This window comes from Rhinolophus sinicus, linkage group LG07 (assembly GCF_036562045.2).
Source record: "Rhinolophus sinicus isolate RSC01 linkage group LG07, ASM3656204v1, whole genome shotgun sequence".
Classification (NCBI taxonomy): Eukaryota; Metazoa; Chordata; class Mammalia; order Chiroptera; family Rhinolophidae; genus Rhinolophus; species Rhinolophus sinicus.
The window spans coordinates 90,457,795-90,527,266 of NC_133757.1; the positions used below are offsets into that span (position 1 = coordinate 90,457,795).

Genomic DNA, 69,472 nt, shown 5'->3' on the forward strand with positions numbered 1-69,472 from the left:
ATTTTTGGCAGAGGAAGGTGTTTGAATGAAAATCTCATAATATTATCCAGGCTCTGAAAGAATTCATAACTCTTCTAATATATAGAAGAAGAGATTCAAATTATTCCTTGGGGTCCCTGCAAAGCAGGAGAGCTCTGGCTATAGATGTGGAGAATAAACCAACATCTTTCTAACAAAAGACTCAAGATTGCCCCTGACTTTGTCTTACAGGTCCTCTGACTAGAAACAGGGGTGTGATTTTCTGCAGCAAATTGGAGAGGGGCAGGGAGGATGAAATTATATCTATTTCAAAATAAACAAGAAAAAAGTTACATTTTCAACAGACACAGTTTAAATGAAAGTCTGGAAAAGACAGGATGATCTTGGAGTTTTCTGGAAAGAAACAGAACCTGCTTCTTTGTCCCCCAGACGATCTAAGTCCTGAAATCAGTTCCATGCAGGACATTCAAAATTCTTCTAAGAGGCACAATGCCTGAACTGAGTGATGACTGAAAACTGATTAAGACTTGTCAGCTACAGCAAACTCTTTTTATCAAGAAAAAAAATTCCTTTGCACTTAGGAAAAAACACAAAAGCACATGTACTTTGTTGTTGCTGCTATTCTTGCTGTGGTTTAACTCAGACCATATGGAGAACATGTGTCAGGACCCTATCGACCAAATTATACAGGCTTCACAACTTGGAATTTTCATTAATGCTATGAGTCAAATAGGAGTAATTTTACCAATTATATCATGTTGTAAGAAAAGAATTCAGAAAAAAAAAAAGGTCTGTAATTTTGATTAAGTGTTCCAATTAAATCTATTGCTATAAATACCAAGATGTATCTTCCTTGGCCTAACCATGCAAGGAATTTAAATTAATTGTCTAAAAATAAAGACTCCATTCATCTTAATTTATCAATATAATGTGTTGTTGGATATAAACTGGCTTGAGTTGGATAATTCTTTTTGTCCAGGTTTCCCAAAATGAATTGTAACATTTTACCCCTTGGGCATTACAGATTAGAAACTTCATATTGAATACCAGTCTTCATTCCTCATACCAAAAAAAAATCATAACTATTCCCACTTTATCTTTAGTATTTCTTCCATTACTCATCAGATCACTTTCCTGTGTCTTTTCATATACTTTTGAAACTATAAAGACCCTTAGAGAGCTAACCCATCCACGTCTCTTCCCTCTACCACCATCACTTGTGACCCAGCCACAACCATTTCTCATCAAGACAACTGAGGGAGCTCCCAATTCTGCTGGCTCTCTTCCCTTTGTTCTCCACCATGAAACCAGAGTGATTTGTTCAAAAATGTGTTCACCACTCACCCCACTTCCAGTTATCCCACCCACCCACTAACATCCTCCACCCCCCCACAGACACATCTTAAAACTCTCGAATGTCTTCCCACTATGTGTATGATAAAAATCCTTAATTCAGCCAGCAAAGCCCTACAAAAGCTGGTGCCTGTGAGGTCCACACCCTCATCTCAGACCACCCTCCTTTTGACTCCCAGACTTGGCAGCATTGACCTTCTTTAAGTTCCTACATCACTGCTGCTTACACTTTCCTCTGCCGGAAATGCTCTTTCCTCCCTCTTTGCCTGGCTGAGTTATCCTTCAAGGTACTTTTTCAGAGATGCCAACGCCCTATGTTTTGAATAAATCCCCAGTAGATTCCATGTGAATTCTTTGCTGATAGGTTTGTTTTGATGAAACCCTTACTCCAGCTGCACTAACTAAAATGGTACTTTATGCAAAGTTGGTACGAAACATGACTGTATTCAAAATGCTATTTTTGGTTCTGTTTTTGGAGGCATGACAGGAACCCACTTTGGATAAAAGTAAAGCCAGTGTTCACATGCAGCAGGTTTTCAACTTGTAATGTACCTGAACCTCTTTATTCTGTGAAGGAGCAGAAGCATGAATGCAAACAACGTGAGACTCAGATGGGGAAATGTCTGCCAGACTCCTGTGTTGGAAAGAAAAGATGCGGATAACCAGTTGGTGTGTAAAGGCTTATCTGAGCCTAGTCTTGTGAAATCAGCCATTACCCTGTGTCACAGATAAATGAGTCCCAATTAGGAAATGGACCTTATATTGTTTGATCTCTTGAATCGGAAGTACATCTAAAGAAACGAAGCCTATCATCAACCTAAACCTTGAAAATCGATCAGGTGTACTCATGGATATCAAGAAAGAGAGATGGAGAAGGAAGAGGAGGAGAGGCAGTTTTCTTTCTTTGACTGAATCTGAAGGATGAGGTCCTGAAGCTCTTCCAAGAGCTAAGACTTGTAAAGGGCCCTCTGATGTCTTATCAATGTTTACTTACCTTTCTTAGTTAATGGTGGCAAGAGAGGGTAGTTAGATAAACCTCATATCATTGTTTTAGTGTCTCTTAAATGAGTGGCAAAAGGTCTGGGAATGTAGGTCAATAGACTCTAAATTTTCCTCAGTAATTTAATGAAGACTGGTTAAAGTGTCTATAGAGACTAGCAGTGAATTAACTTGTATGTTTATTGAGTGCTTCTGTGTACTGCCTTAGGATCATGTCTTAAGGGAATACATCAAATAATGAGCTCAGTGGTGAAATATTCACATTCATTTTTCTGATTGGTGCAGAAGAACTGTGATGATTTGTTTCTTCTTTGAAAGCATAATAAGTATTATGTGAAAAAGACATCATTGAAAACTGGGTTTATCTGAACCTAGGAACACATTCTCTTTTAACTTGAGTAGTAAACGACTGCCTATCAGGATTGGAGGATGCACAACAAATGTTACTAGATTATACCAATAACACAAATCTTACCAATGGAAATCTAATTGTTTTTAATTTTTTAAATTTCTAGGCTTTGATGATTTATCAAATAAACCTTTGTACTTTTTTTAAATTTGCAAAATATTTGTTTTAAATTAGATTTGGAGCAGACTCATGAGCAAAATAAGTCTTCAACATCAAGTTTGATAACTAATAACCTGATAACTAAAATCAGCAACTCTTGGAATAAAAATGTCAAATAGCTAATGAAAATAATAGCACGCAGTTGTCACACATGAAACCACACAGGCATGTAAACCTTTAACCTGAGCTTGTAATCACTTGTCATTTTTAAAATCATACATAGGAATCATACATGAAGCTGAAAATTAAATGAGTTTTCAATCATATAAAGGAAAGATCTATTAAAATGGGGTAATTATCATCATATATGGTAATGACAGAGAAATTTCAAAGTTTTTTTTGATGACTTTGAGGTGTAGAGAAGTTAAAAAATTTTTAATAGCAACAAATGAATAATTTCTAATAAGACCTATTTTACTTACCATTTCAGGCGACTATATGCTAAACTATACTGTCACTTTACTATTAAATCTTGCCAGGTCTCAAAGTGAGAAACAGGAAATCTTATATATTTTTTTAATTGGGGAATATTGGGGAAAGTATGTTTTTTCCAGGACCTAAGTCAAGTCACTGTTTTCAATCTAGTTGTGGAGGGCGCAGCTCACTGGCCCGTGTGGGAATCGAAACTGTGACCTTTATGTTGCAAGCACTGTGCTCTAACCAACTGAACCAACCAACTGCCCAAGAGACAAGAAATCTTATGTCATGGGGAATTGTGTGATGGCTCCATGAAAGGAGAAGACTTCAGATTACATATATAAGTTGCATTTGGGGAAAAGAAAAAATTAAAACATTATGCTCCATATATTATTTGGCCATTCAGTAGATTTTAAAAAAATAAAAAGGTATATTAATAATAAAGTAATAGACAATATGTACATACATATAACTTAATCTGAAATCAATTGTCAAAGCATTTGGTTTATTTCTTTAAAAACTTTTGTTTTCATTTACTCAAAAGGTAAATGAGCACATACTAACATCAGTGAGGAAGAGTTTTGTGTACAGGGAATATAGAAACAAATCAACCACAATCCTGAATTCCAGTGTGTCCTAACAGTTCAAATCATTTTCTAGTCACTTTACCCCTTCTCGTGATAGATGCCTTAAAATCATGTAACCACTGCATATACCGATTTAAGCTCATAGACGACATAATTCATACCTGTAAACTTTCACACACAAATTCAAAGCACATTCAGAAAAACAAGTAGTTATCTAGCCTAAAAATAGGCAACTTCCCAGTATATTTGCACAGGCCAGAAAACCTCCATAAGATACTGACTGAAAAATCTCTCAGTTCCCAAAAATAAGATTCAGATGAGGAAATGTCTGCCAGATTTCAACAGGTGAGTAAACCTGTTAGGGTTATAATGGTTTGGGGCAGGGGATATATTAAAGACAAGGAAAATAACAAAAAGGTAAAGTAAAAATGTCCCACTACAAATTTAAATTAGATTAAATATTTCCAAAAGAAGAAATGTTGCTTTTCAGAAGAACAAACTCCAGAGTAAAAACTGGTTCCAGAAGATTATTCCCTGAATAATGTATATGAAACCTCAAACAGTCCCTTCAAAACCTGAAAAAACAGGAAGAAAACCTGCTGCACTTAAGGGCCTAATTTCTGGCCAGAAAAAGATAACATACGAACTAGGAACTAAAGATACAAAACGCTTCTTCTATAAGTGTCTATTTCCCTAAATGTGAGGGCTGGACAGGCCTTAGATAAATGCTTTTCCTTTCTGGGAAAGCACATTCCTTCCCAGAATGTTCACATTCTCAAAACCACCTTTTTATTACTTAAAATAATTGTCATTATTTTTATAATTTTATATTTATACTTTATAAATTATTAAATACTTATTATCTTTAAGACCATGGACAAGTTATTGAATCTCTCCCAGCCTATCTTTGTTTTATCATGGGGGAAGGTGGAGATCACAATTCACAGCTAACGCCTACTACTGTTGGGAAGTTTAAAAGCTGTAACGTACAAAAAACACAGGGACTGGCCCATAAGAAAAAATCAGGCCAGAATGGTAACTGTTGTAAGTATCTATTCTATAAAATATCTTGATAATTCTTCTATGCCCTATAGTTTAAATTCAGTCTCCATGGCAGTTCCGTTTGTGTTATTTAAATTCTATATTACTTCTATACAACAACTGAAAAGAGTCATCTAGAACTATTTCTTTATTCCACTATTGTTCCAATAAAATGCCTTTAGCCATTTTTATACATAATGGACACACAAAAGGACCTCTAGGATCATTCAAATGCCAGAGAATTTCAACTCCTTTTCCCAATTCCCCTATATTGTAAGCAGTGAGTGAGGAAACCTCTTATTTTGTTTTTTGTTAAGTAATATTATTTCTAAGACCTGGGATATATGAAAACAACTGAAAAACAAGCACAATGGAAATAAATCATGCAAGCAACAACCAATACTAATATCAGTTGCATTTAATCTTGTTTAGTTTGCATGAAAACTAGGCAAAACAGCTGATGGGAAGCTTCGCTTTACTGAAAACAAGGGAGTACTATTTAAAGGACTAAGGTGCTCAAGAATATATACAGAGGGTGCCAAAAAATGTATACACATTTTAAGAAAGGAAAAACTGTATTAATTGTAATAATACGTACTGATAACAAAAGATAAATACAAGTCACATTTGACGTCTGCAATTACAAGAGGTGCTCAGAGTGGTTACCGTCAGCATCCAGACACTTCTGATGACAGCAAATTACTGCTTGAGTACAGATAACATCTCTTAAAATGTGTATACATTTTTTGGCGCCCCGGGTACATCAGGACAGCTATATCAGATTATATGACAGAAAGAGGAAGGAGCAATGTGCCTTTTTTAACTACCATGTTTCCCCGAAAATAAGACCTAGCCGGACAATCAGCTCCAATGCGTCTTTTGAAGCAAAAATTAATATAAGACCCGGTATTATATTATATTATAATGATATAAGACCAGGTATTATATTATATTATATTATATTATATTATATTATATTATATTATATTATACCCAGACTTATAGTAAAATAAGACTGGGTCTTGTATTAATTTTTGCTCCAAAAGAAGCATTAGAGCTGATTGTCTGGCTAGGTCTTATTTTCAGGGAAACACGGTAGTTTGCAAACTTCCCAGTCTAAGTTATAGGACTGCGATTTTATTAGAGCTGTGACCATTCCACTGGAGAAGACCGCGGCTTATTCCTCTGGCTGTTTTCATGCCTTCCCTGCAGTGGTTTTATCATCATGGATGCTAACTGTTATTCACATTAAAAATAAGCACACCTCAAAATCTAAGAAAACAATATAGAGGGGTTTGGAAGAAAGTGAAAAAAAAAAAGTACCTATAACAGCTGAAGCAGTTCCTATTTAAAAGAATCATGCTAATTACATGATGTAACTATTCTATTCCTGTAACCATACAGGACTGTGTGTACATTCTATGTATATAGGAGAATCGTTCAGGAATTGTCACTGTAACTAGCTAATGAAGAAAACTTTTAGTGATATCCTACAATTATGTTTGGCATCAACTCTTTGTTTTTACAGGCTTTGATTTAGTAAGAATTGTCCTAATCCCAACACATACCTGAAAAGTTATTAGCAGTAAGTCTTACAGAATCAGTTATGGCCAATGGTTGGGTTGATGGGGCAACGCACCCTTTGGTACTTATTTACACAAGAATTAGATACTGATAATATAACTTCAGTCAGAAAACTACAGCCCTATAAATGTTCTCTGTGTGTCCCCTCATGCTTAATTAAACATCACCCATGACTGAGTTTTGTTGGAAGTCGTTCAGCTTACTGAAGGGTCAGGGGATGAAACTTCATGGACTGGAACCAAACGAAAAGTCTGAAAAGTTACAAATGCAAACAAAAAATGCTGTGGTTATGTTTAAGTTTTAACTAGTATTCCAGGCCCACATTCACCCCCATCCTCTGCCCTCAAATCTATGTACAGCCAAGTCCTAGTCAGCATTGCCTGAAGAGAAATATAATTTCAAGGTTTACAAATTTTCCAATCTCTTCAACCTTTCTAGCAATACCTTTTTATCCACATTCACCTCAGCCCAGAGTAAACACACTCTAACTTTTTTGCTCTCCAAACAATTAGAAGCAGAAATCATAAATTTTCAGCAAAGTCTGTTATTTTTTGCTTTATGAGAAGAAAAAAACACACATCAATTTCAATATAAAAATAGGAGAAAAATTGGAAGGTCTTAACTTCTTATTTAAATATTTAGGATATTTTTATAGCAATGTTCTATGAAGTTAAGAAATATTCAGTGGAATTACTATTTTTTCTTCTAGTTCTTCCTTCTAGCTGCTCTAATATTTGCTTAAAATAAGACTGTATACTCATGATCATGTTTATTTTTGTTCTCTAAAATTTGGAATCTTGCTATCAACTAGATATATAATCGTGATCTTACTAAAATTTCTACTATGTGCTTTAGGTTGTAAGTAAATCAACTGCAATGCAGCTCTCATATGCAAATGAGGTTTCATCTGGATTCTATTCTGCCCTGGTCCTCTTTCCTTTCAGGCTGCTTGGCCAGGCTTACCCTGTATCTATATTCTGGCTTTTCTTTTTCTTTCTTTTTACCCCTAAGTGACAGACTTATCTAAAACTGTCAAATAAATTATTTGAGTTCTTCCAAAAAAGCAGGGCATGTATAAATAACACAAAACCATTCAGCAGAAACTAGCCATTTGTTTCTCATTCAGTTCTCTACTGCTTTTACAATACCTTCCCAGAAGGGGGTGAAAGGATGGGAGATGTGACAACAATGAACTCAGGGGATTAGTTTACTTTCTTCTTTGTTCATCTTTTATTAGCCCTCCTGATGTTTCCTTGATAGATCTTCTCTATTGTGTATCTCTATGTACATTTAAGAACTAATCTGCGTTTTACAAGCCCACTTTGTGTTCAGAGAATAAGTTAAAAGAAGTTTGTTTTTGTGATGTGATTAGCAACTTTTCATTATAATAAGAATAGGACTGGAATTCAGTAAGGGTTCAAATTTACATCTCCTTTCACCTTCCCCTCTGTGATCCATTCACTAGGAAAGAACTGAAAGGAGATGTCTGGAAAAGCATCTCCTCCCCACCCCCACCCCAGTGAACATCTAATAGTTACTTCTAAAGCCAAAAGATTTCCATCAAGCATTTCTGTGCATATATACCACTACATTAATTAAAAGTAATTACAGTACTAATGTCAAGTTACCATAATTTCTTGAAACAAGGACCAGCATTGGTGACATCCACCAGGGGAGGGAAAGAATGCCCTATAAGAAATCAAACCATTTTCCCTTAGTTTCTGATGTATTTTCTGGTTGGGGGAAGGAAGTTATTTTTAGAAGAAACAAATGAAAATGTTTTATGTGAAATTTTGTTTTGGTTTTGAATGATTTTTGTTTTCCTTTTTCTTTCAAGGATTTTTTTTTTTTTTTAATGCTTTCACCAATGTGCAAATACATATGATCCAGAATGTTACATGTTACAACAAAAAACAGAACTACACAGTTGTGTTCTGGTAAATGGTGTGTGGCTGAGGGTAAGGAAAGAGAGCGCTCATGTAGCATCTGCCATTTTCTATGGTATAAATACTCCTACGATGGCTGATTTCAAGCTACCCACATGATGTCAACTGAGCACTGAGTTAGGAAGAGATGCTACAATCAGCTCTTATGAGCTGGTATAAGCAATGTCCAGTGCATCATTGAAAGTACAATTAATGTCCACCAGATGATCACTGTTTAAATAACCTAAGGTAAATTTATACAACATTATAATACTATCTACAATACCGTGCATACTTGGACGAAAAAAGGGGCCATATACTAAACCTGGCAAACTCAGTGGATGCCTGCATGGTGGATCTTATAAACTCAGGAACAAAAGTACTGCATAGGATGGTCTGAACAGAAAAATTCCTAAAAGCCGATCATGGAGGAGAGTATCGTTTTAGGCCTGTACCTTCCTTGAGAAAGGTCAATCTTTACCTTAATTAAGCCTGTGTATTGTCTTTTTGCATCGAAAATAACATACCTTTGAATGTCAGAGTGATCTTCTTTTCCAGACCCCTCAAGCCATAACGGTGGGTACCAGAGCATCATTCCACAGAACCCTTCGTTGTTATCTTGTTCCCTGCATACCATCTCTACATGCTGTAAATGTTTAATTGTTAACTATCCTATACCCACCAATGTAAAGAAGTATGTGCCCTTAGATTTTGATTTTATCCAATCCCAGAGATTTCCCTGCTTTTCTTTCTCCTGCCTCCTTAATATACCACCAATGGATTTTATATATTTTCCTTACATTCTGTCTTTTGATTCTATATGCATAGAATGAAGTGCAAAACTGCCATTGTCTAGAGCATTTCTCAGTCCGTTCATATTTTGCTTCCCTGAAATTGTCATCAGTTTGGTTCAACTAAATTCATAAAAATTCTCTACAGGTTTGGACATTTCTCACATCAACATAACCTTTGAAAGAATGTGACAATATATTAATACGAAAATAATTTCAAGGTGAATATTATTAAATAAGAAAAAAACAAAATTCTCTATGATTCTCATGTCTAAAAAATTGATATATAATACATAGTATGTAAAATAAAAAATGGCTAACTTTAAATGAAAACTATAAAATGCCATGTGTACAGAGCTTCATATGTATTATCTCATTGAATATTCACAATTTCTTGACAAGGTAGGTATATTATTATCCCTTTAGAAATGAGGAAACAGAGCATCAACCAGTGTGTGGTAGAGTCAAAATTTACGACAATCGGACTTCAAAACCAAACCTCTTAATAAGTCTTACTGTATGTGTTACTAAATACAAATGCATAGGAGAAAAACATTTGTAATGTATTTACCAATTGTTTACATTGTTAGGTAAGGAGGAAAGAGATTGCAGATAGGTTCAATTACTAGATGGACATTTCTATAATATTTGAACATTTAACACATTTGTTATTTATTTAATCAGAAAAAAAAGTTGATTAAAACCTTTTTTTTTAATCAACTGAATCTTTGTCTCTTGCCAAACAGGAAGAACAGAGACATTTACTTGTTACTGAAATTAGTGGGCTAAAAACCAGGATCAAAAGCCACAGATGCTCAAGTCTCTTATATAAACTGACATAGAACAATGCATACAATTGGCCTTCCACATCCATGGACTCCCCACTGAGGATGGGAAAAACTGTTTTTGATTCACAGTTAGTTGAATCCGTGGATAGGAAACCTGGGCTATGGAAAGCCTACTGCATATTTATTGAAAAAAATGTGTCCAAGTGAACATGCACAGTTCCAACCAGTGTTGTTCAAGACTCAACTATATATGTGTGTATTTTACTCCACAAAGCAAATGAGATGAAGGTCATTGTTGACTTTGACAAGATCAGTTTGGTGGGAAGAGGAGTCTAAAAGGACGTTTAGAATATGTTCCTTCGTCTGCAACTGGCTTCCAAAAAATCAGGTGGAAGCTAGATAGTTGGGTATATGGATGTTCAGTTCACAATTCTCTTTTTGCTTATGTTTAAATTTTTCCATTAAAAGAAAGAAAGAATGGGTTCAAAAGAAAATGAGAAGAGAGAAACTGGAGACAGATCATCAAAAACATATAAGCAACTCTTCCAAAAAGTTTGTTTTAAAGAAAAGGAGAGAAAGGGGATGCTGTCTGGAGAGTATCTGAGATCCAGATATATATATATATATATATATATATATATACTTTTTTTTTTTTTTTGCAACATTTGCAAATGATCCAGGAAAAAGGAGGGGGGATTAATGACGCAAAAGATACTGGGGGCCAACTGCTGGAGGGATAAGTTTAAGTGGGTTAGGGAAGGAGAGGATTATGAAGGTAGAATGGCAGGAAATAAGAGACAAAAAGGTCTGGGCCAAGATGACAGAGCCTTAAATCCTCCAGGAGAGAGGCTGGATTTTACTCAGAAGATCATGGGGAACTTTCAAAGGGTTTTAAGCAGGGGAGTGGCATGTTAGGTTTGTGCTTTAGATAGCAAAAGCTATCTAAGATGGAATTTAATTTAGAATGTGAATTGACCCCTACTGTTCAATATTTGGTATTAATAGCACACCAAAACCTGCAGTGTTCAAGTGAATTCTTTGGATGGCATTTTACATCTTTTTGGAAATCCTTTGAGTGTTAACAAATAAAATTTATCCCACAAAAAAATATCGACTTCATTATATCACTACACCATGATCAATATTAGAAAGTGTAATCATTTTTCTTTGTAGTTTAATATAGGAAAATTGGTATTTCATCACAGTTTTAAGGTGCATTTATTTAACTTTTGAGACTAAACATTTCCATATGTACATTCGTTTTGTGTATTTCTTTTTTACTGCATTGTTAGTAAACTTTATTGGGGTTAAAGGTGAAGTTGTTATACAATGTGTTTTAATAACTCAAGAAGTCTCCTCAAGTAAACCAAGAAACTGTTTCTTGATGGTTTCTAGTATCAGCCCAGAACTTTCTTCTCAAAGAACCCGAAGCTTTTAAATCTATGTACAAAATTTAGTTTTATCTCTCTGGACATAGAGTATAAGGAGCTCAAAACACAATGACCATTAAAGAAAAAACTCCGTCCCTTGAAGACAGCGTAGTCAGATCCCATGGGGAGACTGTTCCTAGCTTTCCCGTTATAAATGATGGCAGTGCACACCTTCTGTTGCTAGGCTGTAGAAAGCTTTTTATGTCTGCCAGATGTAAGCATCACTTGTAAGCTTTAATTTTTTTTTTAATGAAGAAAGGAATATGCAGACATTGACACAGTATTAAGCAAGAAGAGAAAGTCAGAAAAAATATGGACCTATTTTTGGGTTATTTGCAGTTAGGGATAAAGCTTTGGTGTAGTCCTCAAAAATACTGAAATCACTGGTTCCCATTAAATAGCTATCTAAGTGTCTTCCAACTGTTGGGAGTGATATAATACTGTGTTTCCCCTAAAATAAGACCTAGCCAGACCATCAGCTCTAATGCATCTTTTGGAGAAAAAATTAATATAAGACCCGGTCTTATTTTAATATAATATAAGACAGGGTCTCATATTAATTTTTGCTCCAAAAGACACAGTAGAGCTGATGGTCCGACTAGGTCTTATTTTTGGAGAAACACAGTATTTGTTGCTGTAATTCAGTGATGAGCAAACTTTTTCCATAGAGGGCCAGATAGTAACTATTTTAAGCTTAACCGGCCACATGGTTTCTGTTGCAACTATTCAATTCTGCTGTTGTATTGACAAAGTAGGCATAGATATTACTTAAAAGTAATGCTGTATTTTGATAAATTAAGCATGGCTGTATTCTGATAAAACTGTAGTAATGAACACTAAAATTTGAATTTCATATCATTTTCTCATGTCACAAAATAGTATTCTTATTTTTTTTCCAATTATTTAAAAATGTAAAAACCATTCTTTGTTCATGGATTGTACAAAAATAGGCATCAGGCCAGATTTTACCTATAGTCTGAAGTTTGCTTACCTTTGCTATAACAGATTAATCGTTTCTTTTTTTAAAAAAGAATCAATATTTCTGCAGGACTCTGTAAATGAACAGCCCTTCTAGTCCCCACCTAAAGACAGTATCATAAATGCTACATTGCAAAGAGCAGGTGACCATGTGTGCCTGAAAGTTGAAGGTAGTATTAAATTCTATCGTGCAAGTAATTCACAAGAATCCACCTATTTGAAGAAAAAAAAAGGTTTGTGTAACATTCAAATGCTTGTCTTAAATTACATTTATGTATCTGTGTAGCAGCTAGCTGATGGCAATGGACAAAGCCCTGGGAAAAGAGTTCATAGCTTTGATGTGAGCTAGCTATTGGATTTAGGGCAAATCACTTAAACTTTCTTAACTACTATTGTCAATAAAATAAGCCATTAGACCATATTATACCTAAACGTCTTTCCAGCTATGAATTTTTATGAAGTCTATCGATTTACAGCATAAAACATGTAACCTAGTCTATGTTCTTGGAATTTATATAACCTAGTCCTGAGTAGATTGAACATTACTAACCCATGTTTGTCTTTGGTCACCATTGATTGTAACTCCAGGATCTAGATGAGTACCTAAAACATAGCAGGAATTCAATAAATGTGTTCAATCAATAAAAATATGTACATTCCCTCACTTTATAAAACAATGTATGAAAAACAATTTAAATAGGTTAATGTATTCATTCAGCAAATATTTTCTGAATAATAACTGTGTTAGGCATGGAAACTGGACAGACACCAAGAGTAACAAGATAACATACCTGTCCAGGAAATTTCACAGTCTGGTGAACCAAAGGGCAGAATGGGGTGGGGACACAAGAGGTGCTGGTGAAACTTATTTATTTATGCCAATTTTGCCTTTCATTTTCATTTAATAGCTCTAATATAAACACTGAGGAGAAAGAGTGAAATCTGAACTAAAAGACTGTTTCTATGTCTCTAGTCCCTGTCTTTAGAAATGAATAAATATGATTTGCTGTCATTGGCTGTGTCCCAGCATAGTGTCTTTCACACGTACACAGACAAACACACAAACACATGAACATACTCATGGATCTTCCAATTCATGATCTTTCAATTGTCATGTCTGAAAATATTAATTAGCTTATCAATAAATGAGGATTGTTACATAAGGAGGATTCCAGGGATTTAAAAAGGTATAATAGACAAATATAGAAGTTGTTAGTTCTAAATTACGAAGACTACCGTCATTATGTGAACATAATCATAGGCATCAACAGACTAACCTGGCCAAAGCTTAGCAACAGTGTAGGACAGTTTGGAAAGCAGAGTACACAAGGATTGCTGATGGTGGGTGAATAAATACCGTAGAAATTCTCTTCCAATTGCCCCTAGTGTAATTAGTGAAATAGCAAATAAGCAAGGTCAAAACTGAGAGTGATTAGAAGGAAGGGGGAAAGGTGTTGAAAGTTTGAGAGGGGAAAGAGTAATAAAATAATCACCCTGTACATTTTTTTTCCTCAAATAACCTCTAGGATAATTTTTTAAAACTATGTCCTCACACGTTTTTAAGTTGACATTTAAAATTATTTACTATGACTTTTAAAAATTGCTACAGATACAATGTTTGGTATGTTGTAAATATAGATATCTTAAATAAAACCTTTATATGATTTTTTAAAAATATAGACACTGGAATCAGTCAAAGTATAATTTACAAAAATTAAAAACATGACTTATAGAAATATAAAGTGAGGGTGTGTCAAAATTTATTTAAGTCATTAATAAGGAAACCAGCCGAATGGTAAAGTGGGTTTAAAGGAGTATAGAGAAAGAATGTTCATAGTCTCTAAGAGGAAGTATGATGAAATCGGTTGCTAAATTAGATACAAAACTGGCTAATGTCATACAGGGAAACAAAAATGCAATTTTTGAGCTATCCTTTCTCATTCACATCTCTACTGGACAAAATTCATTTGCAATGCTATTAGACAAAGAATCTTTGCATTGCCATTAGTTTTCTTCTGTCTAGCATCTGCCTTTAGAGATTTATAAAATATTTTGATCAATAGTAAATAGTGAAGTCAAAACAGGTACATAGCCTTAACAAATTAAGTAATTCATGTTTGAACTTGTTAGACAATGTTTCAGTCTTACAGTGAAAAGACACGTGATCATCCTTTTGCCTGTGTGCATGTTTCAGATGTTTTATTTCTTATCAAAACAGCACAGTAATCTGATGTCCAGAATCATTCATTTTAAAAATACGTTGATTCTTCTTTAACAGAAGAATTTACATTTTCCTTTTTTCTTGAAACACTATTTCTATTTATCCTCCCCATATTCTAATTTAATATATTTTTATGTTTGACTGTTTTCCAGTTAGTATTTCTACTTTATGAATGAGAAAACAGAGTAATGAATATCTGAGTTAAGGAAAGAATGCAGTATCAAATATGATCACTCATACTATATAGTCAATAACCTCTGGACTACACAGTATTTAGTCTACAGGATTATAATTTTAGATGCTTTCCTCAAAAAAAAAATTATGAAGAGATATTTGCATTCCCTTGTTCACTGTAGCATTATATACAACAGCCAAGATGGGAAAGCAACCTAAATATCCATTGACAGATAAATTAATAAAGAAAATGCACTATATTTATACACATACAATAAAATACTTTCAGCTTTAAAAAAGAAGGAAAAACTTCCATATGTGACAATGTGGATGGACTTTGAGGATATTATGCTAAGTGAAATAAGTCAGTCACAGAAGGACAAGTACTGCATGATTCCACTTATATGAGGTATCTTAAACAGTCAAATAGTCTTTGCTCACAGAAACAAAGAATTAGAATTGTGGTTGCCAAGTGCTGGAGGGAGGGGAAATGGGGAGTTGCTAATTAATAAGTATAAAATGCCAGTTATGCAAGATGAGTAAGTTCTAGTGATCTGCTGTACAATATTGTGCCTGTAGATTATACTATATTGTACACTGAAAAATCTATTAAGAGGGTAAATCTCCTGTTAAGTGTTCTTACCACAAAAAATTTTTTTTTTAATTCATCATGACAAATATTCACTATGTTTTACCCTGGGTAGTCTTCGGCAAGGTACTTAACTTCAGTGACAGCAGTTTCTTTTTCCATAAAATAAAGATAAAAAAGTTTCCAAATCATAGGACTTTTGTCAGAGTTCAATGTGAGCAGGAAAATACTCAAATAATATCTGACTCAGACTAACCACCTGATAGTTATTATTCTTTTTATCTGCTTTAAATTATATTTTTATTGATAGTGAGATCAATATACAATTATATAAATACATAGTTTTCTGTGTATTTATTGTATTATTACTGTTTTTCCTTGTGATTTGACTGTTCCTTTGCCTATTTTTTTACTGAAGTGTTCATCTTTGTTCTCATTGATTCATAACAGTGATTTATATTTTAAAGATAATAATCCTGGGGTGGCCGGTTAGCTCAGTTGGTTAGAGCACAGGCTCTAAACAACAAGGTTGCTGGTTCGATCCCTGCATGGGCCACTGTGAGCTGCACCCTCCACAACTACCTTGAAACAACTACTTGAGTTGGAGCTGATGGGTCCTGGAAAAACACACTTAAAATAAATAAGTTTTTTAAAAAAAGATAATAATCTCATATATGACATATATTTAGCAAATACTTTCAAAGTTTATCAGTTGTCTTAACTTAGCATTTTTTGGTTATGAATAGAAGATTGTTTTCAAATTTTTATTATGAAAATTTACCAACATACAGAAAAGTTGGAAGAACAGTATATGGAATGCACAGTTACCAAACAACTATTGAACTACATTTTAACAATTCATCATATTTCCTTTACTTTATCTCGCCTTTTTTTCTGAAACATGTCAAAATATGTTGCAGACATGGTATCAGTCCACATCTACATGCACTCGCACGCGTCTCCAAAGAACTTAGGCATTCTCATATATATGTCCACAAACATCATCCTCACCTCAAATATCATCTACTAGAGAAGTTTTCAGTTGTCTCATTAAAATTCTATAAATAAATAAACAAGCCTATTAAGTCTTCAAAATCAAAGGAGATGTTTCAGTGGCAAAGTTTTTCAGTCCTGTAAAATTCCTAGTGAGCCTCTGAGAATCTATAAAAATTGTCCGTAAAAATCAGACGGTTTTACTTTGGCCCGCAGCAATCTTTGCACTGAAGCTGCAGTGAAGTGCATTGTCCCTAGTGAAGCGCATTGCAGCCCCCCTTGATCACGCCCCCACCCCGCCCGCCCATTCTAAATATTCCTCATAAAGTAATTGAAATGAGGATGACAGCTAAACAGAAGACACCTGGGAACAACTGCCCAAAAGGCAGTTGTGGAAGTTGTTAGCCTCATATAAACATGAGTAAACAGACCAAATAACAGCTTGAAATATTTAGTTTAGCCCTCCGTGTATCCACCGGATGTGCGAGTCATTTGTCTTGTAATTACGTCCTATATCCTAGGCACGTATTTATCCTGCTTCAAACATCCCCAGCAGAGCGGCTTTTTTCAGTACACTCGTATCTTGGTGCAGTCAAAAAAAGAAGGCATGCTATTTCTAGAACTTTTGTGCAAGCACATCTGTAATAAAGACAAATTTGGGTTTTTTTCCCAACCATTATCTCTATTCAATATTCCACAAGAGGAGAATTTTATCATTGAAATCTAAACCAAATGATGCAAAACAGAGGTAATAAAACGTGTACTCCTTTGAACTCTCTTACTAATGTGACTATTAACAATTGGAAGGAATTCAAATATTTTACTTTTAAATATGACTTAGCAAAGGCTGGAAGGCATTAAAGACTGCAGAGCTCAGCACCTGTTTGGTGACATTTAATGAAAAGCAGAAGCATCTCCCTTTACCCATGAACGCAAACCATTTTAAATTATTACCAGAATGGGCCTGAAACCCATTATGAAAAGTGTGGTTTTTGTGCCCTGGAATTTACATCATCAGCATCTCTTGGGAACCTGGAACTTTGGCTGTATCAGCAGAGAAGGAAGCAGTGGTCCGCAATGACCTTGAATCACCTAGGCACTCATGAGAGTCCAATCCAGCCGGCCCCATATACTGAAATGTGAAAAGCGTAGGTGGGTGTTTCCTCCTAGGTTCAGACACACTCCTTCCTTGAATTGAAGACTCAAATTCTATTCAAACATACAAATGTTTCTTTTTCACATCTTACTGATTCATCAAACAAACAAACAAACAAACAAACAAAGCACACAATACTAAAAGTACTGGCTAATATTTATGGTTATTTGGAATCCCTTTGTGTAAATTGTCTTAATGCATGACAACTAATAGATACACCCCAGAGTTCTGTTAAATCAGTTTTCTCATTTTTCACTATTTCACAGTGATGCTTCAAGAGAATATGGATAAGTAATGAAAGCAGGGCTTAAAGAGATTTTATGATTTTCTTGAGGTCACATAGGAAAATGATGTTACGTTTGTCTCAGCAGGTGACAGCATTGAGACCATTACCAAAATTTTCTGTGAATGTGGTGCTTGTGCCACCATGACTCAGTAGGTTCTTACTTTTCGTAAGTGGCAAGGCTCCAGGTATTTCTATCCTGGGCACCATCCACCCCTAGGGAGGGCAATCTAAAAGAGAAGGGCTGAAGGGAATGTAGGAACTGAGGTGCTATTTGCTGTGGTTGAGTCAAATCCCTGCTCAATGAAGAAGGCAGACATCAACATCCATCACTATGGGAAGGAAGGGCCGAACCTGGGCATTTCAGACAGCAGGATTGAGGAAGAGGAAATCACGCTACTGAGGTTCAAAGAGACATCACTTGCTTCAACACACTATATTTCTGGTAGGCTGAAGTCAGAGCTCTGCAAAGAAAATCATTAGATATTTGCAGTCCAAGTACTAAGACTGTGAAGTACCTGAGGAATCACGAAAAACCTAACATTCCTCAATTCAGTGTGAGAGGCCCTTCTCCGCTAGCTTCTGCCACCAAATTAAAATGTCTGTTTTATACAAACAAACAAACAAAAATGCCTGTTTTGCTCCTTCCTCTGTTTGTCAAACCTTCTGTTCCTCCTCACTCACCCCATGGACAGGTGAAGCAGGCAGCAGGAAATGGAATTAATGGGTGGTGTTATCAAGAATTAAAGAAACTGGCCCGGTCAGGTGGCTCAGGCGGTTAGAGCTCCATGCTCCTAACTCCGAAGGCTGCCGGTTCGATTCCCACATGGGCCAGTGGGCTCTCAACCACAAGGTTGCCAGTTCAATTCCTCGAGTCCCGCAAGGGATGGTGGGCTCTGCCCCCTGCAACTAAGATTGAACACAGCACCTTGAGCTGAGCTGCCTCCCGGATGGCTCAGTTGTTGGTTGGAGCGCAGGCTCTCAACCACAAGGTTGCCAGTTCAATTTCTCGACTCCTGCAAGGAATGGTGGGCAGCGCCCCCTGCAACTAAAAATTGAACATGACACCTTGAGCTGAGCTGCCGCTGAGCTCCGGGATGGCTCAGTTGGTTGGAGCGCATCCTCTCAACCACAAGGTTGCCGGTTCGACTCCCACAAGGGATGGTGGGCTGTGCCCCCTGCAACTAGAAAACGGCAACTGGACCTGGAGCTGAGCTGCGCCCTCCACAACTAAGACTGAAAGAACAACAACTTGAAGCTGAACAGCACCCTCCACAACTAAGATTGAAAGGACAACAACTTGACTTGGGAAAAAAAAAAGGCCTGGAAGTACACACTGTTCCCCAATAAAGCCCTGTTCCCCTTCCCCAATAAAATCTTTAAAAAAAAAAAAAAAAAAAGAATTAAAGAAACTGATTTCACAAAGATGGCGCTGAAAGCAAAGAAGGAAGCCCCTGCCCCTCCCAAAGCAGAAACCAAAGCAAAGGCTTTGAAGGCAAAGAAAGCAGTGCTGAAAGGCATCCACAGCCACAAAAATAAAAAATATCTGCATGTCACCCACCTTCCAATAGCCCAAGGCACTTCAGCTCTGAGGCAGCCCAAATAGCCTTGGAAGAGCGCCCCCAGGAGAAATAAGCTTGACCTCTATTCCATCATGAAGTTCCCCTCAACTACCGAGTCAGCCATGAAGAAGATAGAAGACAACAATACACTATGTTCATTGTGGATGTCAAGGCCAACAAGCACCAGATCAAACAGGCTGAGAAGAGGCTCTGTGACCTTGACATGGCCAAGGTCAATGTCCTGATCAGGACTGATGGAGAGAAGGCATATGTTTGACAGGCTCCTGACTATGATGCTTTGGATGTTGCCAACAAAATTGGGATCTTCTAAACTGAGTCCAACTGGCTAATTCTAAATATAAAATTTTTCACTGTAAAAAAAAAAAAAGAATTAAAGAAACTGATTTCACAAAGATGGCGCTGAAAGCAAAGAAGGAAGCCCCTGCCCTCCCAAAGCAGAAACCAAAGCAAAGGCTTTGAAGGCAAAGAAAGCAGTGCTGAAAGGCATCCACAGCCACAAAAATAAAAAATATCTGCATGTCACCCACCTTCCAATAGCCCAAGGCACTTCAGCTCTGAGGCAGCCCAAATAGCCTTGGAAGAGCGCCCCCAGGAGAAATAAGCTTGACCTCTATTCCATCATGAAGTTCCCCTCAACTACCGAGTCAGCCATGAAGAAGATAGAAGACAACAATACACTATGTTCATTGTGGATGTCAAGGCCAACAAGCACCAGATCAAACAGGCTGAGAAGAGGCTCTGTGACCTTGACATGGCCAAGGTCAATGTCCTGATCAGGACTGATGGAGAGAAGGCATATGTTTGACAGGCTCCTGACTATGATGCTTTGGATGTTGCCAACAAAATTGGGATCTTCTAAACTGAGTCCAACTGGCTAATTCTAAATATAAAATTTTTTCACTGTAAAAAAAAAAAAAGAAAACAGAATTAAAGAAACTGGATGTCTTGCAAGAAGGCATTTCACAGTATGTCGTTCACCAGCCACTGTTGTCTCAATTTGAATGAAATTTCAAATCAAGTAGGATTGCCATTAATAGTAAAAGCTAGCATTTCACTCACTAGGCCTTACACTGAGTGGTCCACCTGCCTACTAATTTATTCTACACCCCTTTCTTATTAGACTTTATCCCTGCTTACAGAGAAGAAATCTAAGAGCACCCAGTTAACATATGTTAGGGCTAAGTGTTGCACCCAATCTTTCTGATACCAGATTATATGGCTCTTACCTACTACATTATACTGTCTTCATTGAAATAAATTGGGATATCTAAAAATTAAAATAAAGAAAAGAGACAGGAGCAAAGAAAAAAGAAATGCATGAGGAGATGTTATCCACATTCTTTTAGAAAGGCAAATTCCATTCCCATGTGAAATATGCAGATGATGTTTCCTGCTACACACACAAGATGTCACTGTAAATGACATCAGTAAAACATTTTCTACACTACATGCATGTATGTCCCAGCAGTTGAGTGAATGTGGTGTCCAACTGGGACCATTGCCACAGATGATTTGGAGGAGCTGAAGACCCTGTAGTACTGAAATCCCTGACTGGATTTCCACTGGAAATAAAAATATGTAATATACAAAGAAGGAATAGAAAGGTACAGGCAGTAGCCTTTTGGGAGAAAGTCGTAATATATATTACCATCCACATTCCAAGGCTGAAAAGTGCTGCTGTTTAAAGAGTATTTGTGGGGCACGAAAGTCTTCCTTGAAAGGATAATTTGATTTGGTGGCAGAGAGAATGAGAAGGGCTTGGCAAAAGCAAAGCAATTCGTTTCTATTCTTTAGCTTGACCACTACTGTTGGATAAATAGGTACTTCTAGATTGATAGTTATAGCCCATTAGATCAAATGGAAAAGTTTTGGAAATAAAACCATTGACAGATGACTAAATTTTTTTTTTTTTTAAGATTTTATTGGGGAAGGGGAACAGGACTTTATTGGGGAACAGTGTGTACTTCCAGGCCTTTTTTCCAAGTCAAGTTGTTGTCCTTTCAATCTTAGTTGTGGAGGGCGCAGCTCAGCTCCAGGTCCAGTTGCCGTTTTCTAGTTACAGAAGGCACAACCCACCCACCATCCCTTGCAGGAGTCGAGGAGTTGAACTGGCAATCTTGTGGTTGAGAGGATGCATTCCAACCAACTGAGCCATTCGGGAGCTCAGCGGCAGCTCAGCTCAAGGTGCCGTGTTCAATCTTAGTTGCCGGGGCGGAGCCCGCTGAGCCCACCATCACTTGCGTTACTTGAGGAGTTGAACCGGCAACCTTGTGGTTGAGAGCCCACTGACCCATGTGGGAATCAAACCAGCAGCCTTTGGAGTTAGGAGCCTGGAGCTCTAACTGCCTGAGCCACCAGGTGGCTGGCCCGGCAGATGACTAAATTTATTTGGATTAATCTAAATCATGAAATGCTAATGTCTTTATGAACTGAGCTGCTCTGCTTACCTGATGACAAAATAACTGCAGGTAGCGTTATTAAGCATTTTAGATAGTTGAGAGGTATAGTTATTTGTTGTGTTGTCTTTTAAAGTTAATGTTTGTGGACTATGTTTGTCTACAATAGCCAAGTCTATTTCAAAATGCTTTACTCAAGTACACTTACTGGACGAGCCTTTTAAAAGAGAAATCACAGATCTATATGTTTAAGTACAACCCATGAAAACAATGAAAAAGTAATAAGGACATCAGTATAAAAATACCTTGAAAGCTAGATCTTTGTTTAATAGCTAACTTTAACATGCCCCAGGGCGAGAAGCTACCTGGGGAGAGTAATAAAAAAACTTTCCCTTCTGCATAAAGGTCTTAGCTATGCCTCCTCCATGTCCCCTAAAATAATAGAAATAATATTGGCTCCTTTTCTTCTTGCATCTCTAGCGACCTACCTTAGTCCTAAATAATGATAAGCACCATATAATTTAAAATTTCTCTCATTTACAAATTAACTTTTCATATGTAAATTCCATAGAAGCAAATGGCTGAAGAGTTTTGGTCAGAGAAGGAAGCCTGCAATTCAGTTAAGTCTGAATTTGTCACACACACACACACACACACACACACACACACACACCCCACCTAAGCACTCTTGATTTCTCCATCATCACTATATAGTCAATGTATTCTGATAAGATCAGGGTAAAAGATTTTCTTTTAATAGGAATGAAACTAACACAACTACACTGAAAAGTACTTACATTTATCTTAGAATATGCTAGGACCAAGAAAAATAGAAACAAGTTGTAATTGAGCAATATATGTGACATTAAAGCCAGTGTGGTAGATTCTTGTTCAAAGATTGAAGGTTTAAATCACAACTTTATTTTTATACACAAATGAAAACTAGTGAGAAGTTGAATGCTAGTCTTCTCTTAAGCACCAATTTCAATGAGTTGGAAACCATTGGCTGTCCTTTCCTAATTCCTTTACTCAAAACCTGGATTCCTTCCCAAAGGAACTCTATTAATTAAGGGGGGGGGGGGAGGAGGGAATCTTTCCTCAGTTTGTTTCTTTTCCTTTCCCAAAGTTTTGTTTCCCTCTTTAGAAATAAATAAGGAATATTACCCTAACTTGGAGTAATAAATTTTTTTAGCAGAATATTTATTTTACAAATTACTCTGAGCTGTCATTTTTTAAAAATTTAAAAACTAGGCACAATTTTTTAAGTCTCTTTATTCATTACGGGACAAAATTTAGCCAGAGTAGCACTCTGATATCTGACATTACTCTAAAGTGCAAACAAGTAGAACAAGCCAATCATCAAATGTGTAGAGTGACATTTTCATTGGAAAATAAGAGACAACATGAAAATCAAAAGAATAGGGGAAAATATTTTTAAAGAAAAAAAAGAATACTCCAAATGTTAATAATAGCTGCCTGTAAGTGTGTAGGATTATGAGTCTTTTTTTTTTTTTCCCTTCTTTCTTGCACTTCTACATTCCAGGAGCCTTAAGTTTGAGGTGGGTATAGAAAGACCCAAGGTTTAAAATCTCCAAATCAAAAAGAAGGAGGTTCAGATGTTATGGCTGGGGGCAGTCGTGCCAAACTAGTAAGGTAAGTGACTATCATACATTCTATATTTGACTCTTCTCTTGGTCAAGCAACTTCATGGAGAATAATGTGGGCACTTTTGCTAACTTGATAAAATAACAATTCAATTAAAATACTTGCTTATATTTAAACCCTAAGATTTGAGAGGAAATAAAAATAATATGTAAGGGCTTCTTCAATACCCCTTCTGTAATTTATTATCTTCAAACATGGACACAGTTTTTAAACCAAAGTAATTGATTCCTTCACACCAAGGTGTTTTAGTTTCTCAGGGTTTACAAAACTCCCTGAAATGGGTACTATTAATCTAATGTGTACAGCACACAGATTGAAGTTTTATATATTTGCATAAATTAAACCTACCAGTCATTAATCCAGAGGTGACCTTTGTCAGTCAGCGGATGTTTTCTGATTCTCTGAACACAAAGGGAGTACACAGTATATTTGAATGGCTCGCTCTGTCTGGCATTTTTGTGATCCACCAGATAGGTCTTCAGCATACAATGAGTCAGCCCTGGGCTGTATTCTCTGTTCTGTGTGACAGTGACAAAGTACTCTGGTGGGATTTAACCCTTACCTTTGTTTGTCTGGAGGCTGTGCAAATTAAATGCTTTCACAAAATAAGAAAAATAACTTCCCAACTACATTACAATATAAACATTTTCTCCTACTTAATGTAGTTGAGTCATAAAAATGCTTTTGTAACATGGGTGGTCAGAATACAAAAGCATATACAAGGAAGATGGGATTTATTCTGGAAAATATCATTTCCCAGTTTTGTAAAGGCCCTCAAATCTAGCTGTTTATTGAAGAATTGATAAATTATATTGTTTTTCTTTATCCTTTAACATCTTTTTTGCCTCACTAAATAAAATTTAGTTCCCTCATGTACATATATAACTTTTTTTAAACAAAAGCATTAAAAATTTAAGATTGCACTAAATGTTCCAAAGATAAGGAAACAGAATAATATAAGAGATCTAACTAGAGGGGTAGCTGGGACCAGAAGGAAAAGCAATTGTAGGGAAGGAAAAAGTTTTCCTTGACCCTCTTAGGGTTCCTGGCTGGGTCAGAAAATTACACTGGCTGAACAACAGAATAAGCATACAAGTTTATTTAATATAAGTTTTATCAATACCTAACAGAAGAGCCCTCTGAAGGAAAAAAGACCCAAAGAAACAGTTGGACCTGAGTCCTTTTATGCTAGGTTTGACGACAAGTGGGTAGTTGTATAGAAATCTGATAGGTTAGAAAATATGAGCTAAGTTAAGTAAACTGGGGAAACTCAGCAAGGCCTGTTTGTTGGGATTCTTCTCCATGGCCCTTTGTTTTAGGAGATAAGGATACTCCTTTCCTCCAGGTAGAGGGAGGGTACCTCTCACAGGAGGGTTTTATGATCCATTTCAGGGTAGATAGGGGAAGGGAAGATCACAGTGACCTTCCTGCTGCTCTCATTTTTTTCAAACTTCTTTAGCTTAAAGTATTCAATATCCCCAGGTGCCATATTTTGGAGTAACATGTTCTTAACCTCATTACTATCCATGTGAGGATCCGAGAAAGAGAATTCTAAAGAGGGGAGATACTGGGTGCAAAGATCCTCTGGCAAGAAAATGTGTGGGTTTCATAAGCAGTGGAACCTAGCAAGGGAAGCGGAGGAGTAGGAGGTAAGCACAGATATCAGCCACGCTACAAAGAACTTAGAAGGAACTGGTGCCATATTTGATTTTCTTCTCAGTGGGAAATCTATCCAAAATGGCTCTTACGTTTTATGACTTTGCTTCTGAGGCTCAATGTAATCTTTGTTCAAGAAGGGCATCTTTTTTATATGCATATTTCAAGCTGTTCGTTTAGCCACACATATCCCCTATAAGCCCCAGCAGCCACTTTGGAGTTTGATTCTGTGTTTCAAGCTATTTTTATTTTCTAAAATTACTGCTGTACTTATTATGAAAATTTTAGACATAAACAAAAGAAGAATAGTTTAACAAGCCCCAAGTTTCAACAATAATCAATAAATTATTTTTAATTGCACAAGCAACCGTGCTCTCTGTAGATAATACAAAATAACTCAAAGAAAAGGCACTTACAATTCCACTACCTAGAGATAGCCACCAGCAACCACAGCAGAATGCTACATCTCCTTCCAGGTTTTTTGTTTTCATATATACATATACATAGGGTGTAGTTTTTCTTATATGTTTGTTTCTTGTTTTTGTTGTCAAGGTGAGTTCAAACTGTATATGCTATTTTGGAAGCTTAGGCAACAACCTTCAAGCCACTTCTCCTGTCCTCCCCCTTCCCATGGAATTATTTATTTAACCTGAGCTCATGATACATTTATTTTGACATTCCTAATGTTTACCCATCCTTTGTACATATCCAGCATAGCAGAACCATGTTGTGTTAAGAATAATTTCCATATTAATAAACCATCTGCATAGTTGGAAATTGCAGGTTAGCACAGTGGTTAGGAATGTGGACTCTGGGTGAGACAGGCAAATGATTAACCTCTCTGTGGCTCAATTTTATTGCTAGTAAAACGGAGAAACAATCGTTTCTACCTCCTAGTGTTGTTGTGGATAATGTAGAACAATGTATGTATTCATGGTACTAGTCACTGTTCTGAAAACAAAATCCAACCTAGTAAATTTGAAGATCTAATTGGCTTTATGAAGTAATTTCATGACTCTGGTAGCTTCCCATCTAACAACTGGAAAGTCTCTCCAAATGGTTGTACAAAATGGAAGGATTTTATAGGAAGAAAGGTAGGGTGAGGGAGCTATTAACAAAAGACAACCTGCACATCGTCTTTTGGGGGGAAGGGAATGGCAAGGGTTTTTATCATGCAGATTGCCTCTCCTTTCTAAGGGGGATGAGGGGGCCGACGTATCAGATTACTTCACTGGTGTTGCGCAGAAAATTCCGTACTGGTTGATTGAGATTATGTTTCTACAAGAGGTTGAAACATCAGTGAGGTTAGGTATTAAATTTAGGTTTGGTGTCATGAGCTTTAGTATAGTGACACCATTTGGAGCCCATGATCTCCTCTTTAACATTACATATCATGAGCTTAGCAAATGGTTGCTATTTTTATTATTAAAATATGTGTTATTGGTGAACTGAACTTTTCTGCCAAATGCTGAAATATCAAGGATATTGATTTAATTTCCCAAAAAGCTGTACTCAGCACCTGTGGAAAGTCTTATAACTACATAACTCAGAAAGCCCATTTTCTTATTAAGTTGTTATTGAAGTTAAACTATACTGTCACATTGGCATTCTTATATATCAATCTGTGTATCATGTACAGTATGGTACTTCAATAGGTCTTGGTCTATTCAAAAGGGGCTGAATAGTGTTTGATCAACTTTCACACCCAGGTGGGGAAAGGAAAAATTATTGGTGTGGGAATAAAAAACTTATTACCTTTCATTAATCAACAGTGAGCATATGAGAGCTTGAAGAATCTTGCTGATACAGACCTTCATGACAGTTGGAGGGATAGTTTATCTGGGCTACACCTAGCAATTATCTGTCCTTCATTCCTAACCTGTAGGTAGCCCTGAAAAATCATTACAAGTAAAGGAATGTGGACTCCAAAAGTGTAGAGAAGAATGTTATCTCCTTGATAATTCAGCCTTGCAATTTTCCTTCCAACCTATTTTGCTGATAAAAATTCTCCTGAATTAGATGGGGGAAAAAAAGACTAAAAAGAAATCAGAAATGGAGCGGAGATTCAGCAGAAAACAAAGTGAAGAGGTTGATCGCCTTTGTCAGTTTTATTTTTAAGGTGAGAATTTAAGGACAAAGACCCTCCATTGTCCTCTCCTACAACCAGGAGGAAACATTGATATGTTAACTGCCCTCTTTGCCTCTCATGCTGAGGTGTGATTAGATGACTAGCAAAGCATTTTCAAAATTTAAAGTTGTTTCCATGCGATAGTAATTCCAGCTCTACCATTTCCTTAAATGCATTTAATTTGGCATGACTTTAATGTTACTTTTTACTAGGAGAAATCCTGTTGTGTGGTAATTCAATTTGCAAAATAGATTTTCCTAAAAGTAAACAAAGACTCCATTGAAATTCCTTAACACTCAAGCTCTCTCTTTTTAGCTTACCTTTTGTCTTACTCCCTCCACTTCTCTCTTTACATCTCCCCATTTTCCCCTTTCACTTTCCACTTTATTCTTTTCCTTTTCAAATGACAAGATTACCATAAACATTTTTTCCTTCACACACACACACACACACACACACACACACACACACACACACACACCCATTCACCCAACTGCATCTGCTACTGATTGGCTTCTTCCAAAGGACAAAGGGTCAGTTAGAGGAGCCATCCTTCAGTTTGCATGTAGAGATCCGCCAGACTAGCTGAAATGGGTAGAACTAACTGTCATTACAACTCTGCAGACAATTAAGTAATTGGATCCATATGTGCTGGCTTACAGGATTTTAAAAAGAAATTAACTTCAATGTGCAGTTCTGATTTCAGTAAGAAAGGACACACCTACAATTATTTGTCTAGTTTACTTCCTGGCAAGTTAGTATACCAATCTTTTATAGAAACTATGTGTTATAGCATAGATTTTTGTGCTAGTGTTACAGAGTAATTGGATGTTTTAAAGCCATTCACAAGAAGGTAGTAGCCTAACCTTAAAAAATTAAATTTCTATAAGCACATATATACATACATATTCTATAACTCTACAACCATTATATTTCTGAAAAATAACATTTGACTGGGAGTTCAGCAGAATCAAAAATTCAATATGATTTGTTCATTTGAAGACAAGAGCATTGAATAACACTTAAAATTCAAATAAAGGCTTATTAAAAATATCCAATGGGCAGGCCCGGTGGTTCAGGTGGTTGGAGTGCCGTGTTCCTAATGCCAAGGTTGCAGGTTTGATTCCCACATGGGCCAGTGAGCTGCGCCCTCTATAGCTAAGATTGTGAACAATGGCTCTCCCTGGAGCTGAGCTGCCATTTGCTGCGTGGGCTACCGTGTGCTGCAGCTGGGGAGAGCTGCCCTCGTGGTCAGCTCCTGTGAGCGGCCCACCAATGACCGACTAGCGACTGACTGCCTCAGCCGGGGGAGTGCAAGGCTCATAATACCAGCATGGGACAGGGAGCTGTGTCCTATACAACTAGACTGAGGAACAACAGCTTGAACCGGAGTTTGGGGGGAGGGGAGGCGGAAGAAGGGGGAAAAAATACACAATTATTTTCATTATAAATATTAAGGAAGACTCCACGAAGTTTACCATATGATAAGGATTGTTTTATTCTTACAGCTGTGGAGAGGTAGCTAGCAACTACGAACAGGAATTCTAGGGTCTCCCTGTCTGGGTTTAAACTCTAGATCTGTTTACCAGCTATGTAACCTTGACAAACTATCTCAATTCTCTATACCTAAGTTACATAATTAGTAAAGCAGGCATAAGAGGGTTGTTATGAAGATTAAATCATTTAACTGAAGTAAAGTCCCGACAACAATGCTTGGGATATACTAAGTGATGCAGAGAGGATCTTTCACATTCAACTTGTGTCTGACAAGAACCATTAGTGGTGCACATCTGTCCAATTACGTGCTTTGGCCTTCAGCAAACCATTTCATGCCAATTTCCTCATTGTATAGAGGAAGCATATTGGACCTCATTTCTAACATTATATATATGTATATTTCTAGGATCTTTATTGGACTTCAATAGCACATATCCTAGTTTAAATGGCGTTGTGTGTACTATGGGCTCAACAGTCCTAGCAATTGAGTAATTGGTCACAAATATTTCTAGCTCAGGTGCCAAATTTGGGAACTGCAGAGGTAACAACATACTAATAATAAATAATAATAAAATACCCCTTCCAGCCAGGTCAAGAAGGATGACAGAGAACTTTACCCAACATTCTTATCAAATATCCCTTGTGGGCACCCACTGTAGAAAGGAGAGAGTTGGAAATTGTTCTTGACTAGTTATCAGGAAAAAATTCAACCAAAGTATAGCAATGCTAGACAACTGGGATAACACTGATTGGACTGGATTCTCTGGGAAAGAGAAATGATGTTTTGTAGGATATTACTAAGGAGTAAAATAAAGGTCAAAGTTGAAAGGATGAAATGCTTGGAAATTGATCAAAATTATCTGTACTTTGTCAACCACACATCAATTAGCATGTTACCACCCTAGTGTTCTATTTGAGATGTGGATGCTTTGGGCTTATATTACTCTTTCTCATAACATGTGACAAAATCCCTGCACACTAAATGTTCGTTTTATATTTATTAAATGAATTAATGAACCCTCTTACATTTTTAGCTACAGGAAATTGAAGTAGTGCCAAAAGTTAGGGTTTCAGAGAATTTAAGAATCTGTAGATTTAAAGACTAAATACCTCACATTTTAAATGAAGGATCTGAAAAAATAACTTGACCAAAGCCATATGACTGTGTGACAGGAGCAGGAATAAAAATTCAAGTTGCCTGACTCCGGCAGTCATGCTATTTCCATTACACCAAACTACCTTCACTTTTGGTGAAGAACGACATCATCACAAGTCAAGATTCAAATACCAGGTGTCTGTTCTATTAGTTTAATATTAAACCCTAGACCACTCAAGCTCTGTAGTTAAAAAATGATTCAAAAGTCCATGAATCGCAAAGTCTTAAATATGTCCTTAAAGAATTCCAACACAAGGTTTACTAGCAGTTTTATATCATATATAATTCATTGTATACAATAATTGTTTCCCAGAAGTCTCTCATATTTATTATGAAAATTCCCTAGACTGTTTCGATCAAAAGAAGCATATAAACAACGTTAAGAGTAAGGGTAGAGAAGATGCCCCTAAAATATCTCACTTGTTTCTTTTTTTTTTTAAAGAGAAATATTACTAAGTGGGATCTCCCTTGTGTCAATTAAATTATTCTTACCTAATTTTTTCTTCATTAGAAAAATATGTAAAGATCACCTATATCCCTTTTACTCAATAACAAAAGTGTTCTTGATACCATTTGGTCAATCACTTTAACCCAACAGCCTGGGTAAGAATCACCACAGTGGAGGGGTGCCTAAATGTTCCACATATGTTGTGCCTTTTATTATTTTTGTACTGATATAAATGAAAGTCTACTACTCCCATGAACATGTTATTTTTTTTCAAGTTTGCCAGGCATATGACAGTTAGGAAGACATCCATACTCTCAACAGTGTGTGCCTTTTTTGGAGTTATGGTTTCTTGTGAAAATATATGTTTTGGCTCAGATATTAGCTTGATGTAGCATTTATGATCAGTAATGTTTTTTCAACCAGCACATGTACCCAAGAAGATCCTGGGAAAATTTTTTGAGTGAGCATTGTACTGAATAAATGTTTTACCACACTCAATATTCTAATTTTGTACATTTGATATCTCCAACATGTCTAATTCACCATTTCCTCTAAGTAGGGAGAATGTCAATTTTGGTCACACATTTTCAAAACCAATAATTTTTTATTTACGTATGATTCTATTTTCTATAACTTTGGTTGTTAGTTTCCTTTTCAGTGTTTATTTGGGACCCTAGAATGGCAGTAGATAAGGGAGGTGTAGGAGAACAAATGTAGGGAATGAAAACTAAAAATCATGGGGTTGATCTAGACCTGTAAGTGGAACCAAGGATCAAAAGAAAAATGTATACCAAAACCAGAAATCAATCCATGTATTGGTTCAGAATTCAGAAAGAGTCAGAAAGCAGAGAAATAAATAAATGGGAAGCCAGAAGGAAATAAGGCCTCAGGTAGATAAGTAAAGTCAAAGCAAGGTATTGGGAAGGGGTAGTCAACACCATCCAAGAAATCAAGAATTAAATAGGAAATATTCTTCGGAAGATAGACTACATTAAGCAATAATCTGTCTCCCCCCAGATTAGTTTTAAATGTTTCCATCTGTGGGCAGGATATATATAATCCCACAACAAAGAGAGATAGGTAGTTAATCAGGAATCAAGAGTAGATCCTAATAATATTAAGATCTACTTTGCTATACTCGGATATTTAGAATGGAATTTTAGTAATTCATCTAGTAAATAATAAGTTAGATAATGAAAATACAGCAATGAAGAAAACACAAAATTTCCTACCCTCGTAGAGTTTACATTCCGTAGAGGTAGGTAAATCACAGGTTATAGAGCTTAGTTACAGACCCAGCTTGCAGACTTGAAAGGTAATCTAGTTTCTATCCTCATCTAGGTCAAGTTGCATAAATTGCTATCCTAGTGGTTGCTCTAATTAATTCCTGAATTTATCTCAGTTTTGTTTTCACCTTTTCCAGGTAAATATTTTTTACACATTCCTTTTCTTTATCCAATATTCACTTCTGAAGCCACACTACTTTTAAGTTCGCACGCATTCATTTTTTAACAACTCATGATTTCCATATTCAATTCAATTCAATATTTCTAGGTCCTGGATAAGACATCAAATGGACAGGTCTCTCCATTCAAAGAGTTTTTATTTCTGCAAAAGTCCATATGTCCTCAAGAAACTGTCAGACCAGGATGAATGTACGATGGCCCACACGGGAGGAATTAGTGCTACGGTGGTGAAAAGGCTATGATAACAGAGGAAACTTTCCAGACCTCCAGAACAAAATCAAAATTCCTTCAGTTGGCAGGAATGGGAAAATGCTTATAGAGAATTTATTTAAAAATTAAATTACATTGGATAAAATGTAATGAATAAACAGTAAATTCAAAAATAGGGACTATGTCTGATTCCTCATTGTATCCCTGTACCTTGAACACAGCCCGAACATAGTAGTAATTTAAGTATGCAACAAATATCTGTTGAACTGATCCTGAATGACTGACTTAAACCCTGAACAACCAGTAGGACTTCAATGAGGTAAAATTGGGACAAACAGAGCGGATGTTTCCAAAGAAAAGAAATGCACAACATGAACAAAAACAAGAAAAGAAGAAAGAGTGAGCAGAAAGTAGTTTAATTTGGATGGATTGAAGTTTTTGCAAAAAAGGCCCTATTCGAAAGTTTAATGATTTTCTGTGAGACACACCAGTGCCAGCAGTGTGGTGAAAGCTGGAGTCCAATATCAATGAGATGTATCCTGAGAAGGTGGTGAGGGAGTAGAACAATCAGGGGAGACTCTTTATTTCAGCAACTGGCTGAATAGAGTCTGAACGAAAATGAGCCAAAGGAGAGAATTTTTAGGTTGGAGAGAGCACATTTGTAGGCAGAGAGAGATAGAAGGAAAGATTAAGATGCAAGTGGGAAAGAAGACAAGATAGATGGGGCAGGATCGCTTAGGACAAATGAGGGCACAAGGTGAAAAATCAAAGGGGTAAAAAGCCCAGAACTAGACAGACACAGGCCTCACCCTTGGCTTTGTTATTAGTATTTCATTAAATTCAGGGCTAGTCACTTAATTCTCTGAGTTTCTTCTCTCATCCCTAAAATGGAGATGAAACTTGAATCATATGATTAAATGTCTAAATAAAATAACTTCTCTTAAATACCTGGCATACATAGTACACCACTACAAAAATAAGTATGTTTTTAAATAATTATATAGAGAATATATCTACTTATAGAATATATAAATATATAGGAGTGTACTGGTTTCCTAGGGCTGCTGCAACAAAGTACCACAAACTGGGTGGCTTACAACAACAGAAATTTATTCTCTCACCACTCAGAAGACGAGAAGTCCAAAACCAAAGTATCAGCAGTTTTGATTCCTTCTTGGGGACTCAGGGGAAGAACCTGTTCTATGCCTCTCTCCTAATTTCTGATGGTGGCTGGCAAGCCTTGCCTTATAGCAGAACTCTAATCTCTTGCTCTGCTGTCACATGGCATTCTCCTTGTATGTCCCAGTATGTCTCTGTGTCTCTTCTTATGGGGACACCAGGAATATTGGATTTGGAGCCCACGCTACTCCAGCATGACCTCAATCTTAACTAATTACATCTGTAATGACCGTATTTCTAAATAAGGTAACACTCTGAGGTCCCAGCTTAACAGGAATTTGGGGGGTATACTTTTCAACCCAGTATAAGAAGTATTTTCTTAACTTATCCTTATTTTTATAATAGCATCAACAAGCTATTATTATAAGAACTAGAATTTGGACCTTAGACGAGAGGATAGCAAAATGCTTGAAAGCTCGGGTCATGGAATTTGAATTCCATCTATTCCTCTTTGAAGTCCATCTATTCCAAGTCGGGTGGCCTTGGAGGTTACAACCTCTTTAGTTGATAGTTTTCTCATTTGGTAAAACAGGGAGTAATACTTCAGAGTGTTCTGAGGAGGTTTAAGAGATGGAATATATGTAATGCATTTAGCATGCTACCTGGTTCGGAGGGACAGTGCTTGGCTCTCAAAGAGGCCCATCTTTGCTGTAGGTGGGGTGGAAGTGGGGCTTTGCATTCACATAAACAAAGATGATTTATCACTTGCATCTAGTTGCAGACTCAAAGCCCTGTCACAGAGCCATTTGCATTGTTCTGACTTACCCCTTTGTTACCAAGACTTCTCCATGCCTGGTTGTTTAACACTAACATGAATGATTTACCACCACTGTTGACCCACATTCCACAGAAATGCTGGGTCATTTTCATTGTCCTTCAATGTCTAGAATTTCAGTTTGCCCGTCAACTCTACAACACTTTATTACTGTACTCCAAAAAGCAACTGCTTACACATAATCGTCACTGTCATCTTCCTTAAGTTGTTTTTGGAAAGAATCACTTTTAACTATATAAATAAATAATGTCTTACTTTTCATAAATTTAATACATTATCTCACTAAACCTTTAGAACTCTGCAAAGTAGAAAACCAGGTATTACATGTCAATTTTTTAAATGAGAAAATTGATATTCCAACGGGTTATAGGACAAATACAACACTTTGCTGTATCCTAGTCAGTGATGTCATATACCTTGCACAGTACTTGAGTATATTGGCCATATTCTAAGAGTTCACTGTTGATCATCTGGTTATAAAACATAAAAATTTTAATCTATAGATGCAGTGTATGGTAGTCACTATTTTATCCATCAAGAAAACTCACTACTATACCTTTGAATAAACTTATAACTTGGCTTGACGTTATACTGTCAAAATCTACATTAATCTCCTGTTGGTTTTCTTGATTTAAACATCCAACCGTGGTAGCTTGCTGTTTTCCAGTGTGCTACATTGAGAAGTATGCAGGGGAAGCAAAAATCTGAACAACACCTTTGTCGCTCATGAAGCACTTTTATATCATGAGTCCAAACTCCTGTATTCAATTGATTGTCTGGAGCGATGTACAAACACAGCACGGTAATGTAGGACCCTTTAACACTATGCGTCCTGTTCCCAAATGGGCAAATGTTCTTTGGATTTTAAGGAAGTGATTCTAAGAATTCCTGTATGCTATTGCCTGTTATAAGGTGTGTGCATAACTAGGCAGGCAGGGAATGTTACAGACTGACTTGGAAGACCAAGACCAAATTATGCCTTAATTTCAAACCTCAGGAAGCCCAAGGTGGTGTACCATCTACCTGAACCTAGAAAAGCCAAATGCAACAAAAATCCCTGGCAGTGTGTAAAAGCTTCATATGCTTTAGATTTGGTCTTTGGGCTCTACATGTGTTTCAACAGTGCATCTACACTATCCTTTTGGATTACTTTATAGTAAGTACAGTAAGTTCCATTTATAACAGCTACATATCACAGAGAAGGAAGCACTTAAAACAAAAAGAGTTGTTAGGACATGTGTGCAAAGACCACACTAGATTACTGTTTGTATCTTCTGAAAGTGTTAGGAGATGACCTGAGAAGTTCTTTCCCCATCTCTAATTTCTGTGTCTGTGATATGTTAGCTTGGCATTCCACCACATATAAATGTTTTAACAGAACACAGATTTCATTAGTTCGTGACTTGTGTAAACTTCCTTTTTTAAAATTCTGGATGTATTACCGATAAAAGCAACCCCCATTACTTTTTAAATTGCACTTTACAAAATAAAAACATAAACGTTTTCCAAATTTATTTCAGAATATCCTAAACCCCAGGAATGTTTATTGATACAGACCCACCTAGATTAAGCAATTTAGAAATTTAGGATAAATAGGCAACACTTTGCAGTAGGTTTGGTAATGAAAAAGCATTTCAGCACATGTTCTGCCACAAAGCATTCGGGAGTCATGGGTTAGAGTTTCAGAATTCCTTCTGAAAAGGACAAAAGAGAGACTTCCTGTCATTTCGATTGGTTTCTGCATGTGGGACCAATATGGGCAATGCAAAGTTTAAACAGATGCAAATCATGAGGGGAGGAGGCAAAGCCTTGCCTAGTTTTACATATTCCTGCAAATCCAGACTGAATGAAATCTCTCCTAAGCGCTTCCAGAGTACACTTCCACTGAAGTCACAGCACACTAGAACGCTTCATTTCACCAATATGTGCTTATGGAAATAAAGGGGAGTGACAGAGGGGAAGGAGGAGAAGCGTGGAGGAGGGGCTTGAGGCCGAGGGAGGCTCTAACCACAGCACGGCGCACCAGTAACCTTGTCTGATGTGATCATTAACCTTTCTAGAAAACGCAGCTGGCAGTTCTCTGAGGGTTGTCATTAGAATGTGAGAAGAGCCACACAGCTTTTGCACAAGACTGTTCAAAGAAGTTTGGTTTACTTGGAGAGCTACTGCTCCACTTTAGTGTGGCAGAAAAATGAGATTTCAACAATTCTTTTTTGTATTTTTTATTTTTATGATGAGTCTTCTTATCAATGGACAGAGACCAGGTAAGACTTTGGTACATTTGTACAAAGTAACTTGTTTTTAATGCCTGTTTGTGTCCGTGGGCCTCTAAGCATGATTGTGTTTATGTTGAAAACACCTCAGAGACTGGGGTATTAGAGTGAGGAGGATTTCTGAAGTAGGCTAGCTAGACTGTTAGTTCTATTACTTGGATATTTTTTTAAATAGCTAGATATTAAAATGATGATACATATTTTACCACTACTTTTCTAATTTCAAAGAATATTGATCCCTTAGCTATTGTAGATATGTTGTCCTTATAAGTAAAAAAGGAATTAAAATGCTTGGTCTGTTCCTTACAGAGGTAAACACACTTACAGATTTTTAGGTAAAATGCAAAATCCAAAGCAGTGTATTAAAAGAGTGTGTTGCTGGCTGGACTGGGACAGCATTAACTGAATTAACAACATATAAAAACCATAATGTGACAAATTGTCGATGAAATCTTAAAATAGGTCAATAGCTGTTATTTCTCGTTATAGAATTAGATGTGTCACTTTAAAAAGTACAATTTTTAGTATTGTGCTTATAAAGCCAAAAATGTCAAAAATATGTATGGTTAAGATAAATAATGTTTACTGGATATATTTTTTTAAAATGATATCAGTTGTGTTCTTATCCAACTAGAATTCAGTAATCAGTTATTCTAATGTGCTTTTACTTGAAAACCAAATAGTAAGGTTTCAAAGCACTGGCAAGTAAAAAAATTAAAGAGTTTTCCGACTCAGAAAAAAACAAACCCAAAGTTAAATAAAAAGGTTATAAGATAAATATATAAGATTATTTACTTGACAATATACTTCTTCATTTGAACAGAAAATGGTGCATAACTTGTTAAAAATTCAGTTTCTCCTTTTAGTTAATCAGAAGTTTGATCACTGAGGTCATTTCAAATAGACTCCCCTGGTGTGACCTTTTACATAAATAAGAAAAGAGTTCCAAATTAGCAACTCAGATAGCATTCCTTCTTACTATTTACAGCAATTGCTATTCAAACCATTTCTACTTTTCTGAAATATAGAACACTTTGGACAATGTTCTTGTAAAATATTTTTGATTAATTCAGTACATAAAATGAAAGGTCTAGGAGCATTTAGGAAGAAGCCTTGTAGAAGGAGGAGGATATTACTATTAATAGTAGATCCTGCTATTAACAGGAACTGTTAGGAATATACCTTGTGCATTTACATCACATTAATTTTTTTATATCAAAATCACATCTAAACAAATAGCAAATAATCACGGTATATATTGAACCCTATACTCTCCAGAGTAAACAACACTTAATTTTCTGAAAAATGCTCCTAGCTCCTAATATTTCTCCTTTTTTTCTCAGCTAATTTGGCAATGAGAAGAAAACTGCATAGACTCAGCTGCCATCAGAGGAGATGTATGCCTCTCCATTCACGAGTGCCCTTCCCCTGAGGTATTTCTGATGGAAAATAGCTTTCCTACATTTACGCAATGTTCCAGATTGGATATACCAAAGAATGTCTATTCAGATTTTGTAATATGTGATAAGGGCTTTATGGTAATGTCAGTTTAAGGCATGCATATCAATAGATGAAACAGTGAATTTAAATAATTTAATGGGATCGATGCGAAAAATGTAGGAAAATCTTAATTGTTGAATCTGAGTGATAGTTATATGGGGGTGTGTGTTTGATGATTACCATAATTAAAAAATCAGGTACCAGGAGAACATAATTATTAAAGCATCTTCAAACATGTGTTTTGAAAAACACTGACTAGCTCCCTATGTTATCCAGAACCAAGCACATTTCCCACTAATACCATTGTGTTCTTGAAAGCATTTGGACATATTTGCCCAACAACACCATATAAATGAGGTGCTGGCCTCAATATGCAGTTTCCTTTTCCTGAAAATATTTCTTTTAATATATAAAATCAACTTAATATTATTGGCATGGCAGATTTCCAGCCACACATAGAACTGGTCTTGATGGTTGCATCTTTAAGGATAAATCCTGAATAGAATTTTGCTCCTCCCCTTTTGTTGAAAAAAAAAAAGTGATTAAAAGGCCAATGATTTTACACCACCATTATCACCAGTGATACTGCCTGAATCATTTAACTTCAAACACTGCCGAAGTTTAAGTTATTTCACACTAAAAATAAATTTGGCATTCTATTATAATTATTTTAAGCTCTTTAAGTCATAAAATGTCTCTTCTGTTAAAAAAAAAAGCTACAGAAATATTCCTCGGCTGGTTAACATACACAGGCAATTGTTAAATTAGCTTATTCAGTTGGCCTCTAGACTGTAGTGTTTATGGCACTATTCATTCAGAGGAAAGGATGGTTGCTATATCTATTGTTTAATATGTGCTTTTCAAACCCAGTGAAAGCCCTGAGTAGGACATTCAAAGAAGGAAGAGCAATTCAGTAACAAGCCTTTACCACCAGGATTAAAACAAAAAGCCAAGTTCTCTATGTCTGTATCTGTAACATATTACTCTTTGCTACGAAATTATAAAAAACAAATTTTGGTGGAAGCAGCCAAAAAGAACAACATGAGGTTTTTGAGAAGATAATTAGTAGTGACTAAACATGCTTTAAAAGGATTTTATATGTTAAAAAACTCTTTGTTGTGTGTTAATAAAGCATTTCAGTCTCACATATAAATTATGGTAAAATCTGTGTTGAGGAGTAGTGGAGAAGTTCAAGATTTTCCCAGCACTTCCTTCACAAGTAACAAAGAGGAGAGGAGGCATTTCACAATAGCAAGGGAATTCCTGCATATACAGAGAAAGATACCTTACATAACTGTGAAGGAAAGCCCTTAGCTGCAGGTTTTATTGGCTTTCTTCACAAACCACCTGCCATAAAACTACTTGTTGCAAGTAAACATGAAATTTGAATTGCCCAAGTTGAGGAAAATTTTGACCTATAAACCAAATTTGTAAACCAAAGGGAAATTTAAGTAAAGGCCATGTAAACCATTTAATAATAGCACTCCTTTACAAAATTAGGCTGATCTTTTAAAGAACTGCTCAGCTCGCAGCATCCATTTTCTCAGTGTTGACACTAGTCTTGCATTCCAGCTACAGTTCTTTGAAGAAAATGTAAAAGCCACATTTTGGAATCCAGGGATAGTATACGCACCAACGCAAGATAAACATGAAGATAAGATTTTCCAAGAGCTTGCTCAACCAGGGCTATAGTAACAAGTGCAACTTTCACATTCAGTGGCATAATACTCGCTGTCCTGAATATTTGTACATTTTTTATGTCTTGCAACAAAACAACTTGACAATTGGGTAAAGGCACGACAGATCTAGGTAGTAAAACTCTAAGACAACCCTCCTTTTCATTTATCCCCCCTCTGTTTTCCTTGCATGCTTTAGATAAAATCACATGTATTTATTCGATTCAATTTGGGTCAAGTGAAAGGATAGGTAAGATAAACAGTTGACTTTGGAATTTTTCCAGAGCTACCCTTTAGAGTGGTTTAGACTTTTAACTCACTTAGTAGGTATGCTCTATTACCTTTTACTCTGTCAGTTTTTTCAGCTCCGAGAGTCCTGCTCAATGATCCTCAGTAAGATTTCTTAACAATTAAATAGAAAATCTATGCTGTACTCAATTCATTTTCTTGATTTTCTTTTTTCCTCACAGAAATATTTTGGCATCACATTCAGCCCTAAGGGAATTAGAGTGGAGGAAAAGTGAAGGGGTGTGAGGAAGTCTAAATTTACAGGTTAACAGGAGAGCATAGAGTGGAAAATGGGGTAGGGCCTTTAGATTCTAATGATTTCCCCCTTCCAACAGTAGAATCTCACTATAATTATTAATGCTTTTATTGATAAATATGTACTCTAGATAACTACATACTGTATTAATACATACTTTTTGTAGCTTTTTAATAACAACTTACTACATTTTCATGGTATAAAATTTTTTTCCAACAATACAGCAAAATGTAAAAGTCAAAAGTAAGTCTTTCTACCTTGTTGCCCGTTTTCACTTACCAGAAGTAATAGCTATGAAAAGATTTTTGGTAAAGCTACCTTTTATAAATTGAGACCAGCTAATATTCTCTTACCACCCTTGATTTATCCAAAATGTAAGTTCTTCCAATTCTCTATTTTCTGCCTCATTCTTAAACCCTGAAAATAAGTCATGGACTTCTGACACCCTTGACCAAACCTCTGCCCTGCTTCCCACCTCTCTCCTGAGGTGTCCTACTATCTTGGACTTTTCACTCCATTCTGCCTTTTTGGCTTAACTGATAGCCAACTTTGCCTTTAACACAGAATCTCCACTTTAGTGGAGCACGCCATCTCCAACTGGTGCAGCGCTCTCTGAAAAGTACTCTTCTGCTTACTCTTAGGTGCCTCCTATTCTGATGCAGCTATATTTCAAATTTTAATGACCTCCAGTTTCCTTAAACTTCTAAATCTCCTTTTCCAACTCATAGCAAGAGACAATTCCTCTTCCCAGAGGAAATGGAGATAATCAAGCCTCAAAATCAGACCCTGCCTTCAAACTACACACTTCTACATCTGCAACACTTCTATTTTCCCTTCTTAGACTTTCACTAAGAGATTCCTCTCTTGGGTACAGTTAATCTCTACACCCCAAGAACTTCGATCCAACTGTTACTCCCTTTCTTCCCCAGAATGTTCCTTAGTCAAAACTGATCTATTTCTGGGAGCTGCTGGTTAGCTCAGTTGGTTAGAGTGCAGTGCTCTTAACAAGGTTACTGGTTCCATCCCCACATGGGCCACTGTGAGCTGCACCCTTCACAACTAGATTGAAACAACTAGTTGACTTGGAGATGATGGGTCCTGGAAAAACGCACTTAAATAAAATGTCTAAAAAAAAAAAGAAAAAAAGAAAAAACAGTGATCTATTTCATCTATTAAAAAAAAAAAATTGCACCTTTGACCCTATTGTGCTTTCTAGTGACCAACCCACGTTCTCTGTACAGCCAACTTGCTTGAAAAGGTGGCTGTTTCCTGTCCTCCCATCTAATTTCAACTCACTGCTCCCCATTAACAATCTGGGAAAAGTCCTGAGTGACATTCTTCTCAAATCCAGTGAACACATTTTGGTCCTGATCTCAGTTATCTCTCACTGTAGGTCAAATCACAGGATGAATTTAACTTGGTTTCAATGACACCATGCTCCCTTTTGACTATTTACCTCTGGAATAAATCACTAGTCCTTTCAGGCCCTGTAAGGGTATCCAAAGGTCTACAGGAAATCACCTTAGCTGTCCTACAGACGATTCAAGCTCATGTCTCAGGGCATATGCACAGCTCTACCAGGCCTTCTGCACAGCTTATTTCTGTAACCCAGTTCTCTGTTCCAGTATCATAGATGTCATCAGGAAGGACTTCCCTGATGATCCTTTAGATACAAATACAATACCCCCCCCCAAAAAAAAAAAAAAAAAAGGCAATATGTCACCTTAACCCTTCTCTTTTCCTGGTTTGTTTTTCTCCCTAACACGGAACGTCATATGATATAACATATATTTACTTTGTTATTTGTTTAGTGTCTGCTCTTCATTAGAATGTAAGTTCCATGAGAACAGGGACTTTGCTTTGATCACAGCTGTATGCCCAGTTACTACAGTAAGTTCCCCAGAAATATTTGATGAATGAATGGATAAACACCTCAAAGTAAACACTTCAATTCCTTCCACTCAGATATTCCTCCTGTGTTCTCAAGATTTGGAGAATTGTAAAGATACTACATATTAGATGTTTACTATGTATGATACCACTATGTGCTATGAAATATACATGTTACTGTCTCGATGTAAATTTCCAAAAACTGTCCTAATGTTTAGTTCTAGTTGGTTTCCCAGGACTGTCATTTCTACCTTGAAATGTGTTGTTTTCCTCTGCTCCCTTCTCTTCATCTCTGTTACTACTACCTGTTATATCTCTCCAACATGACTTCAACAACTTAACTGATCACTCCAGCCTCCAGTTCACGTTCTGGAAAGTCCATTTTTGTTTTATCATCTGATTTTTTTAAACTAAATCTAGACATGTCACGCCATGATCAAAATTCTTAACTGCCCCTGTAGCCTTCAGGACAGCGAGAACTCCCATAATTTTAACAAACAGCACCTTGCAAAATATACCTCTTTTGCATCAGCTGCCACTTCTCCCCTTCCCTCTACCAGAGGGAATAAGAAAGAATTAAGACTGTTTTGGACTTCTGGGATTCGAGTTTTGGGTACATAGCTCACTCCCTGATGATCATGGGTAAGTCACTTACCCTCACTAAGCCTCCCTCCACTTCCAGACCTGTAAGATGGAGCTAGTAATGGTACTTATCATAACCATCCCTAGCATGTAGTAGCTACATAGATGGTAGCTAGCGTTATTTTTAAATATTACCATTACTTTAAATTCAGTGGATTCTTCACCTGTTGTTCCTCAAGCTACACTTCTGCTTGCAATATCCTTTCTTTCATCTTTTCCTCACTAAATTCATCCCTCAAGAAGTGTCCCTGATTAAAGAAACACTTCCTGATTTTGATACTCCTATCAATTGTATTAGATGCCCACTTTTTCCTCTCAGTCCCATCTCCATATTAATGTCAGAGTACTTGACTCACTGCATTGTAATAATCTGTTAACTGACTGTACTCTTCCCTTCTCTCAGCATGCTGTCAATTCCCTGAAAGCAGAATGTGGAGTTCTGACTTTGGTTAAATTAGCATTTGTTAAGTGGAGCAGAGTACAGAATGGTGAGTCAAGGGTGAGCCTTAGTTCCACAGCTGACTACAGATGAATTGCAATAGAGAAGTTTATTACTCATGGCTCCTGGAAGAAACAAATGGCATGCCTGGGGGGCCCACATGGGGAGGTTAACAGAACAGAGACAGAGACAGAGATGGGACTTGGGGTACAAACAGCATTTTTTTTTTCTTTAGGGTCCATGGGTGGAGTGCTTTGGCATTCCTGGATGAAGGTGAGATTGGCACATTCATACCCAAAGAGCTGGGTTTTGGGAAGCCCCACAGGGGTCTTATCTAAGGGGTATATAAAGTATATAGGCTGTGGGAGGCAAGGGAGACTTGATCACCAGGGCTGTTGGCAAAATCATATCAGGAACTTACATCTCCTTGTGACTCTACAACTACTCTCCAGGGCATGTGTTTGTAGGAGGCACTATTATCAGAGTAAGGTCCTCGCAGGCCCCTTGGACAAACAAAATGGATACTGAGGCAGCAATACCATGGAGTAGCTTACCTATAGTCTCAACAGTGGGTTGTAGTTCTGTTTGAATTTCAGCTGACAAAAGTGCCTGGAATACAGCAGGAACTCCACAAATGTTGCTAAAAGAAATGAAATCAAACTTTTATTTATATCTTAGCATTTAAGACCTATCAAATCAGACTCCCCCCACCATACATTTTCAGCTTTATTTTTTTAACTATTAACTTCCAAACTGAACTCCTATCAAATGGATTTCCTATCTCTGTACTTGAAAGTGTTTTCTCTTCCAGGAATTGCTGCCCTCATCTCATTAAGTTCAAACCCTTCCCCTCCCCCAGGGTTCTCTTCAAATTCCATTTTCTTTATGAGGCCCGCCCTGATCCAATTAACTTAAAATAATCTTCCATTCTTTCAACAATCTCAGCATTTTTATCAGTAGTTTTAAAGCCATTTATCATATTCTACTTTATTTTGTCAGATTTTATCTGCATTGGAACGTGAGCTCCTTGAAGACAAGATTGGGCCCCTGAAGTTTAGAATATAAACCTTCAAAATGCATGAATGTCCTGAGAGCAGTTTTAAGTATAGGGGATTCCTCTGTGGACTATCATTATCTGCAGGGCATCTTGCTTAAAACTCAATAAAACAGAAAATTAGTCTGGTCTCAGTGATTGAGAAAAACATTCTTAATTTACTGATGAGATAAAACTTCTATAATGATCATGATGCCTGAATGTTAATACAATTTTCATATATATTTATTGAAAATATAAATATATAAAATTTAGTTACATTATACATTACAACAGTAAATGTATATTCCCCTGTATACAACATGTGTATGACGAACTAACACCTAAATTCAGTTTTCTTCATTTTGAAACTTATTTCTCATTACAAAGCCGGTAATAATTATTTCTGCAGATATTTAAAATAGCTGCTCTCTATTTATCATCTGTGAGTCTAAAATTTCTTTTTAGCATAAAGCTTTTTGTCTTTAGTTTTTTTTCTCATTTATGCATACAATTAGTAACCTAGTGATAGCGGGTTAACTTTATTTTTTCAGAGCAGTGATTTGAAAAGTACTCTTAGTTAATAGCAAGAGGATATTTATTGTTTTGTAGGTGACCTGAAAAAAAACAAAATCATTGATTATTAATGACGTCAATACATTTCATACTTGGATGTATTTTTTAATAGCGGTATATGGTATTGAATGCAACAATTTTTTCAACACTATTGATACTAAGAAAATTTATATAAGAATTGTAAACTTCCTGATCATAATAAAATTATAAGCAATTATCACCAGAAACATTCAAATTCTTGTCAGTATATCTACAAATCCTCAAAATATTGCTAACTTACAATTAAAATTCCTTGATAGTTTATTTGTTACCACTCAGAATGTTTATACTTATTTATAAATAATTAATAATGCAAACCACATGTCTTCTGCTTTGTTAAAATTTTATTAAAGAAGAAAAATTGGTAGAATACACAGGCTTTACCAAGACCTTCTCCTCCACGAGGTCTCAGCCATGCGCACGCATAGTCATGCCAGAAGCTTGGTCAGCCACTGCCTCCATTCCAGCCTCATCAGGCCTTGCACATTTCTCCATGTCCACTGACAGGTCTCTCTAGTCTTCCCTTTCTCCATCTAAGATTCTATAATTCATTCTTTCCATAACTGCTACCAATACAGGTTTCCTTGCTGCTCTCTTCATCTCATTATTCTGGAAGGATCCGAAAGTTTTCATCCAAGCATGTTACTGCTACTGAAGAATATACAAGAAGTCTCATTGGAACCACTTATAAGTTCCTTATCTCCCATCTCAGTTAGTTCCTCAGTGTCCAGCAAAACTCCTACATTCCTGTGGTCAATGTGCTGCCTTGCACTCCACAATAACTGTTTCTAACTTGTACACTGAGCTCAAATTTCAGGCCCTTTTCTTCATTGTTTTAGCAGGTGGCCTTGACTCATATCACAGTGAAAAAAATTATCTTTTTTTATACCTCACACACCAGATTAGAATCCCATCTAATCTACTTCTCCTGACCACTCCCATCCTCCCCTCTTGGTTCCATTCCATTCTTCCAGGAGCCCATTCCCACCTTGAGGGGAAAGGAGGGGCAAGTATTAGGAAAGCTGACTGTTACTGACCAAATTTTGCCCATTTCAGGCCAACTGCTGCAGAGGTTAAGGTTTGGCTTCCTGGGCTGGTTGTTACAGAGCTCGTGGGACAGAGTTCTATTTTAATATAGTGTCAAGCCATTGTCCATTTGTATATTCAGTCTCCCAGCTCCAAGCATATTTCATCTCCAATTCACACCACCCCAGCCTAACTACTGTTTACCTTGCACCCACTGCCTCACATCCACTTTTGACTAATCCAAGGTCACAAATATTTACACTTATGTATTCTTCTAAGACTTTTATCACTTATTTTTATGTCAATGATCCATTTTAAGCTAAATTTTGTACATGGTGTGAGGAAGGGGTCTACCTTATTTTGCACATATTTAATTTGGGTATCTAGCATCATTTGTTGAATGCATCACTATTTCCTCCATTGAATTCTGTTGGCACCCTTGTCAAAAATCAATTGATGATAAATGTAAGGGGTTATTTCTGGACTCTCAGTTGTATTTCATTGATCCACCTGTCAATCTTTGTGCTAACACCATACTGTCTTGGAGATTGTAGTATTGTAGCAAGTGTTTAAATTGAGACTGAATCCTCCAACTATGTAGTTTTTCAAGATTAGTTATTCTGGTTCCCTTGAATTTCCATATGAATTTTAAGATCAGCTTCTCAGTGTCTGCAATGAGCCAGCTGTGATTTGGACAGGGATTGTGTTGAATCTAGATTAATGGGAAATATTGCCATCTTGACAATTAAGTTTTCCAGTCCATGAACATGAGATATATTTCCATTTATTCAGATCCTCTGTAATTTCTATCAAGTGTTTTGTAGTTTTTAAAATGCAAGTTTTATACTTTTGCTTAATTTATTCCCAAGTATTTTATTCTTTTGATGTTATTGTAAATTAAGTTTCATTTTTGAATTGTTGATGGATAATATGTAGAAATATAATTGATTTTTGGCTATTGATTTTATGATGAAATTATTGATTTATTAATGAAATTATTGATTCATTCTCATAGCTTTTAGTGGGTTCCTTTATGATTTGGTATGTACAAGCACATGTTATCTGCAGAGATAGTTTTCTTTCTAATCTAGATGTATTTTATTTATTTTCCTTGTCTATATGCCTTAACTAGACCCTCGCATACAATGTTCAATAGAAGTGGTGAGAACAGACATCCTTGTTTAATTCCTGATCTTAGATGGAAAGCATTCTGTCTTTCATTATCAAGTACGATGCCAGCCGTGGGTCTTTGCAGATATCCTTATCAGGTTGAAGGAGTTCCCTTCTATTCCTAGTTTGTTGAATGTTTTTATTATGAAGATAAAAGTGTTAGGTTTTGTCAACTATTTTTTCTATTGAGATTATCATGTTCTTTTGTCCTTTATTCTACTGAAATTATGAAGTTTTCATAACTCATTGTCTATTAAAAAATTAAGCATGGGTAAACTGGCCTGCTGGATAGCATTTCTTATTATGCTATGTTCTTTCTCCTTTGCCTTCCAAATATAGATCTTCTCTAGATAACTTCCCCCAGTCCACAAGATGAAGAAGAGGAGTGAATGAAAAATACCCACCCACACAATCGTGTGCTTGCTTAGAAGTTCCTGTATGAAAAGGAATCATTTGAAAGCACCTGGAATGTCTTAGTTGTTTCACAGGATTCTCTTCTTTTCTTTTTAGAGGGAAAATAACATAAATTTAAAAGCAATTACAGTCTGAAGCACAATTATTTACCTGTATAAGAAAAATCTCTCATCTTTTCTGCACATTGTAATTCTTATATGGGTTAAAAAGAAAAATACTTTGTAATGTCTTAGAACTCTCTAATAGTAAAAAGTGCAAGAATTTAAAATTTTTCTTTGATATTCTTATAATTCTTCAAAAATATTAAGATAACTGTATATGTTTGAGTAATTCTTTTAAAAACGCTAAATCTGAAATCAAGTGCATGGACTATTCGGCTTTGCAGAATTGGGAGAAAATAATTGGTTCATTGATTACTTATATAGAGAGACTAAGAAAGAAGCTATTAGTTGCTACCAATTTTATATTATAGGCTTTAATGTTTATAAAAGTATTTTTTATTTTGAATAATATTCATTTAAAGTTGTAAAAGAATGTTTGAAATACTAGTTGTAGTTCATTTTATTTTAAAATTGAAATGTTCATTTCTGAATCTTTTTCTCATCATGTAATTACAAAAAGCTAATGTTTGATTTCCTTTGAAGTTCTGTTTTATTTGTGTAGATAGTCTCTTAGAAAGGCCCACTTAATGTGGACATTTAAAATATAGTTATGCCAATGAAGTCCCAAGTGGGGCAACATCTCTAACATGAGAACCTAGCTCATCATTCTGCTAGGTTCTGTTTTGGTGCTGTTCAACCTATGGTGGTGAAACATGTTAAAAAAAAAAAAATCAGAAGGAATTTAGGGATATAAAATTATCCTGTCCAAATCTGAATTGTATTGATAATTAGGTGTTCCCAAATTCTTAATTTTATTTATTGAAAGACTGTTAGCTCAGTGTCATAAAGGTTTCTATTATTTTACTGTAAGTTAATTCCAGGTATAAAATTTACAAATTTACAAATTCCGTGGCTCAAGTGGTTAGAGCTTGAGCTCTGAGAAACAGGGTTGCCGGTTCGATTCCCACAAGGGCCAGTGAGCTGCAACCTCCACAACTAGATTGAAGACAACAACTTGAGCTGAGATGCTGCTGAGCTGCCAAGGGGTGGCCCCATGGTTCAGTTGGTTAGCAGAGAGAGCTCTTAACAACAAGGTTGCCGGTTAGACTCCCGCATGGAATGGTGGGCTGTGGCCCCTGCAATTAGATCGAAAACTACAACTGGACTTGGAGCTGAGCTGCGCCCTCCACAACTAAGATTGAAGGACAACAACTTGACTTGGAGCTGATGGGTCCTGGGAAAAACACACTGTTCCCCAATAAAGTCCTGGAAATATACACTGTTCCCTTTCCCCAACAACAACAAAATCTCAAAAAAAAAAAAAAATTTTACAAATTCATATCTTAACTAGAAATTTTACTTTGTAAACATAAAGTGGGAGAAGCCATGAACCATTAACCCTTATTTTGCTAAAATAAAAGGTTGGGATTAACACAAAGAATTTCACATAAAAATTCTGACATCATGGAGTTTGTCTACCTTTTATAGCTTATTAATGGTGTCTTTTGGGATGGAAAGTGCTTATATAAAGCACTGTAATTAAATTTACACACTAACAAAAGACGTCTTATAAAATGTGTTACTTCATTATTTAAATCAGATATTTGGAGAGATTCTAAATGATTTTCTGGATAAATTATAATTCCTTTACACATGCATTTCAATAGGAACATAAGATATTATCAATTATGTTTGTTTAAAACATGTACTTGTTGATATGTTTACATATTTTGTACAAGAAAACAACACTCGGTTCAGATACATCTCATTGAATACAAGCCTATACTTTTTCAAGTACAGGTTCTCACACTGACAGTAAAAGTTAAATTTTACTGTCCATACCATTGCAAGGCAAGGAAGTGGTTTTAGATTTCTGCTCATACCACTTCAATAATTGTTCAAGAAAATACTCAGTGATTTGAGTGTCTAGTTGTCCTCAGTTTTGCATAAGAAATGCTCAGAGCATTGAGTACAACATGATAGAAATGTTCCTGACACTTGTCTCTATTTTATTGTTTGTTCCTTTTAATTGATGCATTTAAGATTGAACAGTCTTGATATATTCTCTGCCACTGCAGATTTTTTTACTTAATTCAAGACTATCAGAGTAAGGGCAAAGATTCTCTCAAAATCTGTAAGAACTCAACAACTAGTGGCACGTACGCTGAAAGTGGCATACCAGAATAAGTCCGTAACAATGGAGCCATATTTTATTCACTGACAAGGTGGAGCAGTAGACTAGGGAGTGTCAATTACTCGCATGTGTACTTTAAACTTAACCATCTCTGTGATTGGTGTTTGTTTTATTATTTTTCTATTAAAAGTCCTTTGTAATTTCTAACATTTTCAGAATACAAATGAAAAGAGATTTTACATAGTTTAATCAAGATGGCTAAGGGGATCAAATGTAATGGTGCCCCCCCAACTTGGGGCTGTGGGGTGAGTCAGTGAAGTGGAGCAGATGGAGTGGTAGACCAAGGAACAGCTGTAAAGGCTGATCCCTTTCTTGGCTCCATTTCTTCCAAACTCTGAAATCAGTCTTTGGTCCCATTGCATCATTTTCACTCTCCTTTGCAGGGGCCGGGACTAAAATGAATGCGTATAAAATCTAAGGGTTTGCCAAAAGCCTCAGTAATCAAGATTAGTAATATTTTAACACCCTTTAAAAAAATTAACACCAAAAAGAATGATGAACAATATACTGAACTTTTAGGAAAAAAGATAAGCTGAGCCATGTTAGAGCCTGAGGCAAAAGGGAAAAATTAGTAACATAATTCTGTCAGTAACAAGAGCCTTATTTTAGTCATATTGGAGCTGAGTTCCAGCCCTTTGATTCCTCCTCGCTTTCCAAAATGACCTCACTCCCGAAACCCTCGATCTGTATCCTGTTTTTTCATTCTTGGCTTCCACCTTGCCAGAGTGTTCATGGGAAGAACACTGGATTCTAGCCTTGACTTTTTACATCTAAGCTCTCATCCTACTATAAGATCATGCCATTGAATTACAAGGCCTCTTAATAAAAGGTAGTGAGGTTGATAGTTTGAGGCTCTAGCCCGTCAATGGCTCTGCAGAAAAGCCCTATCAATCTCATCTGGAAGTTTGTCATCCAGTTGTACACTTAAGAACTACACACACCATCTCCTGACTATACTTTAGGATTGTTAAAATACTCTATTTTTGCAGTTTCTCATAATACCTTACATCAACTGCTTTGTGGCACTTGCTATGTAAGTGATTGATAACATTCTTCAAAGTTTTTAACTATAGTGGGTAAAAGTAAAGGAATATTTTGGTATATAAGCATTGCTCAGTTTTTCTATTTTTAATGTAACATTACCTGGTAGGATGTGTTAGTATGTCAGTATCCACACTATTCTCCAGTGAGTTTTAGACAAAGCTTTTGTGTTTTATGACTCAAATATTTAATGCTTAACTAAATATGACTTGTATAAACTGAGCCATATCATGAAAAGTTCGAATACTACAAGTAACCCAAATCAAAAATATTTCCAGTTCTTCAGCATTTGGTAAACTCTTAATATTATTAGCTTTGAAAACTGAAAAAAAAAATTCTAAAATTGGAAGTTCGAATACTACAAGTAACCCAAATCAAAAATATTTCCAGTTCTTCAGCATTTGGTAAACTCTTAATATTATTAGCTTTGAAAACTGAAAAAAAAAATTCTAAAATTGGAATTTGATAAAAAAAGAAAAGGTATTTTCTGTTAAGATACTCTTCCTTCTGATGAGATTGGATATTCTTCATATTATTAGATTTTTGGAGTTCTGTTTTTAAAATATCTGAGCCTTTTAAAAAATTATTCCGGTTTTTGGTTTAAAAAGTGCACTTGTTAGGAAGAAAGGGAGAGGAGGGAGGAAAAAAAGGGGTCCAGCCTCTGCAAAGTGGTTTCCCAATAACCCTGTAGGATTAAGTATAATTTTGCCTATTTTTAGATGAGGAAACAGGGACTTAGAGTAACCTGAAATCACATAGCTAATAAGCTGATATAGTTGGAATACAAATCCAAGTGTCTTCCAAAATGTGCTTTAAACTACTAGGATATAAAAGGAGCTTTAAATTATTTATTAAAGCCACATATTTTGTAATGGAATAAACAATAGTTTCCTGACCTGCAACTGAAAAATGGAAAAAAATTTTGGTCCAGTTTCATGTCTCCTCTAGAAAGGAAATCAGTGTAGGGATCACCACTGTATCTTACTTAACCAGACCTGTGCGTGTATCTGTGTATGACTCACTTAATTGAACAAAGTTTGGATTCATTCCCTCCCGACTTCTCTCTTCTCCTTTCAAGGAAACTTGAAAATTATTGTTTGCTTTAACTACTTTTTAAAGAGAAAGAAAGTACATAAAATTCCTTTTTGTTTATCATATTTTAGCAATTTTAAGAATGGCATGCTTGTTTTTGTTTTGAAGAGGTAGCAAAATTATGCTCCAGAAACCATTTTTTTTTGTCTTTGCCGGCAATTCATTTAGCACAGGTTTGATGTGGGAATCATAATTTCACAAGCATACAGCACAATATCTCTTAATAAGCCTACTAGAAACATAACACACTCCAAACAGATGACAGCTTAATCACACTTGATCCAGGCAAGGGGAGATGAAGGAATAAAATCTGAATTTAATATGAGGTGTAGCTTTTACACAAGGAGGCTGTCAGTTAGCCACTAATCAAAGAGCTGATTTCCAGCTGCCAACGCAAAGGAAAAGGCCCCTATTGCTCGAGCACGTTGCTAGGGAATGAAGACGCCAGTCTTGGTGGGCACGCACGTCTCTTTCAGAGGGCCACTGTGGGTTTATCCACACTGTCTTCTGAGCAGTGCCTCGCCAGGACAGGAGCAAATGCTCCAAGGGTCTTCAGAGAGTTTTTAGTGATTGCCTCACCCAAACCAATACTCAAATAGTCCTCACAAACCCTCAGTATTTATAGTCTAAATATTCCCTTGCCATAATGGCTTCTCCATATGTTCTCATCCATAAGCTCCAAGCAGAGCCCCTCAAGCTGGGCTGCTGACTGCTTATCAGCGATACAGATGTAGAATGATGACATTCTGGAACGATTCACTTCATTCTTATACGAAAGTAACTTTTTTTTTCTTTGTAATAAACGAGTAGATTAAAACAACTTCACATAAGTCATAAACAAGTGGCTATGAAGTCACAGAAGCCAATCCTCAACAGCATCAAAAGTGCTTGGCCTTTTCTCTTTAAAAAATGATTTTCAAATGGCAAAGAAAATACATAGATTTAAGTGTCTCTTTTTCTTTTAAAGAAACTTTTACAAATAACATAAAATAAAATGTAAAACACTGCCCTCTAAATCTCTCTTCTGTTCTCAGAGAGAAGCAAGTAGGCATTTTTAATCAATTTATAGATAATGTGTGTATATATATGTATATATACACACACATATATATATACGTATATACATATATATACAGAGGGTACCAAAAAATGTATACACATTTTAAGAAAGGAAAAAACTATTAAAATTACACTGATGGTAACCACTTTGAGCGCCTCTTGTAATTGCAGAAGTCAAACATGACTTGTGTTCATCTTTTGTTATCGATATATATTGAGTATTACAATTTTAACATAGCTTTTTTCCTTTCTTAAAATGGGCATACTTTTTTTGGCACCCTCTGTACACACAAACACTTTATTTATATCTATTTTTACACTACATTTACCATGCCAGACACTGTTTCAAGTGTTTAACTTTTGAAAAGCCATTCGGTACAACTCTAAGAGGTAAGTTATACTATTATTACTCCCACCTTTTTTCTTAACTAGATAAGAAAACAGGCACAAAAAGACAACCTGTCAAAGGTTACACAAAACAGAAGAGAGCAGAGCTTGGATTTGAACTGGGAGCCTGGTTCCAAAGCCAAGAAGTGTTAACCGCCACTCTACATGCAGCAGGACAGACCAGATGTGTGTACCCACACGTATACACATCCATATACATGTTTCATGTTACCTACTAAACGTTTGTCATGTGCCCTTGCAGGCCTTTGCATATATGCATGAAAGGCAGGAAAGGAAGTAGCCAGAGACCAAGACTATAAAACATCTCAGAGCAGCAGGCGTGAAAAATATTCCATGGCTGAGAAATCAGATCACTGATAAACTTAGAACAATTCCAATTCTTACACAAGAGGAGTAAGGGTGAAAGAGAGAGTGTGTCTGACCCAGTCTTGTAGGGAAGAAAGTGTTAATTCTTCAATGCAATGGGTCCAGAGGAAGAATCCAGGGTAAAACTATCAGCTCATTAGGGTAATCAGCATCTAGCAGATAGGCTGGCTCCATCCTGTTGAAGCATACTATACCCTACAAGGCATGGCCAGCCTTTCAGGGTTCAGTGTCATTACGAAGAGGCTCCTGTCTTAAGTGATTTTTTATGCCATAAACTATGATAAGGAATGACTCGTATTTTCTGTCTTACAGTATTTAAATTAAAACTATATACTCCACAGTAAAAGAATAAACAGAGGGGAAGCTTCTGCCACTAGCAATTCAAAACGTTTAGGAACCACAACTTTAACAATATCTGTTAAGGATTCTCTAATCTCTAATTCACACCTGCATTTAACTGCTCACCAAGCACGACTCCTTGGATCTCTTAAAGGCACCAAAAGATCTGTTGCCTGAATTGTGGCCCATCATCCTTTCAAAATTCAAATTGTATTACAGGCATGCTTTGCTTCATTGTGTTTCAGAGGCGTTGTGTTTTTTACAAACTGAAAGCAAAACTCTCCACCAGCAAAAAGATCGCTTTATTGCCGTACCTGCTGTATTACGGTGGTCTGGTACCAAACCCAATATAGCTCCCAGGTATGCCTGCATATCACGGTTTAAAATGCTCCACTTGTTTCCTTTGCACTTGATAAAGACCAAAACCCTCAACTTTGCCTGAAAAAGATCTTGCAGCAGCCATTCTTGCCTATCTCATCAGCCTCACAAAGCCACTTTTCACCTTTTCTACTTCCCGCACCTCCCTGCCTCCCCTCGAGGTGCCAGCCAAACCAACCGGTTTCAGTCACTACTGTACCAAGTTAAGGGCCTTCTCATTGGCTCTTCCATCAGCCTTGAATTCGTCCAACTAACTCAAAGTCATTCTTCAAATTTTACCTTAAACGTCACTTCCTCGGGACATCTCAGTGAGCCTGAGTTGATGCGGGCATAATTCTACAGGGTGGGATAGACCTACCCACCCATCCACTGACATGCAAATTGACCCATTGAGGATCTTCCTTTGTTTACTACCTTTTCATCAACCACTACAGACGAAGTGGACCTGCTTCGGCACCGCAAAGCTCTCTCTTCCCTTAGTATCTGAGAGGAAGTTGTGGGGTGAAGCTTTAAAAACCAACCTGAAAACCATACTGTGATCCTCAAGTTGCTCATAGGAATCATAGTAAGAACCTGAAAAGATTACCACTGGGAATGAAATGCTCAGTTGAAGCCTACAATAGCCTAATCAATGAGGGAAACACCCCCAGCTGTGCCCAGGGCCTTCCTGCTCTTCCCCCTCCACTCGGTCATTGAGCATGCGCATGTCCGTTACCTGCCTATTTCAGGAGGAACTGCCAATCACCGCACCCGCCGGTACGTGTCTCTGCTGAGAATCCTGCCCACTCAGGCTTGTTGGGTGTCGGTCCTACGGGGAAGCAGGATCTGAGTTTCCACACAGGCTGGGTCCTGAGCCTTCAGTTCCAGGTAAGTGGGAGGCTGCAGAACTGGACCAAGCGGGGCTGCGTGAGGCTGAGCTGAGCACGCCTGGGGCTTCCTGAGCATCTACTGTGCTCCATAGTGGGGCGTCGCCGCTTGCCGGTGAATGGGTCTCCTTCAATCTCGGGCAAAGAGCTTGTGAAAACTATTACTTCCGAGTCCCAAACCTGTGGAATCAGAATGGGGGTGGAGGGCCTTAGTTAAATAAATTTCCAAGGTTTTAATCTGAAGACTTTGAGAATTGTCACGTTATCTCCAAAGAATTACTTTCTGGTTTTGGTGGAGGTAAGTAGGGGAGAAGGGAGGAGAGGTGGGAGGTTAAGGGAGTAGAGTGGTAGCCACCATTTGAGAACCTACTACCCTACATTGCCTACACCTCCTGGCCAGTTTAAGAATCCTTTAATCCTCACAAAGATCTTACAGTTAGGAATTATCAATACAGATTTACAGATGAGCTGGTTTAAGCCTCAGGCATGTTAAGAATCTACTGGTGTGGCAGTGGTTGAAACGGAGGGCTGGGAATCTGCCACATTTTTGTTTGTTTGTTTGTTTTTTCTCAAAGGAGTGGTTCACAAAGTATGGTTGCAGGCCAGCAGCACCACCTGGGAACTTCTTAGAAATACCACACACCAACTGAATCTGAAACTGGGGGGTGTGGCCCAGCAATCTTTTACCAAGACCTACAGGTAATTATGCAAGCTAAGGTTTGAGAACTACTTTCTTAAAGGAACAAAAGACCAGTGGAATGTTTTAAGTTTGGAAGATAAAAGGATTGTTTGTATTTGAAAAGATCGGTTAAGCTACAGAGTCAGGGAAGAAATGATTGGAGGCACCATTGTATTTTAGAGTAGGGAAGGGCTCATTCATACTGTAATCCAGGAAAGACACGGGTGTTTGAACTAGGGTGGCAGCAGTGCCTATAAAGCTGATTCTGTTCACTTCATGGTCTGCTTGCTTAATGGCCTGATTCTGGAAAGGATGGAAGACTGATTTGTGTATGTGCTTGGGAAAAGGAAGGGCACAGTGATACCTGGAGTGAGTACCTGTTATATTCCAAAGTTATATTTTTTCCTGTTGGGTTTTGTTTTCCCCTTATGCTCTGCAATTGGCTGTGTGATATTGGGCAATGTTCTTAAAACTTTCTTCAGCCTCAGTTTTCTAATCTCTGACCACTCTGTGCAACCTCACCTCCAATCCCATGCACTCTCCATCTTTCTTAATATGTATACCTCTTGTATAATGAGAGACCCAGGAAAACTGAGTAACTCACTAAAATAACAAATGACCACCTTAAGTATCATCTTCAGCTGAAGACAAAAGATATTGGTAGGGGGAGTGACTTATAGGAGAGTACCGGGAAAAGCAGAGGAAAGGAGGGTAAGGTTGTTAGGCATATTGAAGCCATTGTCTTATGCATTGATAAGAGTGCTTAGAGATAAAAGTCTTCTTCCAGACACAGCCAAGGGAGACACCCTTACAAACGTCAATGTTTTACAAAGGGTAACTTCTACTTGATTTTCAGAACTTCCCTGTTGTCTGCTCTTTCTTAAAATTAACCAGCCTAAATGTTTTAAAATTCCAGACTCAATCAGGGATTGCACATTTCATTTGTCTTGTTTCTGTAGTCTTAAATCTAGAACTTTTTTCATGCCATGTACATTTTTGAAGAATGCATACCATTGTCTTGTAGAATGCCCCACAATCTAAGAGTTTTTCTCATGATTAGATTGAAATGGAATATTTTTAGCAAGAATATTTTATAGTTAATGTGTGCTTATTTTTGCATCATATCAGGAAGCACATAAGATCAGTTTGTTCCATATTTTTGTTGTTTTTGATTAATAAGAAATATGTAAGGTGAATCGCTATAACTATGAATTCTAGTTGTTTCCAAGAACTTCCATCGAATAATTTTAGCATTCATTGATGATTCTTGTGTGAATGTTTTAAAATATTGGTGATTGTGGGATCGTATTTTTTATTTAATGTCTTTTCTCACCCACAGGAAGGATTCTTTGTCTTGCACCTAAGACTACTTTCTTAAACAAGAAAGCCATTTAGCTTGACTTCACATCATTGAGTGCGAAGAGGAGCAGCAGCCCAGCTAATATGTTCAAATATTCAATAGACTGCAGCCTGTGGTGTATTCTGGGCAACAGACTCTGGAGCTAAGGGGCAGAAAGAGGTATAAACAAGTTTGTAGAGAGGCTGCCATCAACATGCCAAGCCAGTAAAACTGAAAAGCGGGTCAGTTTGTGAGGTCTGGGGGAAGAGATACACTGCTTACTGGCTAGAGAACTAGGCCTTACTAAAGGACACGTCATCTTACCCACCATCACTTTTGTTCACGGCTCAATGGAGTTTGTGTCCGCCTTGGCCGACTTTCAAGCAGAGGCTAGCTGTCCCATCTGTTTGGACTTCTTAAAAGACCCAGTGACCATTAACTGTGGACATAACTTCTGTCTCTCCTGCATCAGTCTGTCCTGGAAGGATCTAACTGATACTTTCCCCTGCCCTTTTTGCCGATTTTGCTGTCTAGAAAGGAAATTTGCTAGCAATCCCCAGCTGGGCAATTTGACTGAAATTGCTAAGCTACTCCAGATAAGAAGAAGCAAGAGGAAGAGACAAGAAGAAAAAAATGTATGTGAAAAGCACAATCAGGTTTTGACTTTTTTCTGTCAGAAGGACTTAGAGGTTTTATGTCCACAGTGCAGTTTCTCTACTGACCACTGGAATCATTATATTTGGCCCATAGAGAAGGCTGCCCGCTATCATAGGGAAAGACTGGAGTATTGCATTGAGCCGTGGAAGGAGAGGGTGGAACAAGTTGAAAAAGTGATAACTATGCAAACCAGAAAGTCAGGGGAACTGAAGAAGAAGGTAGAATATAGGAGAGAAGAAATAAGGTCTGAATTTGAGCAACTTATGTTGTTTCTCCAAAATGAGCAAGAGACTGTTCTGCGGGAATTACAAGATGAAGAAACAGCTATTTTAACAAAACTAAAGGAAAACCTAACACAGTTTTCAGATCATGTTTCCACATTAAAATGTCTGTTAAAGGAAATAGAGAGCAAATATGTGAAGTCAGAACTGCAATTCCTGACAGATGTTAAAAGTATCTACCATAGATATAAAACCTTAAAGGCCCCCGAACCGTTTTCATTCCAGTTAAAGGAATATGGTTACCATCTTCCCCCGCAATATTCTGGCCTAAACAAAATTATCAAGCGATTTCAAGTTGATGTGATTCTAGATCCTGAAACAGCACATCGTAAACTTATTATTTCACATGATAGAAAAACTGTGCAATATGGAAATAGAATGGAAAACTTACCTCATAACCCAAGGAGATTTTATCTTTGCCCAGCTGTTCTAGGTTCTGAGGGATATAATTCTGGCAGGCAGTATTGGGAGGTAGATGTGAAAGACAAGCCAGAATGGGTTTTGGGTGTCTGTAAAGACTCTATTCCTAGGAGAAGAAGGAGTCAGAATCCATCAGTTTTATTACAGGATGGGTTATGGTGTATCAGACGAGGTAGTCAGAGTAATTATGTTGCATTGGGTCCTAAAAAAATTAATCTCCTGCCAAAAGTAATACCTAGAAAGATTGGCATTTTTTTAGACTATGAATTGGGTGAGGTTTCCTTTTACAATTTAAGTGATAGATCTCTTCTCTGTATTTTTCACGACTATTTTGCAGGAGCACTTTGGCCTTATTTTGATACTGGAACTGACTCAAAACCTCTTAAGATCTGTACAGTAACTGATTCTGAATGATGAACTATTATAAGACTCTTGTTTGTTTTTTCAGGTCATGGACAAAACCAAGACAATTCTGTGTTTTTTTTTTCCTTTAAGCAACCAGAATGGTTTTCATCTGTTTCAGCAGCTTCTTAAAAATGTTATAATCTACTTAACAGATAAATTACGGATCCAATTGGAAAGTGGTTTAGAAATTCTAAGATAAAATACTTATAAAATATATTACTTTTGCAGTCCAATAATTGCCAAGTAAAGTCCAATAACTTTTTTTCTGTATGAACTGCCTACATGTTTTCCCTTAAAAGCAAAAACAAGCTTTTACTAAAGGCATGCAGGACAACCTTCTCTGTAAAGGTAGCCACTTTGAACTTGCATCTGTTTACCTCAATTATTCCCCATAATGTGTTTGTTCTTTTTATTGTGTCTTTGTCAGTCTTGACTTAATACAATGGAAAATTAGGAAGTACCCCCGCTATGTACATGCATCATAGATTTACGTGTGCACACACAATCAATAAATAATCTTCCTTCTGTTCCTGTTTCAACAGTGTACCTTCTAGCTCTGTTCAGCTGTCATTCCCTCACCTCTTTGGGGAACTGACCTTTTCTGAGAACCCCTGTTGATTTTGTTCTGTTTTCCTCCTTTGGCTTACTCTTTTCAGGGAGTCACATCATTCAGCAGATCATAGATAATATAAAATTTAGAACTTATATCGAAATAGACTGCTGAGCTTTTGGTTGGGACTCTGTTGAATCTTTAGATCAATTTGGGGAGAACTGACATCTTAATATTGAGGCTCCCAATCCATGAACTTATTTATTTGGGTGTTTAACTTCTCTGCAGTATTTTGCAGTTTTCAGTATACATGCTATTAACATCGTTTGTCAGATTTATCCCTAAGTAGAGTCCATTGGATTAGCTGTAGAGATGCTCATGCCATTTGTAGTCATTTTTCCTTTTTCCTTTACACGTTAGGTCCCTTTTCTTGTCTGTTTACACTGACTAGGACCTCCAGCACAATGTTGATTCTTATTTTATGATGGGCTTTACCTGTCATTTTACTGCTCACATTTATTCAATTTTTACCCTTTTTTCTGTTGTTCCTTTTATTACCTAACTTTGATAGCTCCCAGTCTTCACGTAAAACAATTTCTGTTTAATACTGTCAATTCAATATTACCTAACCATTTCCCCACTGATGGATATTTACTTAGGTCATGTCTAACTTTTGCAAATAATGTACAGTAAATACATATTTGTACTTTGAAACAAAATATTTAGTGAAAATATACAGCATAATGAAAAAGAAAACAGCCATATATCCATGACCTAATTTAATGTTAACATCACTTTTGAACTTCCTTTGTTCCCCTTCTCAACCTCAGCCTCTTCCCTTCCTAGTCCTTTCTAAGTTCCCTCCACTATTAATTTGATATTCCATTGTTTTCCTAACTTTTTACCATGTATGTTTGTATCCCTAAATAATATGGATAGTTCCCCATGTTTTTTAATTTTACATAAAGTTGATGCTGAATTATTCTGTCTTGTATTTTTTTTCATTTAGCATTATGTTCATGCGATTCGTCACGCTTTTGTTTAAAGTTTTACTTTGTTTTCATACTACTTCTGATGGATACTCAGTTTGTGAACGTTTCATAAACTTGTTTCATAAACTTTCACAAACTGCTGCAATGAAAATTATACATCTGGTTTCTTTGCAGAGTGAATTGTTGGGCTTTCGTCTTTACTGGATAATGTAAATTTTTTCCCAAAGCATTGTGCAAATTTACACTCCTACCCACAATGTATAAATGTTCTCATTGCTCTGCACTAACTATTTCATTTTTAAAAATTATTTACTAATTTGCAAGATGTTAAATGTTTTAATTATTTCCATGATTTCTAATAGAGCATATTTTCATAAATTTAACAATCATTTGCTTCAGAGCTATTTGAAACATCTACTTGGAGTCGTGTTTGGGAATAAGACGGCTTGTGTATGTATTTAATTAAATAAAATGTTATAAATAACCAGTGGTCATAATGCCATTTATTGAGCAGTCCATTTCTTCAACTGATTTGCAATGCCACCTGTATCTGATACCTAATCTGTTTTACTGATCTATTGGTCTATCTTTGGGCCAATACCATACTCAAATATTATAGCTCCCACATTTTTCTTTTTAAATTGCAGGTGTATAAAACAATAATTGGTAGATATTTACATCCCTTACAAAGTGTATAGCTCATTCTTGATATCTGGTGACCATTTTTAATCATCTCTTCAGGGTTACTTTGGCAACTCTTGGCCTCTTCCATGTAAATTTTAGAGCTTACCAAATTAAACAACCATGGAGGTTTTATTTGAAATTGCATTGAAGCTATACATTAAATTGGAGAAAATTGACACCTTTATTGAGTTGCCCAGCCCATGAACATAATATAACTTTACAGCTATTTAAGTCTCTTAATAACTTATACGTCATCCACCAGTTGCCTACCTTAGATACAACTAAACTTTCTAACTTGACATGACTTCAATAGGGCACACTTGACATCAAGATTACTCAGAAGGGCATTGAACAGTAAGCTTGCCAGCAGGCAGCTTCTCAAATTTTCATGGAACTCCTTACTATCGTCCACATAACTTAGAAATTCAGGAGGATTACTATTTCAGGTAGGAGTAAATGAGACATTGAGAAGGTAAGGTAAAAGCTTCATGTTCCAGCCACTAAATCTTTTAACAGTGGGCTCCATAGACAGAAAGGAACCTCCTGAAATTACACTAAAGAGTTAATAAATGGTCTCTGGAGGAAGCACATTTGATTTCAATTGAATTTTTTAAATCTAGTTTTATTGTTTCAATTATTCATGTTCATTGTTTACAACATTGATTAGAATTACCAACCATTGCTTTACAACTACTATTACCAGCTACTAAGGCAACCACTTTCCAAGTCTTGTTTTTGGGTATTTCATAGTCATTGACAAGCTTCTGGATTTTGACTAATAGTAAAGCTTCTGGATTTTTCAGCTTGAGGTATTATTTGATGTCCTACTTTGGAAGATGAGAATTTAAAGCAGTTTTCACTCTGGCCCTCATGAGACAATCATTTTTGTATAGAATATTTTCTGATGTATACGTTATTTTGTCTATGTCAATGTCATTTACTTGTAATACACAATGATTGCATTTTGTTCATTTCATATTCCTGTAGTTCATAGTTGCCTTATATTTCTCATTTGCTTTTGTCTTTCAATTTAAATACATTTAGCTTTCTACCACTTTGATTTTGCTGACTACTCCCAGGGACCTGCCTGACCTCCAACATAGGCAGGTTGTTCACTAAGCCAGCAGTTCAGGTATCTTGGGGATATCTTTTGCATCTTTTGTTTTTCCATTTGGTGATTGTGCCTTGTTGGAAAACGTCCTTCAGTAGCTTCCTAATCAGGGTGCTTAGGAAACAAATTTTTTGAGAACTTCGTCTGAATAACTGTTGACAACCAATGAGAAGAGCAATAATTGCACAAAACCAAATTGGCTTAAGTCCTTTCTCAACATACATGGTAGATAATAATGTAGAGGTATTCTTTTATATGTTTAAAGGAAAAGAGTAATACCATAATCAAGTGTCTACCATTCAACTTAAGAAATATACCTGTAAAAACAAAAAAACAAAACAAAATATACTTGTAACTTAAAAGCCCCCCGTGCCTTTACTCAATTGCATTCTATTTCCTCCCTAGAACCAAAAGTTTTTCCCAATTTGGGGCTTTATATAAAAGGAACCATACAACAGAGATTTCTCTCTGACTTGCTATTTTCTCTGAGTGTTATGTTGAGTTTCATCCATACTGATAGATGTAGCTTTGTGTTTTTTCATTGCTACGTGGGATGTAGTTTCTACAGTTAATATGAGGGTCTGTGTGACATTTTCCTTTGCCAGAGGAACAGCTTTCTCTAATTCCCAACTATATTGGAAGGAAGAAATCACTGGTTTCTTATTGAAAGAACCGTGGAATGCAAACTGCTAATTTGGAAAGAGAAGTACTGGTTGCTATGAAGGAAAACAAAGCAGGGAACTGATAGTGTTGGGACAATTTCAAGTTGGGTAGCTGAGGAAGGCCTTATTGAGAAACTGGACTGTGAGGTAAGCATTGAAACTATGCAGAGCTGATAGAAGAGGTTCAGGTAGAGGGAATAGCAAGTGCAAAGCCATGAGGAAGAATTAATATCTGGTCTCTACGGTAGGAATTGTAAGCAGTTCAGCGAGTAAATAAGTGGGAGAGTAATAGGAAATAAGGTCAAGAAGCAATAGGGGTCTAGACAGTGTAGTGTCTGGGATATAATTGCAGGGATTCCCAAGTGAGATGGGAAATGACTGGTGTGTTTTGAGCAGAAGAATGGCATATTTATATTTCAAAGGATCACTCTGGCTTCTGTTGAGTATAGACTATATGGAGCAAGGTTAGAACCAGGAAAACAAAGAAGGAGACTTGGAATAATCCAAGAGAGAGATAATAGTTCTTAAACCAGGGAGGTAGTGGTGGAGTTGGCAATATGTTTAAAGGAAAAGAGTAATACCATAATCAAGTGTCTACCATTCAACTTAAGAAATATACCTGTAAAAAAAAAAAAAAAAGGAAGTAAGGTAGTGGTGGAGTTGGTAAGTAGTCACATTCTAGGTTTATTGTGTAAGTTTTTTTTTATGGATCAAACACTGATATTTTAGTCCAAGCAGGAAAAACAAAACTGTCCTTTGCATTTCAGTCGTACACCTCACCAGTTACAGCTTTTCAAATACTGTTTCTCCTTTACCCATTGGTAACAATTGCAACAAGCAAGTAGAGGATTCCATAAGCCTGCAGTCAATCACAGCTCAGTCACTCCCCCTTCTCTTATCTAAAGCCAGGCTCAATAGCTTAGTCAAGAAAATAGCCACAGTTGAAAGGCACAGAATAATTTCTGTGAGAAGTTTCCTGATTGAAAAATCTGATGGTATACATCCAGCATCCCTGCCTTGCCCCTGCCAGTTTCTGGCTACTAAATATTCCCCCACCAACGTTGTGTCCCCAAAAATCATCTATTTTCCCCATTTCCCACAAACCATCAGGCTTATTCCCAATTGTCCCCTTGCTCAGACCATACAGAATAAAAATAGAAATCAGTAATGGATAACTGGAGAATCCTCAGATATTTAAAAATCAAATAATGCACTTCTAAATAACCCATGGGTCAGAGTTAAGTCTCAGGGAAATTAAACTAAGGCTGTGGAATAGCAGAAAGAGCATGCATTTGAAATCCCAAACTATGTTGGTCTTTATGCTGGTTACTAATTTATTGCCTCTCAATTTTATCTTTTCAAAGAATCAGTTTTGGTTTTGTTGATTTTCTCCATTTTTTCCAATTTTTAAATTCATATTTCTGCTCAAATTTTATTCTGCTTGCTTTATGTTTAATTTGCTTTTTTATCTAGTTTCTTAATACAAAAGCTCGTGTTACTAATTTTAGATCTTTTTTTCTAATACATTTAATGCTATAGATTTCCCTGAAAATATTGCTTCGACTAACCCCCATAAACATGGCTGTATTTTCATTTACTTCAAAAACGTGTTTTTTTTTAAATTTCCCTGAGACTTAACTCTGACCCATGGGTTATTTAAAAGTGCATTATTTGATTTTTAAATATCTGAGGATTCTCCAGTTATCCATTACTGATTTCTATTTTTATTCTGAATGGTCTGAGAATGTATTTTGTGTGATTTCTATTTAAATTTGTTAAGGCTTGTTTTATGGTCCATGATATGGTCTATCTTGGTGATTGCTCCTAGTAAGCCAGCCTGACAGAATTTTTGATTATAGTTTTGTGGTCTTTTCTCTTTGGAAAACATAAGATTAGGATGTGCTGTTTCAGAATCCAGAAACAGATTTTATCTTGAATTGATAGTTTTGTAGGCCATTTTGTGACAAAAGCCTGCTGCAGAGTTTTTATCATTTATTACCTGTTGTGGAGAATTTTAATATCACTTAGTAATTGTCAATCTGACTAACACATTCTCTCTGCTCTCCCTTAGATCTTTGAGTATGAAAACATGATCTAAATTTTTTTTCATTTAGTTTGTGTAATATCCTATTCTTTATATTTTCAGGCTTTTGTCATTCCGGGTGTCATGTTGGGTCTCTGCTCTGGCTCCCCACATAAGAACGCAGGACATGGTGAGGCCAAAAAGGAACACCCACGGATCATAGGCAGGGGAGTCGTACCACTACAGTCTCGCTGGTGGCTGGGTTGGAGACACAGGAAGCAGGAGCCACACAATTCACAACCTACTGTCCACTTGTCTCTGCCAACCAACCTCACCTGCTAGCTTCAATCCGCCGTGCTAACTGCAATCCGCGCTTGTTAGCTCAGCCACCATCTTCTTGCTAGTCCCCCTTTTGCTGCTAGCATAGCCACAGCAGTTATATTAGTGGGCAATGGCTCACTGGTTACAGCTGACAGCCAACTAGCCACAGCTGATGGCCATGCAATCACAGTTGATGGCCATTTACTACCTGAGCCAGCACCTTTCCACGAGAGGGCGAGAGCCTGGAAACTGCACTCCGGGCTCTGTCCCCACAGTTTTCAAGGCTGCAGCCTGTTCATTTTCCAACAAGAACATCAATTGGCTCCAAACCAGAATTTAATCTCCCTCTAATATTCTGTGCTCTTAATGTAGTTTTTGCTTAATGCCCCTTGCCCAATCTAACAAAAGGTGAGCCGAGTGGGAGATTGTATCGCAGACAAAAACTGTCTAGGTCCTTCTCACAAAAAAGGGTGAACACCATAGTATTTCCCTCCCTGCCTTTTTCTCCCGCTCATACTTATTTGGAGTTGCTTGGCAATTTCAGTGATCTATCCGGGTATTGCTACTAAAATTCCTCTCTCGGCAGAGTGAGCAGCAGACAAGGCAGGGAGAGAAAGTATTTTTCAGGTTGGGACAAAAGTAATCACAGTTTAAAAGGTGAAAAAAAAAATATTGCAAAACCGCAATTACTTTTGCACCAACCTAATAGCTCCTCTCGGTTCCAAGAGGGACGGCAGTTGTGCGGGTGTGGTCATCAGTGGGCCATTGAGAAACAGGCACAGTCGGGGTTGCTGTGCCTCATCATGAAGTCTGTCAGGGGGACCCACACAATGCTCTGAGCCGCAAACAGTGCTGACCGAGCTGGCTGCACGGCCAGCTCTCCAGTCCCTGGGTCCAGATTGAAGAGACACACAACAGCTCTTCTGCCCACACCGTGTACCTTTTCTTCCACGTTCCTGGTTCCTCGCACTGCGGGTAGTCTATACACTAATCCCAGAATTCCAGAAACACTTTACAGTTATTCTCCACTTCTCCATGTGTTCCCACAACATCTCTAATGCTATTGAAGCAAAAATTTTAAAAAATAGAAAACAAAAAAAAACTTTCTTCATGTACGTTAAGTCAAATAGGCATTTTAAAAATGTTGGTGCTACATTCACGGAGAGTTGTACAAAATTCTAACCACTGTCCATAAATTACAGGAGGAAAATGAGGCAAAATCACAGTTCATCCTTCATAATCTCTTATGGCACAGATTGTAAGAGGTTTAGCATCACATCCGATGCAGAAGTATGGCTTTAGTACTTCAGAAAACTTATCCATGAAAGAATGGATGTGAGACCTGTCATTCAAACTATAAAACGAAATCTGACCCAACTCATAGTCCAGGTAAATGCCAACTCCTGTGGGCTTTTCCTTCAGCACAAGAGTGACAGGAACACACGATCGTGCCACATAGTCACCATTCTGCAGCTGAATTGTCCAGCATTTGTTGTGCTCTGACGGGGGATGCTTTCTCTTCCTGGAAAGGGAGTCTTTACAAACCCCCACAGCCCACTGGGGCTTGTCACCCACCTGGACCTCCCAGTAATGTCGGCCACAGTTGAACCCTTCAGAACCTAGGACAACTGGATCAACCGTAAATCTCTTTGGATTCCGAGGAAACCTTTGTTTTTTCCTCATAAATGTCACAGACTTTTTATCGTCAGACACAAGCAGATCAGGATGTGCTGTCTCATGATCCAGAGTCACTTCTTTTCTGAATTTCTGTATAATTTTCTTCAGAGCTGAAAACTGTGGAGGAAGGCTGCATCCTTCTCTCCTTAACTGGATCCAATAGACAGCTGGGGGTTTCAGGCTTTCACACGTGTGGAGGACACTCTTGATATCCGTCAGCAATTTCACATCGGACATCACACTCCTCTCAGCCACCTCCTTTAGTAGACCTTTGAGGGTGGAAATGTGCTCTGAAAATGCCGTTATGTTTGCACTGAGTTTCTCTTGAATGTCCTTCTCGTCTTCAACCAGCCTCAAGACAACTGCCTCTTCTTCATGTTCTACAGATCGCATCAGATGCTCAAGTTCAGACGCTAATTTCCATCTCCTGTTTTGCACCTTCTCTCTCAGTTCTACTAGTTTTCTGTCTTGCGTGGCTACTAGTTTCTGAACATCTGCCACCTGCTTCTTCAGGGGCTCGATGTAACTGCTGAGTCTTTGCCTGTGATCACAGGCGGCCTCCTCCATGGGCCTCACCTGGTGGCCCTGGTGCTCAGGGGGCTGAGTGCACAGGGGACACAACACCTCTAGGTCCTCCTCGCAGAAGAGGCTCAGGACCTGGTGGTGCTTCTCGCACAAGCACTCCTCTTCCTGCCTCTTCTTCTTGCTCCTGGTCATCTGCAGGAGCTTGGCAATGTCAATCATCCTTCCCAGCTGGGTGTTGCTCCTCAAGTGCCTCTGTTGGCATGGGTGGCGGCACACAGGGCAAGGGAACCTGTCCCGTACATCAGCCCAGGACTTCTGGATGCAGGAACGACAGAAGTTGTGCCCACATTCGATGGTGACAGGGTCTCTCAGATAATCCAGACAGATGGGACAGTTGACTTCTGCCTGGAGTCCTGCCAGGGCTGCTTCGACCTCCATGGGGCCGTGAAGGAAAGATTGGACTGGGGTGGGTTTTTTTCAGGAGTTTGGGTTCTGTGGGATCTCTCCGCCGAGAAGCAGATGCACCCTCAGATCTCACCGTACTTCCTGTCCTAAATTTTCTTTGTCAATTATGGGCAGCCCTTGATGTCCTATAACGTCCTTAGCTACAGAGGTATGTGCCCAGAGCACCACTGCCCACCTGCAGCCAATCAGAGTCGTTGGAGAACTAGCTGCGCTTGGCAGCTCAGAGGATATTACCATAAGCCAAGCTCAGCAAATCTCCTGGTCAGAAAGCAGTCACGCCTCTTAGGTTTCTATTGGATCCTGGGGATGAGAAAATATAATTCCATGTAATAAAGTCTACTTAGTATTTATCTGGTCACCCTGCTCACTGCCACCTTTGAGCTAACCATGGATCTCTTTCCCCAGCCCTGTAGTCCAGCTACACTCACATCAACCACACTGGGGAAATGTGACTACGTTTGGTACCAGATCCTCTGTCCCTGAGCTAGGTTTCAGCCTTAGTCACATACTCTCTAGGGGACCTGGGGAAAGTACTTAACATTAAGAGAATCAGGCTAGCAAGCCTAAAACCCCCAACTTGAATCATTTCAAATTTTTGAAAAACCTCATAGAAGGATTTGGCAATTTTTGGCTTGAAGCGTTTTTTGGCTTAAAACAGTTATTTCTGATAGCACTGAATTCATACTATGAGGTCTGACAATTAAGTTCACGAACTCATCCTAGAAAAAGTGCTACATACCTCATTGCTGAATATCACTATGGTCACCTTCGAAGTACTCCCCTTGGGAAGCTATGCACCGATGACACTGCCTAGTCCACCCTTCAAAGCAATTTTGGAACTCTTTTTCTGGAATGGCCAACAGAGCTGTCATCGTATTACCCTTGATGACCTGAATGTCATCAAAATGTCTTCCTTTGGGGCCGGCCCAGTGGGTCAGGCAGTTAGAGCTCCATGCTCCTAACTCCGAAGGCTGCCGGTTCAATTCCCACATGGGCCAGTGGGCTCTCAACCACAAGGTTGCTGGTTCAACTCCTCGACTCCCGCAAGGGATGGTGGGCTGTGCCCCCTGCAACTAGCAACGGCAACTGGACCTGGAGCTGAGCTGTGCCCTCCACAACTAAGACTGAAAGGACAACAACTTGAAGCTGAACAGCACCCTCCACAACTAAGATTGAAAGGACAACAACATGACTTGGAAAAAAGGCCTCGAAGTACACACTGTTACCCAATTAAGTCCTGTTCCCCTTCCCCAATAAAATCTTTAAAAAAAAAAAAAAGTCTTCCTTTCAATATTTCCTTCATCTTCAGGTAAAGAAAGAAGTCATTGAGGGCCAGTTGAGGTGAGTAGGGTGGGTGTTCCAATACAGTTATTTGTTTACTGGCTAAAAACTGCCTCACAGACAGTGCCATGTCAGCTCATGCATTGTTGTAATGCGAGAGCCATGAATTGTTGGCAAAAAGTTCAGGTCGTTTTGGCCTTAACTTTTTCACACAGCCTTTTTTAGCACTTCCAAATAGTAAACTTGGTTAACTATTGGTCCAGTTGGGACAAATTCATAATGAATAGTCCCTCTGATATCAAAAAAAAGGTTAGCAACA

General features: G+C 37.2%; 3 protein-coding genes and 2 pseudogenes across 4 annotated transcripts; 4 read left to right on the forward strand and 1 right to left on the reverse strand.

Annotated features, from left to right (window-relative positions):
- Positions 1–19,282: 19,282 nt before the first annotated feature.
- On the forward strand, positions 19,283–19,749 carry LOC141572858 (large ribosomal subunit protein uL23 pseudogene; annotated as a pseudogene).
- An 83-nt stretch (positions 19,750–19,832) lies between these two features.
- LOC109454202 (large ribosomal subunit protein uL23) lies at positions 19,833–20,298 on the forward strand (annotated as a pseudogene).
- A 15,701-nt stretch (positions 20,299–35,999) lies between these two features.
- On the forward strand, positions 36,000–47,874 carry APELA (apelin receptor early endogenous ligand). 2 transcript variants are annotated; one of them, XM_019744632.2, is made up of 4 exons: positions 36,000–36,279; positions 37,632–37,721; positions 43,215–43,252; positions 47,163–47,874. In XM_019744632.2, exons 1-2 carry the CDS (start codon positions 36,207–36,209, stop codon positions 37,718–37,720), a joined length of 162 nt encoding a protein of 53 aa, XP_019600191.1. In that variant the 5' UTR covers positions 36,000–36,206; the 3' UTR covers position 37,721; positions 43,215–43,252; positions 47,163–47,874. The 2 variants fall into 2 exon arrangements, with proteins under 2 accessions (XP_019600191.1, XP_019600190.1); XM_019744631.2 differs by lacking the exon at positions 43,215–43,252 and having other exon boundaries at positions 36,009–36,279.
- A 5,170-nt stretch (positions 47,875–53,044) lies between these two features.
- Positions 53,045–60,394, forward strand: LOC109454206 (tripartite motif-containing protein 60). The gene is made up of 3 exons (XM_074338281.1): positions 53,045–55,082; positions 55,657–55,780; positions 57,100–60,394. Exon 3 carries the CDS (start codon positions 57,450–57,452, stop codon positions 58,869–58,871), a length of 1,422 nt encoding a protein of 473 aa, XP_074194382.1. The 5' UTR covers positions 53,045–55,082; positions 55,657–55,780; positions 57,100–57,449; the 3' UTR covers positions 58,872–60,394.
- Positions 60,395–66,432: 6,038 nt separating this feature from the next.
- On the reverse strand, positions 66,433–67,845 carry LOC109454201 (tripartite motif-containing protein 75). Its single transcript, XM_019744626.2, has one exon. It carries the CDS (start codon positions 67,843–67,845, stop codon positions 66,433–66,435), a length of 1,413 nt encoding a protein of 470 aa, XP_019600185.2.
- Positions 67,846–69,472: the final 1,627 nt, after the last annotated feature.

Coding starts and splice junctions, on each gene's coding strand:
- APELA (XM_019744632.2), top strand. CDS start 36,207: ATGAGATTTCAACAATTCTTTTTTGTATTTTTTATTTTTATGATGAGT. Junction 36,280..37,631: donor TATCAATGGACAGAGACCAG/GTAAGACTTTGG, acceptor TTTTTTTCTCAG/CTAATTTGGCAATGAGAAGA.
- LOC109454206 (XM_074338281.1), top strand. CDS start 57,450: ATGGAGTTTGTGTCCGCCTTGGCCGACTTTCAAGCAGAGGCTAGCTGT.
- LOC109454201 (XM_019744626.2), bottom strand. CDS start 67,845: ATGGAGGTCGAAGCAGCCCTGGCAGGACTCCAGGCAGAAGTCAACTGT.